This window comes from Papaver somniferum, chromosome 4, assembly GCF_003573695.1.
Source record: "Papaver somniferum cultivar HN1 chromosome 4, ASM357369v1, whole genome shotgun sequence".
Lineage (NCBI taxonomy): Eukaryota > Viridiplantae > Streptophyta > Magnoliopsida > Ranunculales > Papaveraceae > Papaver > Papaver somniferum.
In genome coordinates, this window is record NC_039361.1 from 121,977,170 (window position 1) to 122,049,258 (window position 72,089).

At 36.5% G+C, this 72,089-nt stretch overlaps 3 protein-coding genes across 4 annotated transcripts; 2 read left to right on the forward strand and 1 right to left on the reverse strand.

Moving 5' to 3' along the window:
• Positions 1-14,142: 14,142 nt before the first annotated feature.
• LOC113276488 (pectinesterase inhibitor 4-like) lies at positions 14,143-14,940 on the forward strand. The gene has a single exon (XM_026526097.1). The coding sequence runs from the start codon at positions 14,229-14,231 to the stop codon at positions 14,760-14,762; it is 534 nt and encodes a 177-aa protein (XP_026381882.1). The 5' UTR covers positions 14,143-14,228; the 3' UTR covers positions 14,763-14,940.
• A 201-nt stretch (positions 14,941-15,141) lies between these two features.
• On the reverse strand, positions 15,142-17,359 carry LOC113276487. Of its 2 annotated transcripts, XM_026526096.1 has the most exons (7): positions 17,058-17,359; positions 16,518-16,637; positions 16,331-16,420; positions 16,133-16,235; positions 15,989-16,031; positions 15,745-15,789; positions 15,142-15,517 (listed from the first exon to the last, which is right to left on the reverse strand). In XM_026526096.1, the coding sequence occupies exons 1-7, from the start codon at positions 17,149-17,151 to the stop codon at positions 15,344-15,346; spliced, it is 669 nt and encodes a 222-aa protein (XP_026381881.1). In that variant the 5' UTR covers positions 17,152-17,359; the 3' UTR covers positions 15,142-15,343. The 2 variants fall into 2 exon arrangements, with proteins under 2 accessions (XP_026381881.1, XP_026381880.1); XM_026526095.1 differs by having other exon boundaries at positions 15,989-16,209; positions 17,058-17,348.
• A 9,693-nt stretch (positions 17,360-27,052) lies between these two features.
• On the forward strand, positions 27,053-28,787 carry LOC113276490. Its single transcript, XM_026526098.1, has 6 exons — positions 27,053-27,214; positions 27,324-27,520; positions 27,605-27,691; positions 28,020-28,169; positions 28,262-28,459; positions 28,560-28,787. Exons 1-6 carry the CDS (start codon positions 27,169-27,171, stop codon positions 28,656-28,658), a joined length of 777 nt encoding a protein of 258 aa, XP_026381883.1. The 5' UTR covers positions 27,053-27,168; the 3' UTR covers positions 28,659-28,787.
• The last annotated feature ends 43,302 nt before the right edge of the window (positions 28,788-72,089 follow it).

The window sequence follows — 72,089 nt, forward strand, 5'->3', positions numbered from 1 at the left end:
TACATGCTTGTTGCTCAAAAGTTGATTAAAAAGAAGAGAAGGTATAAAACAACGTGTTTGTAACGGATATAATCGTTACGAACCACTGTTACAGAATACCCTAACACAGAACTGTTGCGAACCCTGAATAGTTGTTACAGAAATTGTTACAAAGTGACTGAATTTTTGAAAGAAAAAGCTACGGATTCTGCGACTGTCTTCGTCTGTCTAGTGTTCTTCAGCTTCGTCTTCTTCCTCCTGCTGCTGCAACTTTCTCTGCAGTGTGATTTCTTCGTACCAGAGCTTCCCCTAAACTATGTAAAGGCCCCAAACTACTCGATAGCTCCTTTTGGAACTCCAAGCAACATATATATATGCCACATCACGATCAAGTCTCCAATAAATCTCTGATTTTTTTCCTTTTCTTTTTCCAAAAGTTACGGATATAATTTTCCTATTTTCTTCACACGTCTCCCTGTTTAGTCCAAACTTTCCTTTGTTGATAGATTTGAATCCATAAGGAGATATTCACTATCCCATTCCCCACGTATTACCAAATTTAGCCGAACATAAAATCCGTGAACAACTACTCCCCTGTTTCACCTGTTTTAGGAAATCTTCCCATATCTCCCTTTATCTTCGATTTTAATCCACGTACCTTGCATGTATGATCAAACCAAGCCCAAACCAACTTGGTCTGCTGAAAATCCACGAGAATACCACGTCCAAATCCAATTGAGGGAGTTCGTTGTTGATAATAATTTTCCCGCCAAAATTCAGTGCGTTTAGACCATAAAGATGGTGTCCCCCTGACAATGGCTGGGGTGGGAATAGCTGGTTGGGTTCCCCTTAGTAATTTGGGTACCCCTTATCCATTGCTAGAGGTCCCTTTAGCGACTTTCTGGGGTATTTTTAATACTTTTCCTGGGTGCGTCTAACACTTCGTCCGGGTGCCAACAACATTTCTTCGGGGTGTATTTAGTGATTCCTCCGGAGAGTGCAAACATCACTTTTCGAGCCAATTTCGCCACAAAAGTTTATTTTTCCAAAAATACCTACAAATAAATAAAACACCATAATAAGTACAAAAATGAGCCCTAACAATATATAGAATCGAGACAAATCGGACACAAAAATGTGTCTATCACCAGTCCACAATCGCTTTCACCTTCATATGATCAGCCTTTAAACCACTATCTGAAACAATATATCCCAAAAGTTCTACTTCTTCGCGTAAAAAAGAGCACTTCTTAATATTGAGATATAATTTTTCCTTCAAAAGAACCTCCATCAACTGTTTGAGATGAACTAGGCGTTCTTCCTTGGTACGACTATATATCAGAATATCATCGAAGTATACTACTATAAATGAACCAATTAAAGGACGTAGTACCTCAGTCATCATGCGCATGAACGTACTGGGAGCATTGGAAAGGCCGAAAGTCATTACAAGCCATTCATTGAGGCCATCCGGTGTTTTAAACGTTGTTTTCCATTCATCCCCAACGCGAATACGAACTTGATGGTACCCACTTCGCAAGTCTAACTTCGAGAAAAACTTAGCACCTGCCAACATGTCCAACATATCCTCCAATTTGGGTATAAGAAACCTATACTTGATGGTGATCTTTTTGATTGCTCGATTGTCGACGCACATTCACCAAGAACCATCTTTCTTGGGAGTCAATAAGGCTGGTACAGCACACGGGCTCTTTATTTTAGTGATCAAACCCTTCTATAGCAGCTCTTCGACTTGTCTTCGCATCTCCAACCGGTGTGTAGGAGGCATCCTATATGCTGCCAAGTTAGGTAGTGCAGAACCAGGCACCAAATCAATGGTGTGATGTATGTCCCTCATAGGTGGCAACACATTAGGTAGCTCTGTAGGTGCAAGATCTTTGAAAAGTTCCAACAATTCAGCAACTTCGGAAGGGTATTCTTTGTTGTCCAAGACATTATTGGATATGGGCTTACACACCAAGGCATAAATCTCACTAGATGACTTACATTCACGTTGGAACTGTTTACAAGTTAACAAACTTGTGGACTGTCCCTTTTCTTCTTTTCCTCCTTGCACGTTTTCTTCCTTCATAGGATGCAACGTCATCTTCTTTTTGTTACACACAAAGATGTAAGTATTAGCTTCAGTCAAGTGCGTCCTCTTCTTGTCAAACAACCAAGGTCTGCCCAATAATATGTGACAAGCATCCATAGGTGCAACATCACACCACACTTCATCTTCAAAAGTGCCGATAGAAAACTTTACTAAGCACCTTTTGGTAATTGGTACCGTGTTTCCTTTCTTAAACCAAGCAATCTTATATGGGTGAGGGTGTTTCTTGGTTAATAAACTTAACTTATCTATAGCTTCTTGAGATACTATATTCTCACAACTACCACCATCTAAAATCAGTTTGCAAACCTTACCTCCACAAAAAACTTGAGTGCGGAATATACTCTTCCGACGCCAATCATCCTCCTCGTCATCAACCCTAGGACATGTAAGAATTCTGCAGATAACCAGATTCTCCCCTCTCACGGGCAGCAAGTCTTCCTCTTCACCCTTTGATTCATCATATTTCGGTTCCCCAAACTTTTCTTCATCACTACCATCTTCAATGAGGTTAACTCGCTTCTGTGGACAAGTGTATGTCAGGTGATCATTTCCTCCACATGTAAAACACTTGGTCGCCAAACGAGTACTGACCTTGTGTTCTCCGCTTGCAATTGGAGCTGTTGCTGAAGTGCTTGCCCCTTCTTTGCTCTTGTTACTCCAAATTGATGCCTTTGGTGCAGTTCTACCCCAGTTGGATGTAGCTTTCATTCGGATTGCAGAGTTCCGGTTCTTCGAACGGTGATTCACCCTCTCCTCCGCCTTCAAAGCACATTGATAAGCATCTTCCAGGTTGGTTACCCTTAGGAGACCAAACTCTTCTCGGATGCCTATGTTTAAACCCATAATATATCTTGCTGCGGGTTGTTCGAATGTTTCATTCAAGCCAACTCTTAAAGAAAGATTATAGAACTATGATGTATACTTCTCAACACTAATATCACGTTGACGAAAGTTATAAAATTTTTCATATAACGTCACCAAATTGTCAGGTGTAAGAAACTGCTTCCGCAACTTCTGTTTCATGCGATCCCATGTTCCGATCTTCTCCTTTCCTTGCCTTGTACGATGTTCTTCTAACTTTTTCCACAATTGCAAATCCATTCCCTTCAATTTCAATTTCACAAAAAATACCTTGCGAGCTTCAGCCATAGGCTTCCATTCGAAATAGTTCTCTATGCTAGTCTCTCAATCTAGGAAATCGTCAGCATGCATCCTTCCATACATATCACTCACTTCAACCTTCACGCCACCAGAATTCAAATCCAGGGCCTTAATCAACCTGTCTTCCAATCTGTCATGTTGTGGACCATGAACAACACGATCATGAAAAGGATTTTCATCTTCGTGAAGTTCATCATCTTCAGATTCTCCTTCCGGTGAATCCAAAGGGTTGCGTCTGCCCTCTGGTCTCTCCATATGGGCTTGTCGCTCTAGGTTTTGCAACCGCAGCGACATGCCTTCAATCAAGGTTCGTAACTCAGTATAATCATTGTTTCCACCTATACCTCTACCTCTGCCTGCCATTACAGTTAGATAGGGTTTGGGTTTGTTTTGTTCTAGCACCAATCAATGCAAAACTAGAGATCAGAACAATAAACTAAGGTAATTGAACAACGATAAACGATCAGAACCTTAGGTTGAATCAATAAGAACGCAGAAAAATTGAGTTCAGGGATAAAACCTCATTCTATGATATAATCAATAGATTATAAAACGTAGTTAAAGTATATAAAAGTCTACCCTCTTTGGACGACCTAACAGCCTACTTATACTAAAAAGAAAATACTAGAAAGAAACCTAAATAAGGAAAACCAAATATTAAGACAGAAAGCCCTTTCTTAAGAGACAAACCAGTAAACGTATCCTAAAATAAATAAACTCTACAGAGACATATTATGCCCCTGCATCACTTAAGCAAATGTCGAGTATTGAATTTTTTTTTACGGTATTCAAAACATCGGTTTCAATAATATCAAGATGTTGTTTGTAGAAACCCGAAGGGAATCCATCTGGACCAGTGGCAGTCCAAGAAGTCATTTGCTTAATGGTATCTCTCACTTCTTGCAAAGTCACATGACTCAATAGTTTGTCATTGTCCTCATTTGTTACACAAGAATCTATGCAATTAAGAATAGAGCTATCCTGAAAAGGATTAGTAGTAGTGCATACATATTTGAAATGGGATGTTAACAGATCTTCAAGAGCATTTCTATCCTCGGTTCTATACCGGCGGTATCATTCTTGAACCCTGTTATGTTTGAATTTTGTGGATGATACAAACGATGGCCACGTTTTCTTGAATTTTGTGCATGTTTCTGAGATACTTAAGTGACATATTTGCACGTTGAATCTATTGGTTCTCTTAGCATTTTTCGGGCCCTGTCGATCACTATATTTGTGTGCACGTATTCATGAATCTGTTACCACTTCCATGAGCATTACTTCCCTGAATCGTGCATTTGACGTTTATCTGGGTACTGTAATGTGTTGATTAACGTGTCTACTAGACTATGATTGTTGCTTTATATGACAAAAATGATTGTCTAGAAAGTCCTCATTAACACTGCCAATCTGAAATCCCATTTCTTGTTATTGACTCAGCATCCCAGGCTGAGACAATGGGTGAAGCTATGAATCTTCCCCGTTCCCTCAAAGATCACATGTATTCTGCGAGATTAAATTTGTCCTCATGCATTGTTTTACCTCAAACTGATAGCCCATTTGAATTGAATGCAAACATGTTATAATTGCTTCCGAAATTCCGAGGAGTTAATTCTGAAAACCCCTATCATCATGTAAGAGAGTTTGAGCAAATTTGTCGGACTATGCAGCCTGACCATATGTCCGAAGACTCTTTAAAATTGCGTTTGTTTACATTTTCTCTAAAGGAAAGGGCCAAAACATGGTTTTACGGTTTGAGACCACAGTTAATCACCACCCGGGACCAACTTACAAATCAGTTTTTCAGAAACTTTTTTCCACATCATAGGACAATTGATATTCGTCAAAATATTAATTGTTTTGTCCAGTTAGATGGGGAGACTCTTTTTCATTATTTTGAACGATTTAATGATTTGTTGATTGAGTGTCCGCACCATGGATTCGAGAAGTGGAGACTGGTCATTATCCTCTATGAGGGACTAGACTTTAATTCTTGGTCCATGATTGAATCTTTGTGTACTGGTGAATTTATTGATAAAACTGTGTTGATTGTGCTACAACTCATGTTTAACTGATTATTATTCGATCCTTTGACTAGTTGCGATTAGAATATCCATATCAGGATTGTTTAATCATCTAAGTGATTGATCTGAGGTTAGTTGTTTTGTGAGAGGACAACTGATACTAGGATTAGGTAATTATCTTAGTGACACTAAACCATTCTCCTGAAATTACCATTTGATGTGCAGTAGACTAGAATCTTCACTGCTATCTGGATAGTCGGCAGAGCCTAGAAGTTCACGGTGTTTATATAAGGGACAAGAATAGTATTGAGACTGAATTGGCTTAGTATGGGTTAAGCGGTGGATTCGACCAACCTAGTTATCTACTTGTTTAGAACACTCTTTGTTTTCGCATTTGTTTATTGTTTTAATCTCATTCAAACATCTTATAGTATCGACACCCCCCCTTTTTTGGTTGCTCCTTGTTAGAAATCAGTAGTAGTAAGACCATAGCTTCAACCCTACACCCACCTTGTCCATGAGGATCGACCCGTGCTTGCCTTGTGTTGCATATTGACATTGTGCATTTGCAGTTAGATATAGTCGTAGGCTACTTTCCAGACCTACCAGACTTCATTGGGATTCTGAAGCCAGGCCCGACTATTTTCTCTGTAGTTGCGTGTTTTGATATTACTTTGTTCTATCGTATTAGTACTATCTTCTCTAAGATTTTCTCGAGATCCAATCTCCGATAGGTAAGATAAAAAGTAATCACAAACATCTTCGTCTCATCGTTTGTGATTCCCCAATATCTTGTTCCGCTTCCATATGGTTAAGATTATTGTGAGGTGATTGATATTACTAGGTTGTTCTTCGAGAATATAAGTCTGATGTATCAATTGGTTCATTTTCACCTTGATTTATCAAAAAAAGGAACAAAAAATCGTAGGTATTTCTGTGAGAGACAGATTTATCTATTCAATAGACTTTTATGTGTGAGACATATTTGTTTATCAAGTCTTCGACTTTGGGTCGTAGCAACTCTTAGTTGTGGGTGAGATCAGCGAAGGTAATCAAGTGCGTAGAGTCCTGCTGGGATTCAGAGGCGTAAGGAACGCGAGTGTACCATAATCAGTGTGAGATTGGTTAATGCTCAACTACATTTCAGTCCGAAGTTAACTTGTAGTGGGCTAGAGTCTGTAGCATCTTAATACCGTGTGGTGTTCAAATCTGGACTAGGTCCCGGGGTTTTCTGCATTTGCGTTTTCCTTGTTAACAAAATTTCTAGTGTCTGTGTTATTTCTTTTCCGCATTATATTTTCTATATAAATGAAATATCACAGGTTTTGCGTAGTTCAATCAATTAGATAATCCAACCTTTGGTTGTTGATATAAATTGATTGGCACTCGAAAATTGGTATTTGGTGCCGTTCAAGTTGTTTCTCATAATAATCAGGCTCGCGGATTTCTATCTGTTTGCTGACTACATTCAGAAACAAAGATATAACTCTTGGATGTATTTTCGTTGATTGAGTATGATTGTCTAGTTGATTCTCTTGGGAGTATATTGGAGTTAGTCCATACATATTTCCTAAACGAAATATTAGGTGTGGTTGTTAAACCCCCGCCTTTTCAATTGGTATCAGAGCAGGAAAACACGTTTAAGACCTCATAAGTCTGTGTTTGTAGCAATCTGACTGTATGGACAGTAGTGCTATCTATGAAAAACGCATCACCAGAGACAAATGTTTTGTTTATATGAAATCTATTAAAGAGAAAGACTCGTCGATCTCACATATAGATGAACATTTTGTTCCTACGAAACAGACAAGTAGTGACATGTGTTACTCTGATTATCTTACTGACGAATCTGATTCTGAAGTAGAAAGGGAAGCAGCCCGAGAAAGTGCAGCGATTCTAAAACTTGTTAGAATCCAGGCAGTTGAAATCAATAGGCTGAAACACAAGGTCAATACAATGGTTGGTATGATAAAAGATCGTGATTCCCTACATAGGGTTCTTCGTGAGGAAAATGTTGTAGTTTGTTTATCCCGAACCTTGCTCGATGCTAAATTCAAGGAAGATGCCCGTGAAATTGAACGACTATTGAGTAATCTCTCTATTCAAGATAAATGACGTTCTTGGGAATCTATCATACCAACTACTTCTGACTCTGCTGTGATATTAGAAAACGTGACTAATTCTAATCATGTTTCTCTAATGGAAACAGCTTCAGAAGCTAAAATAAAAACCCTTCCTATTGCTAAAGAAGTGCTTGGTTCTTCCACTGATCATGGATTTACCACGTCTCATGGAAGGAAGAAATCTTCTAACGATGTTTCTAATGCTACACACTCTAATCACTCCGGTGATCAGAAAGTATGTCTTTTTTGTGATTCAAAAGGACATGTTCAAAGGAAGAGCAAACTGAAGATGAATGACAATTTACTTTGGTCGACTTTAGCACACCTTATATTTAATACTCAAAGGTATAACTGAAATTCGGATGTCTAAACTTATTGGTTTTAGTACCCACCATGTGAATTCTTCCAGGAAAGTCAGTTCAATTTGCTCATCAAATGTTCGGACAAATTGTAGCATTAATACAATTCGGTCAAGGAGATTTCAGAAAGGTCCTTCTCAACCTAAAGTGAAGATGATGTTCAAGATGTGACAAAGGTACCAGTAGGTAGAAACAACAGTGGGGATATGAAGAACAACCTTAATCTGAAAATTGAAGGATATAAGGATCTTATCAACAGGCTGTCAAAATCCTCCATACAAACTTCTTCTGGTAAGGAATCAAACTTAGTCTCATACTTTTATGATAGTAAGTTTTATGACACTTTTTCACATCACAAAGGGTTTCCTCCAAAAATTAGAAGGAAAAAGAGGATTAACCATGAACAATATTCATTTGATGAGTGTAAAGCTCATACTTGTGTTAATTAATCACAAGGGTTGAATTCTTACTCATGAAAAATCTTGTTGAGTAAGATTTGCTAAAAATAAGGTATACTTATTAGTAAAATGTCGTCTGCTTAGTTGAGCTATTTTCTTATCGTCTATAGCTAAACTATTGTCTACAGATAAAGCTTTACCTAAGTATTGTTCGTGTCTTGAGAACCTCTTCGATTTTGTTGAAAAAGTTTTTTTTTTCAACTAAGTTGCCTGCTACTCTTGTGCTCTAAGTTTTTCTCTCTATTGAAATATAAAATTTATTGAGCCTAAAATTTGTGAAAGAAAATCTTCACGTAGCAAAATCTTGTTGTCTTCGTTTACCTTGTAAAAGGTTACATTACGGTTTTAGTTTTGTTTTCTTTTGGGTTCGGGTTGTGTTCATATGGGTACCCATTTGCTTGTCACGAACTATCTTTAGAAACCCTAAAATTTACCGTCCCTAAAAAACCATTTAAATACCAAACCTATTGAGTCACGTACGTGTACTCTAGGTTATTTTCTTTTTGTCAAGAATGTCTTCACCTTCTCGCACTAGTGATTTTGCTAGAGGTTTTCTTGATAAAGGTATTGGTTTCGAGTCCAAAAGGAGGAAGAAAAGAACCTTGGTAGAAGTTGATGGTCAAAATTCTGATGCCTCATGCTACTATGCCTATACTCATCAAGATGTTGAGATATGAGATGGTTTCGGCCGAAGTGGTTCACATTTTTCTTAAATACTTTGAGGAAGCAAAACTGCAGCTCGTTGATACTATGAAGGGTCTCGATGTGATAAGAAATGAGTTGAAAAAGGCTAATTCTGACCTTGTTCTCATGAAAACACGTGTTAAAGATCTTCTCAATGAGGATATCTTCTCTGAAGAAGCAGTGGATGTTTTCAATCACAAGCTCAAAGGTCTCAAGACTCGTGAGCGTTCCAGAAAAGTTCTTTGATTTCAGTTCATGATCAGTTTTGATGGCTTAGGAGTCTTTTTTGTTTTTAGCTTGTTGATTTTTATTTAGTCTAGGAAACTTCTTATGATAATTTATTCTTGTGTTTTAAGAAGGATAACTAGGGTTTGGAATAACCTATATTGTGATTACACATTGCTATTGCCAATGATTTTCATATTGCAATGTTTTTAGATTTATTTATTTAAATTTTAAAGTTTATTTGGAAGATGATTTTGCAGTATTAATCTTTGTTAGTTTTATATATTGCAAAAATTGTTATGGGATATGTGTGTTTGCATCCGTGAACTATGATTATCCAATATATGTCAAAAGTTAAGTCTATTATGTCATTATGAAAATAGTGATGGAAGATAGAATGAACTTTTGATGTCAAAGATTAAGTCTGTGGTATCATTATGCAAATATTGATGAAAAATATAATGAATCTTTGTATATTCCGCAGTATTGATCTTTCCCTGATCCACTTCTATGTGAAAGTATTGTACGGATCTGTAGGTTCTCTTATGTTGAGAATTTCCGTTTAAATTAATCATGGGTTCTCACAGTGATTTCAAATAATTTTTAACCCTTAATCATTATATTATTAAGTGCGTATAATATTGTTTTTCTTTAATATATCAGAACAATAACTACCCACAGGTAATTTGATTTCACATGTTTAAGAAAAATATTGAAAGATATGATCTTTATTTGATTATACATTATGGACCTGAATCACTTTATGTTTTTAATGAGTGTCTAATGTCATTTCTCTTCATTTTCCAACTTGCGTGCTAGTTTTGACTGTATTTAGACATAAAAATAAAGATCATGATTAAGTAAATGCTACACAAATTTTCAATATTTCGTATAAAATGTATAAAAGAAAATTTACTTAAATTAAATCATTATCGAGTCGTGTAGCCCAGTAAGGATTTTTCAGATTTTCGAGTCGAGAAGCCCATTAAGGATTTTTAAGATTTTTCATCAAAATTGTTATTATATTGTTTATATCCACAATTTATTGCATCCTCTGAAGAAATTGAGGTTTTGGTTTTGGATATTCTCAAATATTTGTAAAATGATATTCAGTGCCTATTCTAAACAGCCTTCATTTTTATCCATATTACACCCTTTGTTTAAACAATCTTTAAGCTAGTGTCAAATTTAAATTAGCGATGCATCAAAGAATTTTATTCAACGAAATTTCATTCTTGAGTTATACTTATAGACTTTCTTAATACTCGATTCTGGTTTAAGAAATGTTTCATCACGTCTCGATATTTTTCAATCAAGGGGTGCTGATATTTTCACAATTTATGTATGACATGTTTTTGAGTATATGTTTATGATTGATGTTTTAGGGTTACTCATAATTGTTCATAATCGAACAAATTTATGATCAGATCAAGTATGTCCATATCATTGAGTGTGACCATGCAATATCACAAGAAAAGTTAGTGTGATATTTGTATTTGTACATGTTAATTGCTAGAGTTTTTAGTTATCACCACAGTGATACTAAACTCTTATCTTTTAAGTTTTGTATATTTTAAGTCCTCTTAGTTTGTTTAACGATTAGAAAAACTATGCTCACAAGTAGTTTTGATTCACATACACACTTTGGACTAGAAAGGCTAGAAACCTAGTTTAAATCACCTTTAAGTTATGGTTGTTCAGTTGGAGGTGAGGGCTTACATTCCCAAGAAAGAAAATTGGATTTGAAAAACTATTACTTGTTCATTGTTTTCCTAAATAATCCAAATGGTATTCATTAATATTCTAACAATAGTATGAGATTTATTGAAACCGAAAATATAAATTCATTAGTGATGGCTTAATTAGTGGGACTACGTGGATATATTTGTTCAAGAAGTCATGATAATGATCCATTTATTTAAGATTTCTACAGATATTGTGAATCTTCTCATTGTCGGAATGATTGATAATGAAAGACCACAAATTACTGGTCCAATACTCCATGATAAAACTACTTCCAACAAAGAATTTTTTTGATAACAACATGAACCAACATTAAGAAGGTCTCACAAGAGATGGAAAGAAAGTTATTCATGTTGTTTCACTAATTTGCTTACGAGAATTTATTTCATTTTGACATGGAATAACAGACTCAGTTTCTGGTTCACAAATATTATGTGTAATAATTTTGATTAATGGATTGATGCTATGTGAACGAAAATCAATGGTTGAAAGTCAAGTCTAGGAAATTGTTTAATTGCTCGAAGGACACAAATCAGTTGTATGAAAGTGGGTCTTTCTGACCTAACACGACTGTAATGGCAAAGTTAAATGGTAAAAAGCAAGACTTGTAGCCAAAGATTTTACTCTGAAATGATGCATGATTATAAATAAGTTTTTCTCTCGTGTCAAAGAAAGACTTATTCAGAATTATTATAACATTATTAGTAGCTCATAATGACCTAAGAGCTGCATTAACTAAATGTGAAAAATAGCCTTTATTAATGAAAAATTATAAATAAAATTACACGTGTTAATATGAAGGCCTTGCCTTATAGAAACAGGGACGCGTAGTACGAAACTTAAGAAATATAAGTATGAAATTAAGCAAGTTTCCCGAATATTGCATATCTAAAATTCAACAAGACCATTAATGTTATTAGGTTTTGGATGAAATTACTATAAATCGATGTATATACATCAAGATCAGTGGGAGAAATTCATACTCTTGGTCTTGTATGTTAAGACATACTACTTACGAGTAATGATCTTGAATTTACATATATCTCTATATTTTTCGAAATAAAGGATATCAATGAAGCTTATCATGTGATAGTCACATATCATGTGGATTATGAAAGCTCTCATATAAAATGTATATCGAATATTCGAAGAATTTTTGAGATAATAACATACATAGAAAATTTTGTTTCATATCAGAATGAAGATATAAATTTAATCTTCAATACATCTCTGAAATGGAACATATAACGAGTTGTTGATATGTTAGCATATACCTATGGAATCGAAGAACAAATTATGCGAAAGCTATCAATAATTTTGAGATACTTATCTCGATTTATGTCTTACAATTAGTTACTCAACCCAATTAGAGTTGACTGGGTTTTCAGACTTCAATTTTGTTGGATATGCGGATTCTATAAAGAAAGAATCCCTTAACATTAGTTCCACAATGAGTTTGAATATGTATGACTGCGAGTTCTAGATATTTAAGTTTGTCTCTATACTGCTGAAATTCATCGTCTTAACTTCGCAGCATTAAAGCACAATATGAATACAAAAGGAACAAAACACATGAACCTTGAGTATCCATACGTGAATTATGAAATTCAGAAACAATAATTGTTCGTTTATCGCTTAAGAAAAATTATGTCCGTAGTTGCACTTAATGAACAATTACCTTTTAAGATCTATTAAGAAAAGATTGAAATCTTAGGTTTGTGGGAGTAATTGATTATTGAATTCAACTAATTTATGTGCTTATTTTTGAACATTGATTAAGCTCTTAATAATGTACTTTTGAATTTATTTCTGCATCCATATTTGGTATACACTTATGTGAATGGATGAAGGTTAACAGAAATTATCTTTCTAAAAGACATCACTGGACCATTATGATATCCCTATTTAAGGTCTGATTAAGTAAGTTGTTTGTGTTGTGGTACATGGAAGGGAACATGTTGATAACATGACAATGTGCCACCGCCATGACCCGCATAAGTGATTTGCTTGGTTAAGGTATTATGTTTAAACCATTAAATTTTATTTAGCAATTATGCGCGCTTATGTTTTTTCTACGATTGACCCTCAAATAGATTATCACATGACCAGTATGAGAATGTAAGAATATTTATATACATAGAAATATTCCATTGGGCCATGTAATAACTTTGGTTAATTATAGGATATTGCAACGATCCTATGATTAATGATCCATAAAATTGAATCTTATAGCTTCATCTATTTCAGCTTCAGAAATGAGACTTCCTCTCAGGGAATTAGGATTTACACCTGGGGAGGTAAGTTTACCGCGTCTATCTAACGTGCTTCTGCTAGTTTGGATAGAGGGAATGAAATCATTTTTTGAGGAATATAATTTCATTCTCATATTTGACAAATAAAAATTTGAAAAGGGTTTGATAGACTAGCTTTATAGCCCGCAGTTATACGCTTTACAAGTCTTCTTGCTGTAACTAACTTTGGCTTCGTTATGGTAATTATTATATCAAGAGAACATGTGAAAGCGCATAACTATTTGCTACAAGATCAAGAGACAGATTTTTATTCTGTCACTGTGGGGATTCGAACATCCGAACCTCTTTAGTCGTATATCAGTCTCCTAACCAACTAAGCAGTTGTTAATTGCTGTTATTTCTTGGAGGACCTCGCATTTCATGTTGTTTTCCTCCGGATTCCCAACTTAAATCCCACTCATTAATATCACATCCACCAATTGTTGCTAATGTCAAATTTCATTTACACATTTCCTCAAAAATAGTACTCCCTCAATTCTTTTTTAACAGTCTGGTTTTGTTTTTATCGAAATTTAAGGAAATTAAGAGAACTAATCATTGAAAGTGGTCCTCATGACACTTGTCAATAAAAGAAGTGAAGTGAAATGGTCCCCGTTCCCCGTGACACTTGTTAGCAAAAGAAGTAAAGTGAAGTGGTCCACATGACACTTGTCATCAAAAGAAGTTAAGGAAAAAATGATCCCAAAAAATTAAAGTAACATTTGACTTTCCTAATTAGAAAACTGATCTATTTTTCTGAAACTTTCATTTATAGAAACTGACCTATTAAAAGAGAACGGAAGGAGTATAAAACTTTGGCTGGAAGTTAAAGTACCATAAAATTAAGTTAAACCATCCAAAGAAAGCCATAATAATCTCTTCATATTATCCAAACGATTCACTTCCATAACTGCGCAAACCGTTCACACGATAATTTCCAAACAGTCTATTAAAATGGTGTCTTCTTTGATCTAAAAAGTTAGAACAAAAAGAAGAGAGAAACGAAAACAGAAACTCTGAACATCAAATACTCTCTCTTCTCACCAGAAAACACAAACAAAAAATATGGCTTCTCAAAATCATCTTCTTTTGGGTTTTCTGGTGATAGCCACCACCGTGTTAGTACTCGCAACAACTAGTGCTAATGCAACCGCAGATCTTAACGAATTGTGTAATGACTCTACATATCCAACACTCTGCAAATCAATTCTGAAGGTTGGAAAGGGTGTTACAGGACAATCAGATTTACAAGCAGTTCGCTCAGCAATTCAAGCAACATGGGTTCAAGCAAAACACGCAATGGTAACCCTTAACAAGACGATTGCTACAACTACAGATCCTGCTAAAAAAGCTAACTTGGAAACTTGCAGCGAACTATATGATACAGCCATTGACGATCTAGCAACTTCATTGTCAAACCTAAAGGACAAAGTAAAGAGTGACCTGATGATAAATCTGTCAGCAGTGATGACCGATTTCGATACTTGTACAGATACCTTCCGTGAGTTCAATATGGAATCTCCAGTTGGTAATATCAATCAACTTTTGTACCAGCTTTCCACTGATAGCTTGGATTTGGCACATGGTCTGAATTTTTAAAGGTTAGTTTAAGTTTCAGATGTTGGCAACTAGAAGGAATTAGAGGGTGTTCTCTTTGCCCAAAGAAAATACCGCGTTTAAGAATATTGGTGTTACATGTATTTGATAAAATCGAGAATTTTTTGAATCTTGTATTTGAATCTTTTTAGAAACCCATTTATTTCATATATCTTCAACAGACAAATGCACGTTGTTGAATGGGCATATATCCCTGGTCACAACTGAACAGTGTCATTAAGCGGATTAAAAAGATATGATGGAGGTTTTCTCCAAAACTCAATGGCTGTCTCTACTTAGATTTTGAGGTTAATGCATCACCACGTTGGCCTCCCTAAAGGCCTAATCACAAAGGAGAAGTCATACACAAGACAATGGATTGTTCCGAACTAGGCAACAAAAAGTACTATATCTATATTGAACTGTTTTCCATTAATAGTTCTGAATAAGGGAGCATAATTGAACTATTTTCGATTAATTGATGATATCTATATTGAAAATAGTATCCAGATAAAAATTACAAGTTACCTGTTTGGTAGCTTTGGAGTTCTCAAACAAAAAGAAAGTGGCTTTTCACTTCTCATCTATTCTTCTGAGATTGAATGGCGGGATGAAATTTCTAATTCTAAAGGTGTGGAGCTCAAAACCCACCAACTACCCATTATTCCAATCAAATTGATTTTGCGATCTCCGAACTCAACATTTGCCAAGCAAAGAAGCAAATAATCTTCCACGTCAACTTTCTTTGCATAGAATGACTGCAAATGACATAATATCTTGAGATTTACATAATGGAATAGCCAAATGATATAATAATTTCATTTTCAGCAATGAAAACACCCAAAACAGATTGATATCGAATACGAATGTTATTTCTCTTCTGTCCAAGTGCAGTAAGCACTAAAACAGTGACTATTTCGAGAGTGAGGGTTACTTCCTTTACTTTCTAAGAAATAAAGACGAAAATTGCAATAAATATCCTCACCTTAAATATGTACATTGGGTCTTCACGCATAGATTGGTGACGTAACTGCAATATTTTAAGAAAAACTGAAGTTATGAGCTTGGTAGAATTATTTTATTATGATCTTATTTTCGCTATACACAGTCAACAGAACTACTATGTAAAAGGGTGAAATGTTATGCTCAGAAAATATACTTATGTTCTATCAAAAGGGATCAGGATTGAACTCCTACTGAGCACATAAAAGTTTGTTTTACCAGCTTACCTTTTCAACAAAAAGATAGATTGAGAGAGCACTAGGCTTTGTGCTGAAGAGAGAAAGCACAATTTTAAGAACAAGAGTAAAAGGATGATCCCAACTCATCACAACATTCATAACCAGCAATGCAGGCAGCCAAAGTTTCCTCACCAATGCCAAGAATGTGTATGGGTCATCCTCCTCAAAGAATTCGGGCGCACCCCACAGGTTTTTTTCCTGATGTTCGTCTGCCAAAATATCATTTCACAAATCACTGAAAATCAAAAGAAACTATAAACACTCAACACCAAAAATCGATAGTAACTTTGATAAAAGGATGTAACCCAAACTCCAAAGGGTTGTTCTAACCATCCATAGCGTATGAGACCTGCGGCCGAAGGCTCAGATAACCGGTTACAATTGAAACACCAAAAATACTTCTCAAGCTCAATTTCCCTCCTGCAACATATAAACACAACAACAGAAGTACAGTAAAACAAAACAATTCCGTAAATCTGTAAGAACTTTTAAAACCTAAAATCAGTAATCATCTTACCTGAAAAACTGAAATTCTGTACACATTTTCTCTTAATACTGATATTATACTGAAATCTTGAAGCGTTTCCAGGTTCAAGTCCCTTAACCAATCTCCTCAACTGCTCGTAATTCCCATTAACTAGTAAAAAAAAATTCATTAAAACTTAGGTAAGTCTTCCGATTCAACAACCCCCACCCATTCCACAAGAACACACATTACACAAATTACCAACAGAATCAACTCGTCTAATGAAGAAACTAATCAAACTCCCAACATTTTACAAAAAAATCAAAAGCTTAATGAGCTTAACTATCATTAAGTTCAACCCACCAACAGACTTTGTGGGGGGGAGTTTTCTTTCCATCCAAATTAGAAACAGCCAAAAACACGAACCTAGGGTACTAATCCATTGTGTATTTCAATTACAACAGATACAGATAATTTTTGTTAGAGATACAAAAAAAACAAAAAAAAAAAAAAAAAATTGTTCAAATTCTAAACTGTTCAAGTCAAACAATAATGAGATTGAACTAAGAGCCGAAGAAAATCGGAACTTACAGAGTTTTCTTGTGGATAAAATAGATGAACGTGGGGCAGAGAGAACAGAAAGTGATGCCCTAATTGGTTGCAAAAATCTTACTGCAAACGCCATTGTTTTATAGTACCACCATTATCATAGAGTAAGAGAGAGGTTCAAAAGAAAAAAAAAGCGTTAGGGAGATATTTGATAATGCTTCCATGTTTGATAGCATAGTCCAGTTATGTGAATTCTTCTCTATTGACTTTGTGACGGCCAGAGGCATGGGAATTTGGAAGTGGGCAGGGCTTAGGGCAGCCACAACAAGTCCGAAAACTCTCTTCTTCTTTTTAACACTCGTTCCATAGCGCTTGCCTCTTCTTTCTAAACTCAATTATTATTGCATTTTAAGTATGAGTGTAGGACATTATCTAAAATACTCGGGGGACATGATCCCACCAAGTTTGAGACCTAATATTTAATCCTAGCTTTTGTGGTAAGCTTATCAGCCGGTTGGTTATAAGATCTTATTTGAAAAATAATTTTACAATTAGGCAAATTCTTAACTAACTCTTGATATTCAATAAACATATTTTGATCCTCCCACTGTAACTTTGAGACATCACCATCAACACAAGATATCACTGCTTGATTATCTTCTTCAATGATTATCTGAGAAAACTTTAACTACTTCACCCATTTCAGAACCTTAAGCATCACCACAGATTTTGCTTGATTAACATTCATTATTGTTCTTGCTGAGTATGCTATCACCCCCAAGAAGACTCTTGTATGATAATGCATCACTAAACAAAAACCAGCAAGATTGTTATTAGCTTTTCGAGAAGCATCAATATTAATTATTTCCCAATTGTCTATTCCAGTTAGGGTTTTTAAGATTCAAGTTATTGGTCTCAAGATTGTTAGATCTGATATCATACTCCGCACAGAAAGCACTAATCTTTGAGATTGTGAATCTAGGATGATGAATTTTATTCTCAAAAACTCTATCATATCTAGATTTTCGCATATGCCAAAGACTAACAACAACAAGGTTTATAAGATAAGGGTTTTCAGCTTCAATTGATGGAGAATCAAACCAGCTCTTGATATAAATTTGTATATCATCATGTCTTGGGGCAGAAACTTGCAGATCAGATGAAATTCCGAACCAAATAACTTCTACATTGAAATAACGAAGGTACCAAGTACACCACAATCTTTTGATATCAACCTATATAAGACATATCTTGCATCATATAATATGGGCTGAGACTGTCAATAAGATAACAACCACAAGATGTCCACTTAGTATATAGTATACGTTCAGATCGAACCAACTATGGGATCAAACCAAGTGTTTGATTAACGTACACTTACTTTATTATTAGTAAAACAATAATTATAACGCGAAAAGTAAAGTAAAAGCACACAACAAGATTCTATTAACGAGGAAATCGTTAATGCAGAAAAACTCCGTGACCTAGTCCAGTTTTGAATACTCTCAGAATTAAGTCGTTGTACAAAGACTAGTACCAATTACGTATAGTTGAGACCAAGTAAACAAACTCAAAGTTACCTAGTTCCTTCAGTATCCTTGCGCCTACTACTAATCTAGTCAAGCACGTGAATCCTAAAATACAATCCACTATCTTAAGTTGCTTCAGCTGATGTGAAGACTTCTACCACTCAACTTCTTTGGATCGTATTCCAAAATACTAAAGGACTAAAATGTATTCGGTAACTGCTCTAATATCAAGAACTAAATCAGAGATATTGTTGAGTTATACAAAGGCTTTTCCGTTTAAAAGCTTAAACTCTTTTTTATCGGTTTAGATCAACCAAGATCTAGATTATCGAGATAATCAAATATTAGTTCACAACCTATCAGATTCATATCCTGAAGAGAACCACCAAATGATAGATCTACGACAAGCAATAAGATGTCTATCAAGATAAACAAGTTTCGTCGAATCCCAGTCAATCAAGTGTCCACGAAGTATATCATAAAGATCGGAAACAATTTAGAAATCTACTTGTTTTCAAATCTTCGATCTTTATTGTACGTGCAAAAATAACTTGATTCCATTATGATCAATCACGCATGAAAGGAGTCTGTTAACAATGGATGATCACACACCTATCTTCAGATGTAAACACATAAATAAACTATGTTGATCCTTGATTTAGTTCGAGTGATCTTATATCAGAAGAAAAGGATCACGAATAAACAAACTAGGTGAATATCAAGGATCAACTACCGTTACTGAATCAAATCAATAGTCGAAAACTAAAATAACTAACGATTTTAGTTTCCCACCAACAGTACTTTTAGATCCTTCATAAGTCTTTAAATGAAGTAGACATAAGAGATTTCACCTAATTAGGTTAGTCTCCTCCACGGGTGAGTATTACGAATAATATTACTAGTCGGCTTCTCAGACAGACTACAAAATTAAGTGCGTGTATTTTGGTATAAGTTTGTAAGAAGAAAAAACTTCACTACTTATAGACTAAGGTTGATTGGACACCAAGGAATTTACATAACCGAAAATATCAATAAATATGCATTAAATACCAAGTTTCGATTTTGTCTAATTTCAACTAATATCTAACTAATATACCGAAATCTTTCATGGATGGCAACTCAATATTAGCTAGCATACAAATATACTTTGAAAAAGCGGGGGTCTAACAACCACACCCAATATTTCGCTTAGAAATATGTATGGAAAAACTCCAATATAATTCCAAGATAATCAACTAGACAGTCAGACTCAATCAATGGAAATATATCCAAGAGTTTGTATCTCGATTTCTCAATTCAATCCGCAATCAAACAAATAGGAATTTGCGATCCCGATTGAATATAAGAAATAACTTGGACGGTATCAAAAACCAATATCTAAGTATCAATCAATTTAATCAACAACCAAAGGTTGGATTCACAATTGATTGAACTTACGCACAACCTGTGATATTTCAATTATATAAACAAATATAATGCGGAAAAGAAATAACACAGACACCGGAAATTTGTTAACGAGAAAACTGCAAATGCAGAAAAACCCCGGGACCTAGTCCAGATTTGAATACCAAACTATATTAAGACGCTACAGACACTAGTCTACTCCAAGTTACCTTCGGACTGGGATGTAGTTGAGCCCTAATCAATCTCACACTGATCAAGGTACAGTTGCGCTCTTTATGTCTCTGAATCCCAGCAGGACTCTACGCACTTGATTCCCTTAGCTGATCTCACCCACAACTAAGAGTTTCTACGACCCAAAGTCGAAGACTTGATAAAAAATTTGTCCCACACAGAAAAGTCTATTGTATAGATAAATTTTTCGCCCACAAATAAACCTATGAGTTTTGTTCCGTCTTTTGATAAATCAAGGTGAACATGAACCAATTGATATACCGGACTTATATTCCTGAAGAACAGCCTAGAAATATCAATCACCTCACAATAATCTTAATCGTATGGTAGCGAAACAAGATATTGTGGAATCACAAACGATGAGACGAAGATGTTTGTGACTACTTTTTATCTTGCCTATCGGAGAATCAATCTCGAGAAAATCTTGGAGAAGATAGAGATCAATATGATAGAACATGGTAAGATCAGAACATGCAACTACAGAGAAAATAGTTTGGTCTGGCTTCACAATCCTAATGAAGTCTTTAAGTCGTTAACCTATAGGGTTTCATGAAAAACCTAAGGTTAAAGGAGAATCGACTCTAGTCGCAACTTGTATCACACATGAGGTGTAGGGATTAGGTTTCCCAGTTGCTAGAGTTCTCCTTCGTATAGTCTTCAAATCAGGGTTTGATAGCTTTGGAACAAAGCAATCAGTATTCACTGTTAGATGAATATTCACCGTTAGATGGAAACCTGATTAGACTCAAGCAAATATCTTTCAACCGTCAGATCGAAATTAGCTTGTTACACACAAATGAAAAGTGACTTCATTTAGATATGAGTAACCGTACCTAAACTTGTGCACCTTGTTGGCTCAATAATAGTTAAATGAAGTTAGCCATATGAACATTTTCATATCAACCTTATTCATCTTAACCATTACTAGTTCAAATGACTCAAATGAAACTAGTTCTAGAGTTGTTCAATTGTTTCTATTCTCATAGAAGTATACAAGACACAATTGAAGAAAAATCGATTTTGATTCACTCGAATCAAGTCATGAACATTATAGCCACAGTTTGCAAAAGATTGCATTCCTTAATATATAAATGTATTAGTTCATGAACAAACCAATTTTAGAACATTATCCACTTAGGTATGTATACGGGTACACGTACCTAGATGGTCAGACTAAGTTTGGGTTTTGTCAGTACGCGATCTGGTACGCATACCTTCCAAACTCAGCAGAAATTCCCGCATATCAGGTTCCCGGAATTCACAAAACCAACAAGTACGCATACGGGTATGCATACCATGGTTCCCGGACATGGATTACATATATGCAAGTACGCATACTATGCTTAAATCCAATTGTTCTAAACTCTCATTTCAACCATTGAAACATTCTTGGAAGACGGGAATAGCTGTCTCACGCAAACTATTAGCTTCAAAGCAATTTTCAAGTGATCGAATGATCAATACGAAACATTCTGAGTCGACATCAAATGACTGTCTCACACAAATCATGTAAGATGTTACCAGGCGATTTTCACATGCTCATCTTTTGACTTTCTTCAAGAATATAAGATGAACTTGGTTAAAGCGAAAGCTTACCAACACACATTTCGAGAAATATGTAAACGAGTTAAATCTCAGCTCGAAATATCAAATGTGTATAATCGAAGTCTATATAGATATACGACTTTTGTCTCAAATAGGAGATAGAGTAGATAGACTTTTGAGTGATAGATGAGTTCAAGTCTCCATATACAGTTCAAGAAGCTCCCCTTAGTAGTTCTGCGTCTTCAATCGATGAAGCCCGTGAAGTCTAATGCTCAACTACACTTTTTATCCTAACCCGAGACTTAACTATAAGTAGACTAAAAATTAAGACTTATAGTTTTGGCAACTAAACTTGACAAACAAGCTTGAGATAGCAACGCTTGCGAGTTCGACCGAGCAGTGCTCTAACATAATTTACTAATATATCCTCAAAATATATGTTTTACTAATTTGAGAATATTTTATTAGGTTTTCGAATTTATATGTCTTTACTTTCCTAATAATATATGTCTTTTATTGAAATTGAAAACCCTTATCTTATAAACCTTGTTGTTGTTAGTCTTTGGCTTATGCGGAAATCTAGATGTGATAGAGTTTTTGAGAATAAAATAAATCATCCTAGATTGATAGTCTCAAAGATTAGGGCTTCCTGTGTAGAGTATGATATCAGGTCTAACAATCTTGAGACCAGTTACTTGAATCTTAAAAATCCTAGCTAGAATAGACCCCCTGTAATTGGAAAATAATTATTATTGGTGCTTCTCTACAAACTAATAACAATCTTGTTGGTTTTTATTTGGTGATGCATGATCATACAAAAGAGTCTTCTTGGGAATGACAACATACCCAGCAAGAGCAATAATGAATGTTAATCAAGCAGAAGTTGTGGTGATACTTAAGGCTCTTAAATTGGGTAAAATAGTTAAAGTTTTATCCGATAATCATTGAAGAAGATAATCAAGAAGTGATATCTTGTGTTGATGGTAATGTCTCAAAGTTAGAGTGGGAGGATTAAAATTTGTTTATGGAATGTCAAGAGTTAGTTAAGAGTTTGTCTAATTGTAAAATTATTTTCAAATAAGATCTTGTAACCATGCGGCTGAAAGCTTACTAAAAAAACTAGGGTTAATATTAGGTCTCAAACTTGGTGGGATGTTCCCCGAGTATTTTAGATAATGTCCTTACTACCAAATTGAATGATAGAATGGGTGAAGGAGTGGGTTTTCTACCGTGGAAAAGACTTTTTTACACACTAGGCTGATGTTCAGCCGCTTTTTTTTTATTATTAAAAGAATCCCCAGTGGTTAATGGTTAGCCGCTTCCCCCTTTTTACCTTGATAGTTATAATAACAAAATTTGTAAAGAGCCACTTCAAAGAGTTATAATTGTGATAAAGTTCATAAGGTTATTTTCAATATGGCAGGTTGTAATATTGAAGATAAATCTAACAAGATTATCTTTCGTGGACGGCGTAGTATGAATAACTATTATCTTACTGATATTCGGTCAAATTTATATTATAACCTGACCCAAGTAGAATCAACTCATTTATGGCATGAACGGTTTGGTCATATCAACTATAGAATGTTTGGTAAGCTTATTAATCGTGAACTTGTCCAAGGCGTTCCAAAAATTAACGCTAAGGTAGAAGGTGTCTGTGGTGCCTGTCTAAAGGGTAAACAAGCAAAAGTTCCACATAAACTTTCACGAGACATAGATATTAAAGCTCCTCTTGATCTTATACACGTGGATCTTTTTATTCTTAACCAACAGGCTACAGTTGGAGAAAAAAAGGTATGCCTTAATAATGGTTGATGACTATACTTGTTTCACTTGGGTTGCTTTTCTAGAACACAAAAATGTCACTCTTGAGGAGTTTAGGATTATTGTGTATAGAATCCAAAATGAACAAGGCCGCAAACTTAAGAAAGTAAGAAGTAATCATGGTGCATAATTCAAAGATACAAAAGTCTACTGTAATAAACTGGGAATAACTCATCAATTTTCTACACCTATTTCTCCTCAGGCTGATGGGGTTGCTGAAAGAAAGAACAAAAATATCCAGAAGATGGCTAGAATAGTGCTTCACAACAAAAAACTACCACTCACCTTCTGGGGAGAAGCTGTTTCATAGCCTTTTATCTCATAAACTAGGTATATTTGAGACCGAAAATACTCCTATGAATTATGGTGAAGAAATCCTAATCTAGGTTATCTAAGAGTTTTTGGAAGGAAATGCTACATTCTTAAAGACATATAACACAAAGGAAGATTTGATTCTAAAAGCAATGAAGGTATCTTTCTTGGATATGCTTGTGACAATCGTTCTTTCAGGGTATAAAATCTTCGAACTAAAGTCATGATAGAATCTATCAATGTGGTTATTGATGATATCAGTGAATTTGGACAAACAAGTTACAACAGAGCCACCTCCTTCAGAAACAGTTACTAAATCTAAGGATACATCCAATGAAGAAGAAATTGATGTTGTTCACACAACAAGTGATCCTGACAAAGACAATACTGACAGTGTTGCTGAAATTCCTAACAATATCGAAAGTGAAACTCAAAAACCTCCCAAGTGGGTGCATCTTAAGCATTATGAGGATCACATTATTGGTGATGCAAGTGTTATGGTAATGACTCGTGGGAAACTACAAAATTTTTGCCATTATACTTGTTTTCTATCGTCAATTGGACCAAAAAACGTTAACGAAGCTCTTGAAGAACCTTCCTGGTAAATTAAATTCATGAGGAACTTAATCAATGTGAATGACAAGGTGTATAGACACGAGTTTCGAAACCAGAAGGAGTTAATATTGTTGGTACGAAGTGGATTTTCAAAAACAACTTCGATAAATATGGAACATTTGTTCGTAACAAGGACAGACTTGTAACTCAAGGATATTCACATATAAAAGGTATTGATTTTGGCGAAATTTTTGCTCCTGTAGCTCATTTAAAATCTATTAGACTTTTACTTGCTTATGCGTGCAGTCTTAAAATAAAACTCTTTCAAATGGATATCAAGTCTACTTTTCTCAATGGGGGTTTAAAAGAAGAAGTTTATGTCGCTCAACCTAAGGAAATTGAGGATCCCGTCTATCCGGATCATGTGCTTAAGTTAAACAAAGCACTATATGGTTTTACACAAGCTCCCAGAGCATGGTATGACAAACTAACATCCTTTTTATTGCGAAAAGGATTCTCTAGAGAAGGCACAAATGAAATTCTTTTTACTAAGTGGAGTGGTAAAAATGTTTTTGTTGAACAAATTATGTTGATGAAATCATCCACGGATCAACCTCTAAAAATATCACCGAGGAATTCTTAACTCTTATGAGTAATGTGGGAGAATCATTATACTTCTTAGGTTTACAGATTCAGCAACATAAAGACAATATCTTCATATATGCTAGAAATATTGTTAATAAGTTCGACCTTAATGATGCATCTCTTATGGCAACTCCAATACCAACCACTGGAAAGTTTCAATCTGATTCCAATAAAAGGTTTGTCAATCAGAAACTTTATCGGTCTTGTATTTCGCTGCAACTAGACCAAATATTGCTTTCAGTGTGGAATGTTGTGCAAGATTTCAAGCTAATCCAAAAGAGTCACATTTAAAAGCAATAAAAGGAATCATACGATATGTGAAATGGACTGTTGACTACGGTTTATCATATTATATGGATACCGTTGATAATCTGATTGCTTACTTAGACGTAATCAACCAAATATTTCATCCCCAGTCAACTTGTTATCTAGATATAGCTCAAGACCGACAGATTTTTTTTTGGAAGGGTATAATGAACGTAATTATATACTTAAAAGAAACCATTGAAAAAGTTTGTTTTATACCTGCAAAGACATAAAGAGGACTACTAAAGGAAGTGCAATCTAAAAGTTGTCGATTTTGAAGGTACAATTATCTTTTCTCCCAAAAAAGTAATGAGGGGGGACATGACTAACTTATTAACTAAGTAATTCCCTATTTTCACTTTCGGAAAGTACATGATTAAAGGAACTGTGTGGAAGCTCCTCTGATTGGAATCATGGGGAGATGCCGAGTGAGGATCCAAGGATATGTTGTCGACATATTTTACTTCTAAATATGAAGTTGTGCCATACTCTTTTTCCCTTCGATCGAGATTAGTTTTTCTCACCTGGTATTTGTTACTCGACAAGGTTTATAAAGAGATAACCATAACTACACCAACCACATGTCAAATGGTGAAGACATGGGTACCGCATTGGTATTGTTGAACAATATCAGAATGAAACTTGACAGTTTGTCAAGTGAAACCACTTCTAGATCAGCAAAACGAAGCAAGGATTGTATCGCCACAGTTTTCAACACAAGTCAACTGGTAGTACTGATACTACTACTGCGCATCAATACTGGGTTTTCATCAATCACATATAAAACATAGAAAGGATGCTATGTATGAGTATTAGTCAAAGGCATACTTCTGGAATTCTGGAATTATCGCGTTGTGCTCTTTTCCCTTCGTCTAGGTCTTATACCACTAAGTTTTTCCTTTGTCAAGGTTTTAACGAGGAAACATATGCGAGTCCAACACTGTTCAAAGTTTTCTTAATGTTATACTCTTTTTCTTTAGTTCAGGTTTTATCTCTCTAGATTTTCATGGGGAGGTTTTAATGAGGCAATTGACTTGGATACAGTGGTCATCGAGGAGAGAAACTAGATATGAAGAATTACATCTGAAGCGCTACATCTGAAGCACTATATGTGAAGCACTATAATATGAAGCAATACTGTTGGACTGTACAAGGGGAGTGTTCTAGGGTCTTTGGCGGCTTTGGACCATGTGTGAGGCTCATCTATATGTAACTACGATTTACACCCTAGCCTTTAAGTAGAGGGTTATTCCTCCTATGCAATACTACATTGATATCTAATGAATGAGTTCAGCTTCTTTTGCCTATCAATACCCATAATTACTAAGGGGGTGACCGGAATTAGCAGGAATACTATTTCATATGAGACAAAAAAGTTACATCCGATCCTGACCGTCGGATCACCCAAACGGTACCCTCTGCTACTAATAGACGTATCGAGGTTGATGGGTATTCCAGTAGGATGGTTCCTCGCATTGCAACCAGTCGGTGCAAGTGAAGTGTAGAAAAAGTGGGTTGTGGTGGTGGTAATAAATGAGTTAAGAGGAGGAATATTAGTCACACTGGTCCTACCAAAAGACCAATAAAAGTGATTCGTGAACCATTTTGCAACCAATCAATTAGAAAGATAGAAAATGAAATGCAACACATTCACATTTGGGGTAAAGAAGACAAACAGTTTTACTTCTCTTTACTCTTGGGGTGTTGTCAAGATAATGAAATCACTCTGCATCACTCAGACTACTTTCCCTTCTTCTCTCTTTCTCTCTCAGAAAATAGAGTAATAATGTGAAGAAGAAAAAATGGGTGAAATATTAAGAGCATCATCGGTTGGTTGTCACCCATCAGGTAATCTTTTCTCTTTCACAATTTTCAGTTTCAATCCCTTATATAATTAATCCCTCATAAGTATTGTTAATGTTGACGAATGATAAACATGGGTTTGCATCATTAACAGGTGGATATGTCAATGTTAGGAAAGAAAGAAAGGAAGTATTGCAAGTGGTGGTGGGAACTGCTAATAATTCTAAATGGCAATGCAATGCATCAACTAATTCTTCCAATTCACCGTTATCTGTCAAGAACGATACCAAGCCGCTATCCACATTTTCTTCGAAAATTGCTACTGATATGCCTCTTTATGAACCACCTGGGGTACTACTTCTTTTAATTTACTGCCAAGGATACTGGTCTTTCTCTCTTGCTTGCTTATATGATATGTATTGTTTGGACTAGTAGGTCACTTTTGATGAATACCTGAATGACCGAGCTAGAGTTTTCCAAGCAATCTTTCCGGATAAGAAAAGAAGTGAGAGATTGAATGAGGTAATGGAGTCAATTTCATTACTTGAGTTTTGTTAATTGTCATTAGTTGTAACTATACTAGTATATTACCTTAGCATATACAGTTCTACCAAAGCTGCTGTCTTACAAAACAATGTATTTTTCCAGCGGCGTGACATTACAAACATTCCCAAGCAGTTGAATTAAGCAAATTTTGTATTCAAAACATTTTTCTTTTGCTTTGAACACATTCCCAACCCTGGGGTCGGAAGTCAGTTTAGAGCAATGAGATTAAGCAAATGTATTCATAACTCTAATAGACATAATAATATCAAGAAATTGAACTAACCAAATTTGTGAGCATTTGCAGGAGGAATGGAGAATACAGATGCTGCCCATACAATTTCTCTTTTTGACTGTCTCGCCTATCGTGGACATGACAATTAGATGTAAAACTAATAGTAAAGATTACCCTGCTGGAGTTCCTAGTGGCATTACTAAAGTACTAGAGCTTGATATAGTAAGTGATATACATTCATCAGTATCAAGTTGGATTTGGTTGGGAGCTATAAACCTTCTCTAACAAACCCAAACTATGTTCTTTTGTTGTAGACTAGATGGGAACTGCAAGGTTTAGACACAGTATTCCAACCAACTGAATTCGTACTCGGTGTACGAGGGGCCTTATATCCTGTAAGAAGAGGAATTCGTAGCCGTCTTAAAGGTCAATTGGAGATGAGCATCAGTTTTGTACTCCCACCTGTGGTTTCTGTAGTGCCTCAAGATGTTCTTAGCAATGTTGCAGAATCGGTTAGACCCATTGAATAAACGCTCAATTCGTATTGATAATTATAAATTGCAGGAATACAATTGAACTGAACTTTGTTTATATATGGATATACAACAACAGGTACTGAACAGATTAGTGGAGAACATGAAGCAGAAAGTGAATGAAAGCTTGGTTGCTGATTTTAATGAATACAAAAAGGAGAAAAGATTACAAGCATAACTTGAAGCTTTGTTGTGTATTTTATTATTCAATGGGGGTGTGGTGCATTTTCTGTTTATTTCTGCAACTTGTTAACAAACAATTACTGAATGAGAAATGAAAAGTTGAAAGAATTATAATCTCTTGTTAATCACCACTGCAGTTCTGTCTTTGCAACTGATCGGAATTGCTAATTAGGGGCTTAAAATCAAGGAATAATGTTGCTAATTAGGATTTACCACAAACATTCAGAAAAATATAGAGAACAAAAGAAAAAAAAAAAAGGGAAACAAAACAGTAAATATCATTGATTTAGGTTATATGTACATCAATGAAACAAAAGGCCCTCCTCCTAATACTACTACTAAATCACCGTCTCCCTCTTCTTCCTGTTCTTCTATACTACTAGTTGATTTCTTCTACCAAGGTGATGATGCAGCTGCTGAAGAATTCTCCAAGATCTTCTTTCTTTCTTCATTATAACTCATCTCCATCAAGTCTAGGGTCTCAATCTCTTTCTTCTGAACCATTGCACAATCGTTCAACGTCTTCAACTCTCTCATCAAAGTATCAATCCTATTCAAAGTAATACAAGCTTTCACCTGTTTATCATTTCTCTCATCTCTCTTCTCCTGCATGTTCTCTCTGCTCCTCTTTTCCTCATCTGAAATCTTTCTAAGTTTATCAAACTTTTCCCGGAGTTTGACAACATTGTAACCATTCTGTTCAAAGGTTGAGAGTTGAGAAGCATACTCCTCTATACCTTTGGAGAACTCACCAGGATCAACTGGTCCTGAGAGTTTCAGAGCAAGATTGACAAAATCAATATCCAACACAAGCCTGAAACCTTTAAGAGCAGTGGGAGAGTTTTTTTCTAATGGTTGAAGATGGGGTTCTTGTGGCATGATCTTGAACAGGTGGTCTCTAGTAGTCTTGAACTCAGGAGAAGTTTCGAATGAATGATGATAAACGCCATTAGGTGATGATGATGATAAGACTCTCACTCTTGTAGGAGGTGTTCGTTGCTGATGTTCATCTGTTGATGAAAGGTTTGAAGATGATCTAGTACTACTCTTTCTTTTGGTTGTTTGGGAGTTTTGAGGATTCATTATTCTTTTTTGGTGAAGGTTTCTCTAAGGTTTGGGTTTTCCAAAGAAGATGAAAATGGTGTGTTTTCTTCTCTACAGCTGAGCTGAGGCCTGTGTTGTTGCTGTACAATGAAGGACGGATCGGATACTTTAATAGGCGCAGATTTGACCGTTTTGTTGTACTGGTTTAGTATAAGCCAATTGGTTTACTGACACGTGGACATCTATCCGGGCCTCTGTAAAACTGTATATGCAGTGCAACCACGTGAAATAGTACTCTCGGTTCTGCACACTTATGGCCTGAGATATGCGTCTTCAGTGAAAGTTTTGTGTATTGAGAAGAAAAGATCACACTAGTGTTACTCTCAAATTACCTACATTTAACATCTTGACAAGAAAAGAAAGTTTTTATATTAAAGAAAGATGAGTAGGTAATACGAGTTTGCTTGGTGTACCCGCTTTTAGTTTAAGTTTTCTCCTTTACCCTAAAGTATAAACCCTAGATCTAGGTTTTATGAGGGTGAAAATTGATAATGGGTCCTGTATGCATTTGGAAAAGAAAAAAAGAAAAGGAACAAAACTAGGGTAAGAGTGATGCTAGAAAATCTCAACAAAAATCCCAATAAGGGATTCGATGGTGGTGTATCCAATTTTTGTCTCCAAAATCTAAATCCTAGATTTAGGTATTATGAGGTGAAAATGAAACCATTTATTTATAGTGGGTCCTAAATTGGGGTAAAAGTGATTGGTGTATCCAATTTTTGTCTCCAAAGTCTAAAGTCTAGAATTAGGTATTACTGGGTGAAAATGAAACCGTTTATTTATAGTGGGTCCTAAATTGGGATAAAAGTGATACTACACTAAACGCATAAAATCTCGACAAAAATCCTGGTAATTGGATACAACAACAACACAGGCACTCAGCCAACTCATACTCTGGCATGGTTGTGATGCGTATATAGGCCATTTTGTCATTTTGTGCAATCATTGCGCTGTTTATGATCATGCCATGCTTCACGCACCCTTGGATGCTACCAACCAGCATGAATACAAGCCAAAATCCCTTCAAACAGTTAAACTAGGTTTTTCCCACAAGCCATAAGATTTACTTGCATCACTTTGCCGAGCAACTTACTATCATGACGCCTTTAGCATGCGCCATTGCTGCACTTGCGTTGGCTAAGCCTTAGGCCAATGCATAATTCATCCTATGACCTATCTTGCATCCTTTATTCATTCCTTGAGCAGGGCTAACTCTGAAGCAAATATATGCAACACTATCGCATGATGCTACACATGTCAAGTAGTCTTTACGCAAGGAACAATTTTTTCCACTAATCACAATGATCATTGTTATAGTATTTTGCCTTCATTCTTTGACTTAGTTGCACCATGCAAGCTAATATGACTTATGCAAGACTCGAAATTTTTCTTCAATCATGTTGCGTTTCCGCCAAAACATGCCATGCCTTAAGGTATGCACGCTGTGATTTCATATTATTCTTATATGCGCGACAACCTATATCCTTTGCTGCTTTCAGCAATGCAATAAAAATTATACTAGGTTTAGCCACCAAATCATATTGCAAACTTCACCTCTTAGCTTTGCATGCTTTGTATGCCAAAGAACCAGCACCTTGATGTTCTTTACTTGCATCGTCGCAACACTATGATTCAAAGTGATGACTTTGGTATTATCATTGTTTAGGATTACCCGGGACATCAGACTGTCACTTGGACAAGGTATCCTCTTCACGCGCCTTTGAAACCAACATGCCTCACTATTCTTTCAAACTGCTACACTTTAATGTGATGGAAAAACAACATGTTATTCCAAGCCATGAGACAATATTAACCCATATTACTTGACGGGATTACTTCTACATTCTTATTGCGTTACTCCATGTCTTCACTGCTAACATAATGTCGCATTTCAACATTAAACTCAACAGAAAACTCTTTTATGCCACCAACTATATTTGCTTATATCACTTTCAGCGTCTTCTATTTGCATATTTTGGCTTAATATGCTATATAGCATCTTCCCACGTGAATTATCTTTATATAATGAAAGAGACAACGGTTTTCATCTCAAATACTCCCATTCACAACTACCTTACATAGAGAAACACGATTCCAACACTAAGGTCCACACGACCCAAAACCGAAAGTATACTCAAACTTAAGCAAATATTTGTACCAGCTGATTGTAAAATCGTAAGACCCAACAAGTTTTCCAATACTGACTTCACCTTCGCAATTAAGGAAAAAGTAAAGAACAAGATAATATCTACTATCTCCCATGTTGCGATTTACTTTGCCACATGCATCCTTCTAAGTATCAACGTTCTTATGCAACTCCCATAATCAAGCATAATATAATTGACACTTAGTTGAATACTCCTTCAAACTGAGGCATTCATGTTGCTTTAGCTTCTATGAAGATTTTTTCAAGAATGACCACATGCCATCCTCATACATCACTATTACTTTGTCCTTTATTATTCATGCATCCATAGCTCTCCTTAACTTGCATTTCTAGATGCATTATGCATCTTGGCCATGCCCAAACACTATTGATGCATGCTATTGTTGCATATCTTCCATGCCAATTAAAATCCGAATTTTGACACAAACTTGTGCACCTTTGCACAACTAGATTGGACTAACTTGGCGATTTTGAGCATCATCATAGAGCTCAGTAAGTCATATTACTCAATAACTATTGTGAAAAAATTCCCTGACTTGGACAGCTGCACACAAGGCCAACAATCCTTCTAAATGAGGCACCTATTGCATATGTCCCATGAAGCAAGAATATCGCATTCCTCTTCAAACTTAGGACTCATTTTTCTGTCCATGCACAACTGTTTTTTCTTGTTTTTCCTCTACTCCAAAATCAGTTATGTAGCAATACTGATTTGCAGTCGACAAGAACGTCCACTCGTGGTTATTGAAAAGGAGAGGGTATCAAGTACACCACCAACTTTTTCGTTCGACAACTTGTATGGACAAAACCGAATACAATCTCAAGCGGACCAAATTAACGATCCTTGACAATATGTATGTAAAGTTTATATCTCAATATTTTCTCAATCAGTACTTATAGACAATGGAGTCCGTGAACCTGATTGTTAAGAAGAATGCTTGGAAGATCTCAAAAATCACTATTCAAGATCAATGTCGTATCCAAATAATCAAATCGGAATTCTTCCAATTAATAAACTTGTTATCTATCTTTCAACATACGAATCCTACGAGAAACAAGTATCGATCAAAATTATATGGACGTATCTACTAAGACTGAATATGTACTACTTGTGTAAATCATAATATAAAGATAAACAATATGATGCGAAAAGGGAAAAATACAAGACATCATAAGTTTTGTTAACGAGGAAAACTCAATAGTAGAAAAACTGGGGAACCTCGTCCAGGTTTGAACACGAAACTGTATTAAGCCGCTACAGACAATAACCTACTATCAGACTTCATACTGGAATGTAGTTGATACTGAATCCATCATCCAAGCGATTCAGTTACAGCCGTGGTCCTTACGTCTCTTGAACCTCATAAGGCTCTACGCAATTGATTCCCTTAGCTGACGTCCTTTACAGCCTGAGAGTTTCTTCAACCTAAGTAATTACTTTTTGATACCAATTTTCCTCAACACAAGAGCCTATTTGATTTCCTTTTAGATTAAAGATCAAGGCTTGAAAATATGTTTGCAATAGACAACAGTGGAAAACATCACAAATCCAGAACACTTACACTCACTTAGATGAAAAGCCTGGATTCTTTACCACCTATCAAGAACAATCTTCAACTTATCAATTATGAACAGTTTTTAGATATCTATCTTGAGAAAAGTCTGAGACGAATAAAACTTTGCGATTACTATTTATCTTGCCTGAAAGAGATTACGAGAACTTCGATAATAAAAAATAAATATCATTATAACTATCAAGGTAAAAGTTAATCGTACCTGGCTCCACGAACCCCCAAAGCGAAGTCTTTTGGTCGTAAACCTAATAACATTTCACGTAGGAAAATTAGGTCAATAGAGGAAAACTCTAGTTATAAACTAGGACAGAAAGTGTCAGGGATTAAATTTTCCAATTGAAAAAGCATCTTTATTTATAGTTTTCAAGACTGAGGGTCGCTTATAATTCAAGCTAATATAACTTGAGAATCAAGCAAACAGTTTTTCTGTTTAGATGAAACTCTAGTTAGGGTTTCAAGTAAGCATATGAGAAACTTATCTTGAAAACAAAACTCGTCTAGAGTCGCTTTATTAAATACTAGAGTCACCTTTGTTTGGGTTAAACTAGAATGTCTAGGAATATCGAGACGTACAAGTATTACTCTGAAGACCTGAAAAATGAGAAGAAGCAACGACTACAAGGAGGACATCATCCTTCCACTTAAGATTAGTAATACAGACTTGACTTGTTTCCATTCCTAACGTATCTTTCAAGTCGTATTATATTGAAAACATAACATGTGAAGATGGATATATATAATACTCTAATGATTAGACTTGGTCATATCATTATGATCAAAGAGTCAAGGAATCCATTGAATTACGAAGTATAAATGCTTATCTTTTGGAACTTCGTATATACGACATCAACATAATCTTTGTATTTTAGTTACTTAATTATGTGTAAGCTATAAGTGTTGATTTCATCCTAGGAAACAATGTTTTATGACAATTTTTTAAAGGAAGTACATATACGAACTTGTTTCGTAATCGAAAGAAAATCATGATTGGTCAGGTTCTTTATTGAATATCTTTTGAATGACCAATACAAGATGGCAAGGTAGAAACTATCTTAACTTATGTTGAAGATTTGGGTATAACCGTTCATAACCTATAGTGTGTAGCAAGTTGTAATCGGTTACAAGCTACTTTGTGGAGCAAGGTGTAACCGGTCACAAGCTACATTGGGAAATTAGTTGTAATCGGTCACAAGCTACTTTTGGAAGCAAGGTTTAACCAGTCTGTCATGTACCTGAGTGCCAATAATAGTGGGTTACCTTATTTCAAATAAGCTACCTGGTAGCCCTGAGTAGTTAGCTAGTGGTAGTTAGTATTTTCTTTTTGATCAGTAGGATCCTTACATGTGTCGAGCAGGGAATGGCTCTTATCCAGTTAGGGTTTCACCTGCTTTAAATGTGTAAGAACATTCATTGTTTTGCGGCTAAGTTGAATGAATAGAAATCTGAGTATTGTTATTCTCAAATTGACTAGTTTTCTTAACTTGAAGGCTCAGATTGTGAGGTTTGATATTTTATCATTTCATTTCATGTGTTGATTGTAGTAGAGCATAACAATTGGTATCACGAGCCGTTTCTTTTCCTGATTCAATATGGAGGAAGTGGTAATCCAACCTTAAAAAATTGCAGGATAAATACGATGCACATCAGCAACAGATTGTTTCGGTTCAATCTGATTTACGTTCAATCAAAGAAGCAATGGTAACTAAAGAGGATCTTAAAGCTCAGGTGGATTCTTTTGTAGTTTTTTTCTCACAAACCACAACATGAAGATTCAGGACGAGTAGAGTCTTCCCACACCAGATTCCACAATGAAGATGAGAGATATGGAGGTCGAGATGTGCACCCTCCACTTCGTCTGCCTAAAATCGATTTCCCACATTTTGATGGTGAAAATCCAAGAGGATGGATTCAGAAATGCAACCATTATTTTCAGCTTCATAACATCAAGGATGAGACTCAGAAAATAAAGATGGCATCCATACATCTTGAAGGTAAGGTTGAAAAGTGGCTTCACAACCTTCAATCTTTCCATACTATTTTTTCCTGGTTTGTACTTACTGAACAGGCTTGTCTTAGATATGAAAATCCTGTTAATGAGAATATTATGGTAATTTTAATAAATTGCTTCATAGAAACTTTGTTGATGAGTTTTTTGAAGAGTTCGAATCTGCAAAAGCTCTGCTACTTAGTATATATCCTGACCTTCATGGGAGTTATTTTGTCAAGAGTTTTATGGGTGCTCTTAAAGAGGATATTCAACATTTTATTCTCATGTTTCACCCAACTACACTAATGAGAGTTTTCTCTTTAGCTAAGATGCAAGAACAAACTGTTCTGTCTCAACAAAAAATTTACAAGCCCTCTCCAAAACCTTACATAAAAAATTATTCATCTTCTAGAAACTTCACTTCTACACAACCCACTCCCAAGCCCAACCCCACTCCACCTTCCCTTTTCAAACCACCTCCAACACCATCACCTAAAACCAATAATTCTTCACTCCCTCCTATCACAAGACTTACTCCTGACCAAGTCAGAAAGATAAGTGAACAGGGCCTTTGTTATAATTGTGATACAGTTTACAGGCCTGGACACATTCATGCCAAACAATAGTTATTTATGGTTGATACTGCACCTCAAGAAGAACCTGGGGATATTCTTGAAGACCATCCAACTGAGGATATTAATTCACCAGTAGAATCAGATATGGAAATATCCTTGAATGCTCTTATTGGTCATGTCAATGGTGAAAGCATAAAAATCCCTGGACTTCTAAAAAAGAATCATATTTCCATACTCATTGACATAGGTAGCAATCACAGCTTCCTAAACAGTGGTTTAGACAAACAATTGTAGTGTGCAGTAGAACCTACAACACACATGTTGGTAATTATGGCAAATGGGGAGAAAACTGTCAGTTCTAGAGTTTGTTCTAAGCTGGAATGTAGTATGCAAGGATACAATTTTAATGCTCCATTGAGACTTCTTCTACTTGGTGGTTGTGATATGGTGCTGGGAGCAGATTGGCTCAGACAACTAGGTGATGTTGTTTTCAATTTTTCCAAACTTACTATTTCTTTTAAGCACAAAGGAAAGAAAATTACCCTTACTGGCTGTCATGGGAAATCTTCCTTATCAATGATGAGTAGTAGTGGAGTAAAATCATTTTTCAACAAACATACTCATGGTATTTTTGGCCACATGTTCTCTATTACCACCACTCCTTCTCCTACCCCAATACCACCTCACATATCTTCACTTTTAGACCAATTTCAAGATGTTTTCTCAGAACCTACTCGACTTCTACCTCAAAGGAGTTTGGACCACACCATTCCACTCAAGCCAAACTATGAACCACCAAATCTCAGACCTTATAAATGTCCATATATATTCAGAAGTCTGTGGTGAAAGGTTTGATTAAAGAAACGTTAACATCTGGCATTATACAACCTAGCCACAGTCCATTTTCCGCTCCTATTCTACTAGTAAAGAAGAAGGATAACACTTGGAGATTTTGTGTAGACTATAGAAGACTCAACAATATTACAATAAAGGATAAATTTCATATTCCTGTGATTGATGAGCTTCTAGATGAATTCAAAGGTTCTGTGTGGTTTACTAAAATAGATTTAAGGTATGGGTACCATCAAATAAGAGTCTACATTGATGACATCTACAAGATAGCATTCAGAACACAGCATGACCACTATGATTTTAAGGTGATGCCTTTTGGCCTCACAAGTGCACCAACCACATTCTTGTGTTCTTTGATGATATCTTGGTATGTAGTCCCAGCTTAGAGGAACATATAAACCATTTGGATATCACCTTGAGTATTTTGAGGCAACATCAATTGTTTGCAAACTTCTCCAAATGCTGCTTTGCCCAACAAGAGATGGAATATTTGGGTCACATCGTCTCCTCCGAGGGTGTCAAAGCTGACCAACAAAAGTTTTAGCTATGACTACCGACCTACTCCTTCTACTATAAAAGAATTAAGAGGCTTTCTGGGTTTGACTGGGTATTTGATGCAGGCTTAGATATCAAAACACAAACTAAACACCAAAACTCCGTGAGTTTTAGTTTTTTCTTTTATTCATCAAAAACTGCCGACTGAACATAAGTTCATAACCTTAAATAGGACCCTAAAACTTGCAAGCAAAGAAAAATATAAGGATTAACTAAGAAAAGATAAACTTGAAAACTCTAAAGCGCGAAATAAAATCTACAAACTAACAGACTTATCCAGCTAGATAAAACCCTATTTCCGCAACTTAACCAGTGTTGGGTCTCGGGCTTCCAAATAGGCCAAGGCCAGCTCCTCCACTTCATCAGTATTACAAGAAGTTTGTCAAGAACTATGGCACTATAAGTAGGCCACTAACTGACCAACTCAAAAAGGAGTTTGGCCGAAATGAGGCTCTATTCTCGTAGATCGATGTATTCCGTCCACCTCGACGACGAGATGACTGTCTCTCAAGACTAAGACCCCGTTGATGTGCTTCCGACACGTTCCAATGGTTAAAAAGATTTAGAGTGTCTTGATAATACTGATCAAGGCCACCGATGTATCTGGTAACCATTTCTTCATAACTTTCCTTTCGAGCAGATCTGGATGCTAGCTGATAGAACTCTTTGGTGTAGTCATCAATAGGCCTCCCAGCTTGACTTAATCGTTGAGTTCATTGAGCCAACTCTCTTGTATAATTAAAAGGAAGGAAAGCATAATGCAGATGTTTCTTAAGTTTTTCCCAAGAATTAATCTTCGGTTTACCTTGTCTTTGGCGGTGAGATTTCAACTACTGCCACCACGATGGAGCCGTTCCACGGAATCTTGTTGTAACTAATGAGACCCTTCGATCATCTGGAACCCTTTTAAACTCTATAAATTCTTCTACAACACAAATCGAATCAATCAATTCATCTGGTTGTGAGCTACCATTAAAGTCAGGAATATCAACTTTCAATCCTGATTACCAATTTCTGGAACCACGGTCTTGATATGCAGCGTGTTGACTTTCCATCACGCTACCAGCAAAGACATTATACATGTATTCCTCATCATCATCCTCCTCTTCTTGGTGATTTAGATGTTGAAGGGTGCTCTTGTTGTTCCTGCATAACAACCAACTGACGGGTGAGCACTTGAACCTGTCGTTCGAGTTCCATAACCCCCTCAGACTACAGCACCTCCTCTTCATGGGGGTTATCACGAGTAGCCATTCGACATCCTCCTCCTCTTCCTTGAGCCATGGATGCGATTAGTTTCTAGCGCCAAAACTGAGGCATGCTTAGAGATCAAAACAGAAACTGAACACATAAACTCCGTGAGTTTTAATCTTTTCTTTTATTCATCAAAAACTGCCGACTAAACATAAGTTCATAACCTTAAATAGAACCCTAAAACTTGCAAGCAAATAAAAAGATAAGGATTAACTAAGAAAAGATAAACTTTAAAACTCTAAAGCGCGAAATAAAAGCTACAAACTAACAGACTTATCCAGCTGGATAAAACCCTATTTCTGCAACTTAACCAGTGTTGAGTCTCGGGCTTCCAAATAGGCCAAGGCCAGGTCCGCTACTTCATCAGTATTACAGGAAGTTTGTCAATAACTATGGCACTATAAGTAGGCCACTAACTGACCAACTCAAAAAGAATGCATTTCAGTGGACACCAGCTGCTATCACTTCATTTCAACAACTCAAAACAACCATGTCAACTACTCCAGTCTTAGCTCTACCTGATTTCTCCAAGGAATTCACTCTTAAAGCTTATGCTTGTGATAATAATATTGGTGTATTATTACAGGAAGGCAGGCCAATAACTTTCTTTAGCCAACCTCTGGGACCAAGAGCTACTGCTCTATCCACATATGAGAAGGAGATGATTGCAATTACTCAAGCAGTAACTAAATGGAGACATTACTTACAAGGCCATCACTTTATCATTTCAACAGACCATCAAAGTATTAAGTACATTCTTGAGCAGAAAATTTCTACAGTACTTCAACAAAAATGGGTGATCAAATTACTAGGCTTTGATTATGAAATCAGATATAAAAAAGGAGCTGACAACAAGGTGGCTGATGCCTTGTCTATAAGACCACATCCGCATGGTGAATGCAATCTCTTGGCTATTTCCACACATTTTGGGCCTCAGACATTATCTCCAGCTATGAATCAGACCCAAAGGTGCAACTCCTTCTTCCTCAGCTATTGATCAACAACTCTGCCATCCCCAATTTTACTTATTCTGAAGGCATCTTAAAATACAAAAATAGGTTATATGTTGGTTGTGGTGCTGATATTAGGAAAAAAATTATAACTTATGTTCATTCTTCAGCAGTTGCGGGCCATTCTGGCATATAAGGTACATATATTAGAGCCAAAACTTACTTCTTCTGGACCAACATGAAGAAAGATATTATGTTTTTTGTCTCTTCTTGTGACATCTGCCAAAGGAACAAGGGGGAACATACACATCCTGCTGGCCTACTGCAGCCTCTTCCCATCCCTGAGCAAGCTTGGCAGCACATATTCATGGACTTCATTGAGGGACTGCCTGCAAGTGACAGAAAAACAGTCATCTTGGTGGTTGTTGACAGGCTCACTAAGTATGCACACTTCATTCCTTTAGTTCATCCCTACACTTTCGTCACTGTTGCCAAGGAGTTCATCAACCAGATCTTCAAATTACATGGCCTTCCTGCTTCCATTGTTTATGATAGGGACAAAGTCTTCACCAGCTTGTTATGGCAGGACCTCTTCAAGGCTCTAAGCACCTATTTAAATCTCAGCACAGCATATCATCCTCAATCTGATGGACAAACAGAAAGAGTCAATGCCTGCTTGGAGAATTATCTTAGATGTATGACTGGCCACAAGCCTAAACATTGGTTCAAGTGGTTACCACTAGCATAATGGTGATATAACAGTAACTTTCACACAAGCCTCAAGATAAGCCCTTTCAAGGCTTTATATGGGTATGAACCACCTCATCTTGCTTTTCCCTCCACGACCATTACTTCTGTCTAAGTTGTTGAAGACCACTTACAATAAAGAGATACCACCCTGGATATTCGTAAGAAAACACTTCACAAAGCATAAGAAAGGATAGTACACTATGCTGACAAGAAGAGAATTAACAGGTCTTTTGAGGTGGTGATGCAGTATATCTCAATCTTCAACCCTACCGAAAATCTTCCATTGCTCTTAGGAGAAACTTGAAGCTCTCTTCCAAACACTATGGGCCCTTTCTAGTCATCCAGAAGATAGGTACAGTGGCTTACAAACATCAACTACCTCTCAGCTCCAGGATACATCTTGTTTTTCATGTCTCACAGTTGAAGAAGTGCATTGGAAAGTCTCATATTCCTTCTTCCTAGTTACCAGTGGTGGATGATGCTGGTCAGATTGTCATTTACCCAGCTGCTATTCTTGACACTAAAAGCATCACCAAAAGTGGCAGAACTTTGGACCAATTACTTATCCAGTGGATTAAATACACAGATGCAGATGCTACTTGGGAAGATACAACAAATGTCTCTGCTCATTTTCTAATTTCAATCCTTGAGGACAAGGATTTTGTCGAGGGGATGGTATTGTCATGTACCTGAGTGCCAGTGATAGTGGTTTCCCTTATTTTAAATAAACTACCTAGTATCCCTGAGTAGTTAGCTAATGGTAGTTACTATTTTCCTTTTGATCAGTAGGATCCTTACATGTGTCGAGCAGGGAATGGCTCTTATCCAGTTAGGGTGTCACCTGCTTTAAATGTGTAAGAACATTCATTCTTTTTTGGCTAAGTTGAATGAATAGAAATATGAATATTGTTGTTATGAAAATTGGCTAGTTTTCTTAACTAGAAGGCTCAAATCGTGAGGTTTTAGAGTTTATCACTGTAGTTAGCTAGTGGTAGTTAGTATTTTCCTTTTGATCAGTAGGATCCTTACGTGTGTCGAGCAGGGAATGGCTCTTATCTAGTTAGGGTTTCACCTGTTTTAAACGTGCAATAACGTTCATTATTTTGCAAATAAGTTGAATGAATAGAATTCTGAGTATTGTTGTTATAAAATTGGCTAGTTTTCTTAACTAGAAGGCTCATATCGTGAGGTTTGAGAGTTCATCATTTCATTTCATTTCATTTCATGTGTTGGTTGTAGTAGAACATAACACAGTCACAAGCTAACTTGTGAAGTAATATGTAACCGATTACAAGCTACCTTTGGGAAGCATAGTGTAACCGATCACAACCTAGTTTGGGAAGCATGGTATAACCGGTCACAACTTACATTGTAAGTCATGGTACAACCGATCCTAAGGAGCAAAACCGAGTTTCCAATATTCACATATCTCTTTGTGTTTTGTATAATCTTGGGATTAGGGTTTGTTGAGAGAAACTTCTAGATCTCGACATCATTTGAACATGTACATAACTCTTATCATTAATTGTTCAAAGGTATTCCTTGATGCTCAAGGATACCCCATACCGAAATATTGAAAAGCATTTAATTATGATTTTCGTAATTAATATTTTAATTACTAGAAACTAAAGCATATCCTCTGAAAAATATTATTAGTTAATGTGCTACACTAATAATAGAAGTTTTCTATGAGATATTTCGGAAATATGGTTTGGAATTTAAGTGGAAATAGGAGAACCGAATTAAGGTACTTTAATGTTGATATCTTGAGAATATTTTCGGTTTTGGAATTTCCTTGTTGTCCAAACAACCTTGGTGTATAAATACTTGAGTTTTTCTTGTAAACTATCCTAAGAGCCAAGAAAACTTCATTCTTGTTGTTTCTGGTGGAGCCGTCTATCCAGAGAGGAAAGTACCCTAATTAGGAGAAATCTCTTATGATCGCTCGTTTAAGTTCTTCCGTGGGATCAAGAATCTCTACGAGTGCCGTTGGTGGGAAATTAGATAATTTCATTGTTATATTAGTTTTCGATTATTGATTTGATTAACTAACGATTGTTGAAACTTTGATTACACCTAGTTTGTTTATTCTTGAGAACATTCTCTTCTGACATAAGGCTCACTCAAACTAGATCAAAGTATTGACGGGATCTTTAGAACCATTTCCGGATTTAAAGACATCTTGTGATAATCCATTGTTAACAGATTCCTTTATGTGTGTGATTGATCATAAGAGGATTGAAGTTGTGTTGTGCAGGTTATTGAAGGTAATAGAAGATTTGAAGACGAAGAAGAGTTTCATATTAGTTTTCATATCTTGTGGATTTAGTGCACAAACCTTGATCGTATGGGATCCAACTAGAATCGTGTTTATCTTTGATAGACTTTATTGTATAGTTGTGTAAGATCGACATCGCTTTATAGTTACTCTTTGAGTTCTATTTAATTGATTGTGAATCTAGATACTGGTTATTTCTGTAATCAAAGTTTTGATTGATCTAACCAAACAAAAGAGTTTATTAGTTTAAACAGAAGAGCCTTTGTCAACAACTCAACAATATATTTTTAGCAAAGATTGATTAGAGTGGTTACCAAACAAATTCTTCCTTTGTTATTTGGAAGACGATCCAAAGGACTTGTAATTCACGTGCGTGACTCTAGAAATCGAAAGCGCAGGTATACTGAGGAAACTAAGTAGCTAGGGGTAGTCTATTTGGTCAACTATACGAAGTTGGTTTTTGATTTTTGTATAACGGCTTAATTATGAGAGTATTCAAAACTGGACTAGGTCCCGGGTTTTTTTTTGCATTTGCGGTTTCCCCGTTAACAAAATCTTGTTGTGTCTTTAATTTACTTCAGCATTATAATTTGTTTATTATAATAAAGTAAATTACACATGTACGTTAATCCGAATTACTTGCCGTTGATCCTAATAGTCAACCGGTTTTATTACCGTAACTAGTGTCAAGTAAATATCTTGCGTCGTATTGTCTCGATCTCGTCCGTAGACAATCATACGAGGTATAAGACTTAAGTTGTATTTTTATTTTGACTCTGTCTATAGACGATCACTTAAGTTATCAGACTTATAGGTTGATATTTAAAAGATTGTGGTGTATTTGGGTACCCTCGTCTTTTCAACGTTCATAAATGGTTAGCCGAAACTAGCTGATTGAACGATAAGCTTAATCATTTTCATAAACACTTATAACTTTAAGTTTATCACAATCATAAATTATAATGTGATTAATCATGTCTATATAGTGTTCTTAGAGATTTATTCAAATGTTAATTATCTCACAGAAATAATTTTCCGTGCATTTGAAAATATTCAAAAGGGCAAGTACGTGTACCAGGTATGTCTACTTCAGCCTTGTTCATGACTATATTTTTCATGGTACATGTACTGGGTATGTGTAACTTTAAGACAAATATAAGTTCCTAAACATGCAGAACTTTTTCGGTTTGCATACCGGGTATGGATACCACACCGGTTACAGAACCGACAGTTCTTTTTCGGTATGCATACTAGGTATGCGTACCATTCCAGGTTCACGAGTTCACAGACATTTTGTGGTATGGATACCGTGTATGCGTACCACTAAGTCACTGCCGAACTACAGATACGCCATTACGTGTACTGGGTACATGTACTATGGATCCAGACCTATAACAGTTTTCCAAGTTTGTGAAACTGGTATGCGTACTGTCTAGTATCCAGATTTACAGTAGTTCTAAATTTCTCTCTAGATCAATTCAAAACATTCCCAAATAATATCACTGACACATATCAGTGTTCCATGCTATTTTCAAATGATTCTTGAATCATAATTTAGATTATGAACAACAAATTTTTCTTAACCGAAATTCATCAAGTATGAACAAATGTTCATTAAGCTTCGTCATATATATTTCGAGGACTAATTACAAGATAAACTTGACTCGAAATTCTTGATATGCTTACGATCGTATAATTAGTTACGCGACAACGTTTGATAGGTAAACGATAGATATAACTTGAGAAATATGTGGTTCAGTCTTCACTTACCTTTTATTGAACAAATTCTCCAAAAGCTTTGGTTGATCTTCGCCTTCAAACGGTAGAACGCAATGATGACTGCCTTGATGTCCATTTCTCAACTACACCGAGACTTAACTTATTGTAGACTAAAAATCAAGATACAGTTTTGATGACTAAATTTGACAACAAGCTTGAGATAGCAACACTTGTGAGTTCGACCGAGCAGTGCTCTAACAACTATATATGATTACATTGGTTTAAGTAGATGTATGAACTTTTTTCATAATCGAAAGGGAAATCATGAGTAAGGCTGCACAAGAACCGGTCAGTATTCCCTGGACCGGACTGGAACCGAAAGAACCGGACCGGTACCGAACCAGAACCGGAGTAAACGGGACAGGGACTGAAATTCAAGAACCGAAGTATACCGGTACAGACAATAGTTCTGGGGTTAGTACCGGCAGGAACCAGACCAAAAGAATCGGTTAATATGAGCCCTTGATCTTGTGATTAGAAATTAATTCTAGCCATTGATCTTAAGTATAGAAGCCATCTTATCTATTGAGTTTATATATCACTCGTCATTCTTTTTCTTATTTTTTTCACTGAAGAGTCTTTGTTTTCTTCCCCATCTCTGATCACTGATCCCCACCACCACCACCACCACCACCACCTTAGTAACTAATTGCATGTTTGAATCTTTGTTAAATTGATTTAGGGTTGTATTTGGATTGATTTACGAATTTATCTGAGATTGATTTGGAACGATTAGGGTTTCAGATGTAGATGGAAAAGGAATTTGGAGGTTTTGTATACAACTCAATATTGGATCGAATTGAAGTTTTTGGTACTTGATTGAGAGGGAACTGGTGGTGGTCGATGGTCGATATGGTATTGATTTTCTTCAATTATTGGATGAATGTTTGTTGCTTCAAATGATTATGGAAGATGGTAGAAAACAATCCAAGGAATGGGTACGTGGAGATTAATAGTTGCTGGTACTGATTGTTAATTTGTTTCAGTACTTGCATGTTTGAATCAAGGAAGAAGATTAATTTGTTTATGCATACAAGCTCTGCTGGAACTGATCAAGTCAGCCTTGAAGAAATTAGATCTGCTACTGTTTTTGGTTATCCCCATGAATTCATGCATCAATTCATTACAAGCTCTAGACTGATGGAATTTGAAGCACACGAATGATGGAAACTCAATAGGGGAAAATTCTGTTTGTTTCTGCTGATTTTGGAAGTTGATTTTGGTGTTGTAATCGTTGATTTTGGAAATTATTTTTGTTAAGTGTGTTGTTTGTTTCTGCTGATTTTGGAAGTTGATTTTGGTGTTGTAATCGTTGATTTTGGAAATTATTTTTGTTAACTGTGTTACTGTTGTAATAGGTAAAAACCCGGTAGCGGAGGTACAGGTACCGGTCAACACCAAGTACAGGGACCGGTTCCATAAGAGAACCGGGCCGTACCGGACCATGTGCATCCCTAATCATGAGTGTGTTGGTCCGGTTCTTTATTGAATATCATTTGGATGACCAATACAAGATGACAAGGTAGAATCGTTCTTGACTTATGTTGAGAATCAAGGTATAGCCGGTCATAGCCTATATTGTGTGACAAGGTGTAACCGATCCTAACTAGTTTTGGGAAGCAAGGTGTAACCGGTCAAAAGCCACATTGGGAAGCTACTTATAAACGGTCACAAGCTACATAATGAAGCAAGGTGTAATCGGTCACAAGCTATATTGGGAAGAAATGTGTAATTGGTCACAAGCTAATTGGAGGCATGGTCTAATCGGCCACAACCTATCTTGGGAAGCATGGTATAACCGGTCACAAATTATATTGTGAGTCATGGTATAACTGGTTACGACTTATATTGTAAGTCATGGTATAACCGGTTCCAAGAGCAAAACCGAGTTTCCAAAGTTCACACATTTCTTCATGGTTGTGTGTGAATTAGGAATTAGGGTTTGCAAAAATGAGAAGCTTCTAGATGTCGACATTATTTGAACATGTACATAACTCTTATCATTAAGTATTCAAAGATATTCCTTGATGCTCAAGGTGATCCCAAACCGAAATATTGGAAAGCATTTAATTATGATTTTCAAATACATATGTTTTAATTACCAGAAATTAAAGCATATCCTCAGGAAAATGTTTATTAGTTAATGTGTTAAACTAATAATAGAAGTTTTCTAAGAGAGATTTCAGAAATATTGTTTGGCATTTAATTGGAAATAGGAAAACCGAAATTAGGTACTTTAATGAATATCTTGAGAATATTTTCTGTTTTGGAATTTTCTTGTTGTCCAAACAACCTTGGTCTACAAATACTTGAGTTTTCATTTCTTACAAACTATCCTAAGAGCCAGGAAAACTTCATTTGTGTTGCTTCTGGTAGATCCGTCTATCCGGAAAGGAAAGTACCCTAATTAGGAGAAATCTCTTACGATTGCTCGTTTAAAAATTTATGTGAGATCAAGAAGCTCTACGAGTACCGTTGGTGGGAAACTAGATAATAGCATTGTTATTTTAATTTTCGATTATTGATTTCATTGACTAACGGTTGTTGAAACTTTAATTGCACCTAGTTTGATTATTCTTGAGAACCTTCTCTTCTGACATAAGGGTCACTCAAACTAGATCAGAGTATCGACGGGATCTTTAGAACCATTTGTGTATCTAAAGATATCTTGTGATAATACATTGTTAACAGACTCCGTTCTGTGTGTGATTCATCACGAGAGGATTCAAGTTTGTGTTGTGCGGGTTATTGAGAAAGAAATTGAAGATTCGAAAATGAAGAAGATTTTCTTATTAGTTTCCGTATCTTATGAATTCATGTACACATCTTGATCGGCTGGGATCCAACTAGATCTTGATTGTCTTTGATAGACTTGTGATTATCTAGTTGATAAGATCGGCATCACTTTATAGTTACTCTTTGAGTTTTATATTGATTGATTGTGAATCCGGAAATTGGTTATTTCTGTAATCAAGTTTTGGATTGATCTAACCAGAAAAATGAGTTTATTAGTTTAAATGGAAGATCCTTTGTTTACAACTCAAGACATCTTTCACCAAAGATTGAATAGAGTGGTTACCAAACAGTTTTACTCATTTACTGTTTGGAATACGATATAAGGGAGTAGATATTCACGTGCGTGACTCTAGAAGTCGAAGACGCAAAGATACTGAGGAAACTAAGAAGCTAGGGGTAGTCTACTTGGTCTCAACTATACGAAGTTGGCATTAGATTTTGTATAGCGGCTTAGTTCTCAGAGTATTCCAAACTGGACTAGGTCCCGGGGCTTTTCTGCAATTGCGGTTTCCTTAAAAAGATCTTGTTGTGTCATTTACTTTTCTTCCGCATTATAATTGTATTATTATAATAAAGTAAATTACAATTGTACGTTAATCTGAATTACTTGACATTGATCATAATAGTCAATCGGTTTTATTACTGTAACTATTATCAAGTAAATATCTTGTTGTCGTATTGTCTTGACATCGTCCATAGACAATCACACAAGGTATATGACTTATAAGTTGATATTTAAAACATCCTGGTGTATTTGGTACCCTCATCTTTTCAAGTTCTTTATGATTTTCCTCTTTCTCTGTCTGGGAGTTTTCTTCAACTGTTGTATAAATAATGACATAGGTCAATTAAGGATATTCTCATCTTTTTCATCAATTTTTTCAGGACTTAGAGATTTATCATTAGCATTTTTTCCCATATTCGAAATGTAACGACTATCTCTTTTACTGAGTTCTAGATCAAAGATCTTTAACTTTTCAACTAAGGTATTTCTGGAAAGTGTTGAAAGGTTATTTCCTTCCATGATGGCATGTTTCTTAGACCCGTATCTTGATGGTAAAGATTGGAGAATTTTCATCACAATTTTCTTTCGGGGAATAGTCTTCCCTAACACATAAGATGTTGTAGATGAGGCAAAACGAGTTGCTGGTTTTTACGGAATTGAGGAGACGAACGTGCGGAGGAAACTCCTAGAACCGAGCGAACTGTCAAAGCTCACACAGATGCACTGCAAAAAAGGGAGTGCTTTGAATTCGAGAAATCAATCTGTAGGACTCTGGCCTAAACCAAGATAATGGTCATTCCAGAGTCAATTCTGTCACAAGAGAGGATGGGTAGATCTGTAGGAGGGAAGATGAGAAATGTGTGAGATGAATGGTGATCGAAGATTGTAGGTGTCTTGTATATTCTGTGTAAAGAAATAAAATAAGCTCTGATTGATTGAATTTTCTCTGTTGAGAGTAAATAATCAGACGTTGAGTTGTTAATCTCGTGTTGTCTGTTTGACGAAACATTGTCCTGTCTTCAATCATGATTCAAAGACTTATTTATATTGCTAGAATTGTAAACACCTTGATCCCATGAAGTATGACAGTTGCTGGAGTCAAAGAGTAGGGAAGTGGAAATCGTGTTAAAACCAGTTGCTCATCGTGCGGAGACTTAGTTGATTTTCTACCCACTACTTTGCTAACTCCTTCAACTGGTTGCACGACTTGTTCACATTCTCATCGTGTGTATGAACACATGTGCCGTAGACCGCCAGACCAAAACCCTAGTTAATATCCCCCCATGTAACACGATAGATGTCTCGTGATTGTGGAGTCTGCAAGGCAGACGTGTATTCAGTTAGTCAGTTGATGACTTCATGGGACGATGAGTCCTTGTACTGCTGAGTCGAACGTGATTTGAAAATGTTCTGAGACTCACGAATTGAACGTGTTTATTGAGACAGAGGTATGATTCTCAAGTAAATGTTGATAGTTAAGGTGAGCAAATATTGATCATTCGATGAATTGTTGAATATTTATAGTTGAACCAATATTCCTTAGTCTGAGCAAATATTGCTCATTTGAACGAATGTTGCTCGTTTGATAAATTATTGGTAACAGGACCAAATAAAATATTAGTTTAAATACTGGAACCGAATATTAGAATGTTGATCACGGGATCAACGTAAAATTATTACTGTTTGAATCTGATCAGAATTATGTTTCGCAGAGCTTTGGATTCGAAACCCTAATTTTGATCAATTGATGATTTATTGAAAATAAACCACGGAGTGAAGGAGGGACCGTCTACATGGGATGATGGATCGACCATGTAGTGCCCAGATACTCGAGTGAACAAAATACCAAAGTCTCTTGAAGACCAGTTGGTGAAAAGATGATTAAATGCTGGTTTAATCCTTTATTCAAACAATGTTCGTCTGAACCTTAGGTGATAAAACCTAATAAATTATGAAGAGATGAAGAACCGACCAAGGGGTCAGGAAACCGGCCATGTTTGGTCACATGATCGACTGACGATCGTTTTATGAAATTCCAAAATTGTTTGGAAGAGTTTGAACCTAATGCGAACAAATCAGGTCAAATGATGAAAAAGTATGGGACCGGACGATTGCAAGCCGAAGATCCAAACTTGGTCGGTCAAGGTAACATGCTCACGTCGCCAAAGTGTCCATGTCTCAGTCTTGAGAATTTTGATATTTTCTGATGTGCGTTTGAGCAACATTTTGAGAAAATATGAAGAAATCAGGGATTTTGCTGAAACTGAGAAAACTTCATAAGATGAAGGAAATAATAATAATAAAATGAGGGAATCATGAATTGTGGGACCAGATATAGCCAAGGCATGGCCGGCAGGCCAATGAGCCCGGTCACATGGCACTTTTCCCAATTTTATATTATTTTCATGATTTTAGGGAAATATCATGAAATCAAGGAGTTTGTTGAAATCAAGGAGTTTCCTTGAAATGAAAGAGTTTCCATGAGATGAGGGAAACAAATAATACTAATAATAATAAAATAAGGACGTGTGGGACCGGCTTGGGCATGGTCGGCCGGCTAGGGCCCGGTCCCGTGAGTCTCCCCTAATTTTATATTATTTTCATGATTTGAAGGAAATATCATGAAATCAAGGGATTTCCATGATATGATGGAAATAATTAATAAAATAAAAAAATTACAAGGTGTGGAACCGGTCATGGCTAGGGCATGTCCGGCCGTCTAGTGACCACGGTCCTATGACACCTTTCCTAATTTTATGTAATTTTTGTATAATTTCTTTAATGTGAAGGAAATACCATGAAACGAAGGAGTTTCATAGGATTAAGGAATTTCCATGAGATGATGGAAATAATTAATAAAATAAGGAATTACAAGGTGTGGGACAGGTCATGGCTAGGGCATGACCGGCCGTCTAATGACCACGGTCCCGTGACACCTTTCCTAATTTTATGTAATTTTTGTACAATTTCCTTAATGTGAAGGAGATACCATGAAACGAAGGAGTTTCATAGGATTAAAGAATTCCCATGAGATGATGAAAATAATTAATAAAATAAGGAATTTAAGGTGTGGGACCGGTTACGACTAGGGCATGGCCAGCCGGTTAGCGACCATGATCCCGTGACACCTTTCCTAATTTTATGTAATTTTTGTACAATTTCCTTAATGTTAAGGAAATACCATGAAACGAAGGAGTTTCATAGGATTAAATAATTTCCATGAGATGATGGAAATAATTAATAAAATAAGAAATTATAAGGTGTGGGACCGGTCACGTCTAGGGCATGGCCGGCCGGCTAGTGATCACGGTCCCGTGACACCTTTCCTAATTTTATGTGATTTCCTTGATGTGAAGGAAATATCATGAAACCAAGGAGTTTCATAAAATTAAGGAATTTTCTCAAATGAGAGGATTTTCATGGGATCAAGGGAAAATAATAAAATACGATAAAATAATGGGATAAGCATGGGATAGACCACGTCGGCATGATCGGCTGGCCGGTGGGCTTGGTCCCACTAGACGTCTCTTTAAATATTTTATTATTATTATTTTCTCCATGGTTTGATCGTTCCTTCATGTTATCAACAAATGTTCGTTCGTGCATTCAGATGCTCGTCAGTGCATTTATTGCTGAATACACTTGCACCATTTTCTTGGGGCTTACTCGATGGTGGCTCAGATGCCCGCATGTTGAATATTTATCACTAACCCATGGAATTCTGCTGGGAAGAACCACGAATTGAAGTAATGAAATATTATGAAGAATGTAGAGTATTTCTGAATATTCAGCTAATGAATTTAAGGATTAGAGATAATTATTTGATGGCTCTATACTAGCAGGCATGCTGTCTAGGAGCATTAATTATTCAAAAATTGAGCTATATGAGCTTGTTGAAGCGTCATATTTATTATGTATAGTATAGTCAGGGAAAAAATGTTGTTGCATCCTGAAGACGTTATTGCTCTATACTAGCAGGCAAGTTGTCTATGAGCCGTCCAATCATAATGATTATATACACATGTCTTTTATATAGTCAGGGAAAACATTGTTACATCCTGAAGACGTTATCGCTCTATACTAGCAGGCAAGCTGTCTATGAGCCGTCCAATCGTTCGATTCTATATAAAAGTGATTACTGAAATTGCTCAGTATTCATGAGATATTCCGTTGTCTCAGTTGAGAGACATTATTCTCAGTCAGAGGTTCTTGTGGCATGAACTTTAATGCTTCAATGGGTGACATGAGCCTCAATACTCATCTGATTGCCGGATCAGGAGTATGTACAATTATGGTTTTAAGATTTTAGCCTTTGTCGAAAATCCACCATCTACATTAAGTCCCCTGCTTAGTGAGGGACAGTCATGTTCCTCAGTCAGCACTGGATGGTGATTTTCTAGTCATAAACGAAATAAGTAATTGAACTTAGTCGTAAGATAATATGTTACTGGATTTACGATTATACGAGCGAACCATGGATTGAACGAAGATCCCAGTGGCATGATAGAGCATTTTCTAACAAGCGTAAAGTGGTGTAGCACCGCTGATTTGGTGATGGAACCTTGATCGATTTAGGATTCACGGATCCGGGCCCAAGAAAGGAATCCGTTTTAGCTCAGACGTTCATTTGTTCGTTCGTTCGTTAGTTTAAGAAACAAAAAAAATAGACCCGAGTCTAATGACAAAAATTTTGTCTATGAGCTTTCACGAAATTTTTTTTTTATTTTTTAAATACGTGAGATTTTACAAAGTGGAATAAACTCTCGTTTCAAAGGTGGATGCTCGTACGAGAGAAATTTTTTTTTGAACAGACGTGCGTCTGTTAGTAATAAAAATTTGTTTATGAGCTTTCATGAAATTTTTTATCTTCGAGCTTTCAGAAATCTTTGAAAATATACTCTCGCTTCGCGCGAGGGAGCATATATATATATATATATATATGTTACTTTTCAAACTTACATGAGTTTCACGTTAAATATATATATTTTTTTTAAAACCAATGTTTTGATTTTGAACAACTGTTGAAAGTAGACAATTATACATGGTGAAATAATGTCTGTATGTAAGTTTTCACAATTGTAGAATGGACGTCTTTCCAATTTTTGAAAAACCAGTGGATGTTAAAATTCACGTTAGTTGTTCACGGTTTTATGAAAATCAAGTCATGATTTTGAATAACGAACTTTGCTCGTCTTTGCAGTTTGAAGGAACGAGCAAGTTTTCGAAATTCTGACATTATAATCACTACAATTAGTGAAATTGTAATTAGGTAAGAGTTGGATTGTTACCATTTTTGTTATGCATTTGTTATTGGTATATCCATGACTCCACGTCTTTCGCATCAGATAGTGGTGACTTCTGGTTACATCCACTCTTCTGGCTCTTCCGAGGAACGCTCCAGAAATACCAAGTCAAAGATCAGATGTTCATGCCGAGGTGAATCAACCTTTCAGAGACGCTGGAAAGATGATACATTGTATGTCTCTCGATCATCTGGAAGTCGTCTGTGCTAAGATATATGCTTTCTTGGGATTAACGGATGCAAAGAGAAAGCACAGACGTAATGAAATGTCACAGAAGAAAAGAGATGGGGATGAAAAGCTCATATCTCATCAGCAGAAACACCGTCAACTTCAGCAAGTGAGACTATCAACTGAAGATGAAGTGCGGCCTTGCGTTGACGGTGTAGCTCCTGACGTGGATCAATGATGAACTTCGTCATAATTCGTCATCAGAAAATTCATAAGTTAGGTCTTCATTGAAAATGCTGTAGAATCTTCGTCCGATGTCGGATTTTCGTGATCTACCCATGTTTCTTCATGCCCAGGAAATTTCCAAGCTTTTCTGAAGGAGATCTTTGAGTTTTGAGCATGTTTAGGGGCCCAAATAGGCGAAACAGTAAACTTCCAGGAGACTTCCAGAAAATTTTCAGCTGGTATGTAGTCCAATAATTTGGCCATATCTTTTTGCTCGTTTCTCCAATTGCTATGAATTTTGGATATGTTGTAGAGGACATCCATACAAAGAGAATGGTATATGACTCATCCCTAGATTCTTCACAAATGTCTCCCAGCTAGCTGCTTTGTGCGTAACAGTGTAAAATCATCTCAGGCGAGCTTGTTGTAAAACACTCATGTTGTGTCTTTAGACCATTCGCTTGTGTCTGGAACGGTTGGTGAAGGATTTTAATGTCATTGATTCATTTAAGATCAGGAACCCTTAATTGATACATGAGCATGGTGCTTGTAGTGCCATCTTGTTTCTGTCAGTCGTAGAAACATCACTTCTGAAACCCTGGTCGCGGGACCATAACTGAGGTTGTTCTCAAGAAGGGGTGATGTAATGACCATGGTTGCATATCCTGGTGGTATCATTCCTTTTATGATGAATAATTAGCACGGATATTGGACTCTGAAACTGATCATCATGATCAGTGGACTGTCAGTCCCCAGTATTTTGTTAAAATCTCTCCTTTTCGTTTTCTCTTCTTCTTGCAAGACTTGGATAGAGGACCCAGGTAGAAAAATTGATGTAAAGACCTAGGTGGTCGAAGTTGAAGGTACCTTGATGAAGGACTTAGTGGAAAGACCTGGTGGACATCGATCGAATGTGGAAGTTATGAATCTCGTCTAAGAATTGCTGCTTGCATATTGTATGCTCTGAAAGCTGCAGGAGCCTCATATGATGTCGGAATTTAATGCTTGACCCCAATTTTTGAAGATAAAAGACTGAGTTATCTCATGAGACAAGAATCACTCAATTTGGAGTTGTAGAGGTCAGCCAACGAAGCGTGCACATTTGTAATTTGTAATCCCGTATAAATTTTTCAGATTTCGTAGACCTGACGGTAAAGGCCATGTCTTTCAGCTCGTATATCCGATTGATACGCCCTTTTGGTATGTTGTAGAAGATACATAGACAAAGATCTTTCGTTAATGAAGAATTGTCCCATTCCTTACACATTGGTACGTTTTTCTAAACCCATGTCCTGAAGTGTGTTGTATCTCATTTGTAGAGGTGATGAGAACATCTTGTAGAAGACTTGGGATTGTGCCCGCCCATCGTGCAAGCTTCGGAAAGACTTTCATGTGAAAATATTTCATGTTTACACACCTTGATATGAATCATTAGTGATTGGAGAAGTCCACTTCGTCGAGCAATACTTCAGAGAATGGTTAATTGATGAAGCCTTGTCATGAGGATGTTGCTCTTGAGACCGTTGTTGATGCTAGATCACGATTGAAATTTCTCCAGAAATTGTTGTTGATGCTGAAACCATGAACGGAGTTCCTCCACATATCCTTGTTGATGCTGATAGTATGTTTGGAGTTTCTCCAGAGACCGAAAAACGCTAGAACCATGATTATCGATATAGCCTTTGCTCCTTCATCCAGTGAGCCTTTTACATTCACGAACTAGTTGGTGAGTTGAGCATTCCTAAGATGAAGATGTTCTAGGACTTCAACCCAAATTCTCCTGAATATGATTTTACTATCAAGTGGCTTCGTCAGGGAATCGATGTTGTTGTGGCAGATAACAGTGGCAGTCTCCATTCTGGATGTGAGGAGAAAAAGTTCCTTGATCGTGCAAGGCTTGTGATATAGAGAGGTTCCATTGATGAAGTTTCATGGAATCATATTAGATTGCAACTTCCAATAAGATCAAGTCCCCAGTGTATGTTGAAGGAGTTTGTGTTATCCATGGATGAATGATGTTGCATCTGCTTCAGAAGTCTTATCATGGGCTAATGAAGAATTAGCGATTGTAATTTAGTTACACTTTGATTGCGCTGGTGTTGAATCAGTGTGTCATCGTCGAGATATTTGTGTTGAAGCTAGATGCACCGTTATAGGAGGTGTACTTTTTGATTGGGAGTACAATTTGAAGGCTTCTTAGATGCTTGAGCATTGAAGCGTCATATCCCTTGAGCATGTCTTAGGTTTGATTGTTTGGGTCCCAATTATCTTCTGTTGATTCAGCATTTCTTTAGCCGCAGTAGTGGGATTCAACACTTGTGTAGACATTAGAGATTTCTGGTTTTGTGGCACACATGAACACTCTTGCAAAGCTATGGAGAAATGCCCAAATTGTTCTTTTCCGTGCTTGAACATCATCTCAGTAATGATTGTCTCACTGAGATGCTCGATTCAGAGAAATGTCAGATTCAACCACTTGGTAAAATATTGCTGAAGTGAGATTACCCACTTATAGCGTCTTGCAATAGCAGATATGCTAGCAGAATTGAGTCCCCATGCTAGAATAACATGTGAGGAAATAAATGACATAGACATGGGAGGAATGAGACTTTCCTGAGTGCAGGACCTTTTGATGAATGTCTATGCATCTTTTGCAGGTTCTTGTTTCAACCTCGTCAAAGTTCGAAATTCCTCCAAGTGCTCTGATGATGGAACGTCCGCCAAATCTTCTGGATCAGAACTTTCTTCGTTGGAGAGATGTGTAACCAAAGGCGCTCTGTAAGTACACATCTTTTCAGCGTGGATCCACGCTCGTCTGAAGGACATGTCATATCCTGGATCTTCCTGATTATGTGAAACTTGGTTTCGTTCAGCTTGAACTTATGTTCACATTGAGAATGATGTAACCATAAGTATTTGTGAGTGTTCCTTCAAGGTCTCTGAGTGAGAGGGGAGCATGAGTAGATTATTGTCGAGTGATGCCTGTAGATTTGATGGTTTTCAGTGGAATGTTGTTGATGGTGGTGCGAGCATTGATCAACGTTCTTCCAAATTCCTTTCATCTGAGATTGACTGTGGTAAGAGACCCCAGTCGTACATCTCTTGGTATGTGGCTGGAGGCTCAAGAAGTATTTCTGGAATGGACTTCTTGACACGATGTGGTTTAGTGCTGTGAACATGTCTTTCCTTTGTGCCTTCGACAGATAGAGCAATTCACGTTCGACCAAGGATTGAACTGCCTCTTTGATAGGTTGTTCAGAGAGTGTAAAGGTTATGATTGGGAGAGGATTCTTGTGTAATCCTTCAGTCCCTAGTTGAAGCTATTGTGGATCAACCTTATCTTTAGTGACATGCTTCAAAATATTGTAGTTAGTTGTCGGATGATTGATAAATTTATGAAGGTGACAGTACCTGGGATTCTTCATTTTTTCTTCAGTTGGCTCTCTATGATGAGCAACAATTTGATTGCACAATCTTGAACCCATACTTCCAGTAACTCGATCACTCCTTCATGAAAAGAGAGAAGTTTGAGTCTGTCCGATCATTTCCCCGTTTGTTGATGCCGGGTCAAGGTTTGTGCATTTTAAGATTGGTTATCTTTCTTTGGTGCTTTCAGAGGAGCTGGAGAAGCGTACTTGCGTTGTGACTCAGCTTTCTATTTGCTCCCTTCTTCAACAACATTTGTGGAAGGTTGGAGGTTGTACTGTTTGTTGATCAAACGTCTGTTACCTCGAGTTTCTCGTGGTTCCTCAGTTTTTGTAGCTTGATCTTTTCAGTAAAGCAGGTGCGGTAGTTGCTGATAACTTAGCTGAAAAAGTGGGGGTACAACAACCACACCCAATATTTTCGATTAGAAATCTGTATGGACAAACTCCAATATACTTTCTAGAGAATCAACTAGACAGTCAGACTCAATCTAGATAAAAAAAGTATATCAAAGAGTTTATATCTCAATCTCTCGATTTGATATATACTCAAGCAAATAGAAATCTGCGAGTCTTTATCAAATACTAGAGAGATAACTTGTATGCTACCAAAGACCAATATCCAAGTGTCAATCAATTTAAATCAACAACCAAAAGGTCAGATATTCTAATTGATTGAACAACGCACAACCTGTGATATTTCAATTATATAACAAAATATAATGCGGAAAAGAAATAACACAGACACCATAATTTTGTTAACGAGGAAACCTTAAATGCAGAAAAACCCCGGGACCTAGTACATATTGAAAACACACTGTATTAAGCCGCTACAGACACTAGCCTACTCCAAACTAACTTCGGTCTGGACTGTAGTTGAACCCCAATCAATCTCACACTGATCCAAGGCACAGTTATGCTCCTACGTCTCTGATCCCAGCAGGATGCTAGGTAATTGATTCCCTTAGATGATCTCACCCACAACTAAGAGTTGCTACGACCCAAAGTCGAAGAGTTTAATAAACAAATCTGTATTACACAGAAAAAGTTTACGGTAATAGATAAATCCGTCTCCCAAGAATATACCTACGAGTTTTGTTATGTCTTTTGATAAATCAAGGTGAACAGGAACCAATTGATAAACCATACTTATATTCACGAAGAACAGCCTAGTATTATCAATCACCTCACAATAATCCTAATCGACGCAGCGAAAAAAGATATCGTGAAATCACAAACGATGAGACGAATTGTTTGTGATTACTTTTCTATCTTGCCTATCCGAGATATAAATCTCGAGCCAATTATTACAATTGTACTCGTAACAATAGAAGATGCAAGATCATATCATACAACTACAAGAAAAGTAGTATCGGCCTGGCTTCACAATCCCAATGAAGTCTTTAAGTCGTTAACCTGGTTTTAGAAGAAGAAACCAAAGGTTAAAGGAGAATCGACTCTAGCTATGCAACTAGTGTCACACTTAAGGTATGGGGATTAGGTTTCCCAGTTGCTAGAGTACTCCTTTATATAGTTTTTCAAATCAGGGTTTGCAATCAATGTTAGCTTGGTAACAAAGCATTCAATATTCACCGTTAGATGAAAACCTGATTAGATTCAAGATAATATTTCTCAACTGTTGGATCGAAAACTTAGCTTGTTACACACAATTGAAATGTTCAATTTTGGGATATGTAACCGTTCCCAAACATTAACATTTGTTGGTTTAACAGTAGTTAACCAAATGGTTAGCCATATGATCACTTTCATATCCACCATATTCTTCTTCACCATAACTAGTTCAAATGACTCAAATGAACTAGTTAGAGAGTTGTTCAATTGCTTAGATCTTATGTAACTACACAAGACACAATCGAAGCAAAAACGGTTTGATTCACTCGAATCGGTTCATGAACTTTATAGCCACGGTTTGCAAAATCATTCCTTAGTTTATATAAACATGATTTTAAGAACAACCGGTTTTAGATATAACCTGCTCAAGTTCGCGGACTGGGTTCGCGGACTTAATCTCACGGAAGGAATTCACAAACTCCAGCAGAAATTCTCGGGTTGAGAACTTCCGCCAGTTCGTGGACTGAGTTCGCGGACTTGGATCACGCCACATTCCGTTTCTCTTGATCAACAAAGTTCACAAACTTTGGTTCAAGGAATAAGGACTTATACATATATGTGTTTCCACAACAATGCTTATATCCTACCAATGGTTATGTAATCTAAACTCTCATTTCAATCATTGAAACATTCTCAGAGGACGTTATATAGCCGTTATTCACATACCATTTTTCGTCAGAGCAATTTTCAAAGTGATTGAAACACAACATGACATTTGTCACTAGGTAAATATGAATTTGGCTAAAGCGAAATCTTACTAACACATATTTCGAGAAATAGATAGGCGAGTTACACTCGGCTCGAAATAGAAAATGTGTATAATGAAAGTCTGTATATCAAAACGACTTTTGTCTCAAGAATAGGAGATAAGGTAGATAGACTTTTGAGTGACAGATAAGTTCAAGTCTCCACATATCTTTTAGTCGATGAAGATCCACTAGTTCCTTGATTAGTCCTTCGTCTTGTATGATGATTTCCATGGAGTCTTGAGCTCAACTACACTTTATATCCTAGTCTGAGACCTTTATCTATATAGGCTAGAAATCAAGACTTATAATTTTGATCACGAACATTGACAAACATGCTTGAGATAGCAACGCATGCGAGTTCGACCGAGCAATGCTCTAACAATCTCTCCCTTTGTCAGTTTTAGTGACAAAACTACTAATACATATGGAATACAAAAAATAAATAAATAAACTTTTGTAGCTCTTATTCCACATGCCTAATCTTCAACATTACTCGAAATCTTCGTCACCTACAAGTACTCCAATGATCCCAAAGGTTGTAAGCTTAGTATCATCGTTGTTGAAAATCCGTAGCTATAACAACAAGAAAACAATAGTCCTCAATCATTGTTATACAGTGTCATAATATCATTACACAACGTCAAAGTCTAATTGTATCACAACTTCAACACCAATACTATGGTCATATGTATCACTCCCCCTTAGTCAATACTCCATCTAACATGGAACCACTCCCCCTTACATAATGATCCGAAAATCATACGTATTTGTAGTGTAATACATGTTAATTCTCCCCCTTTTTGTCAATAAAATTTGCAAAGGTACAAGAACGGGATCCTAATGAAATTTCCGAAAGAGACATTTCTTGACCAAAAGAAAGCAAAAGTACATCATCTTATTTAGATGCAATCATAAAGCTGAAGCTAAATGCATTCTTCAAGGAGTTTGTAAAGATACAAGATAACCCCTAAAATATTCCACAACCGCACTCCCCACAAAGATTTAGCAATTAAGCATAAGTTCAAAAGAACTCTCCCCCATAAAATGTCGTTCCCGAGAGAACAACAAGAGCGACCTTAATTTCGAAGGAAAAGAAGGATTTCTTTGGACAAAACAAATCACATACAAGTATGAATTCGAATCCAAAAATATTCAATTAAACTAACCACAAGAGAACCCATGATTAATTTAATCGACAAATACTCAACATAAGTGAACTTATGGAGACTCAAAATATACAATTAGATTAATCACAAGAGAACCCATAATTAATCTAATTGAAATACACAATCAAACTAATCACAAAAGTGATCAATTTAATTGGTCATGCTCGACATAAGAAAACTTAAGGAGCAACAACTAAATAACCAAACAAGATGATTAATTTAGTTGAATATGCTCGACATAAAGTACCTAACGGAACACCAACATAGCTAATCATGAAAATAATCAATTTGGTCGTTCCATGCTCAACATAAGACGCTTTACGGAGCCTCACAGTAATACATAAAATATGGATCAGTGAAGATCAATTACTGCGGAATACACAAGGATTCATTCTATTTTCCATCACTTATTCGCATAACGACATTGAATAGACATAATCCTTGAAAACAAAAGATTTTAACCTATCTTCCATCAATAATTGACATAATAGGCTTAACTTTTGTATTTGTCAAAAGTCTATTCATTATTTTATCAATACATGCATATCGACATACGAAAGACTTTACTTTTGACAAGGTATGGGATAGTCATAGTTCACGGACGCAAACACACATATCCCATAACAATATTGCAATATATAAAACCATAAAGATTAATACTGCAAAAATCATCTTCCAAACAAATTTATAATTTAAACCAATAAACCTAAAAACATGAAGGTGGAAACGTTGGACATAACTATGTGTAATCACAATAATGGCTATTCCAACCTCTAGTTATTCTTCTAATAAAAACAAGAAAATAGAAGATTTACTAGGAAAATAAAACAAAATCAAAGTTCCTTAAGAACCTCATATCTTTCAATGAATCCATTAAAGAAGGTATCACTGATTTCCTTTATTCTCTTGATTGTAGACACACCATGTTCAGTTAGAACACTAACTTTGCGATCAACAACCCGAGCAAGTTGTCTAGCCTTGGTGCAGTCCATGATGAGCTTATTTTGATTCCGTATCAAAATATTCTGATTAGCAAGGATTCTAGCCTGACCATCCAAGAGTTGGTTTATTTGCAGTTGAAGATTTGCAAACTCGACCTTTGAATCGTTTTGAACACGAATCAAATCCTTGACAGAATCATCAATCCAGGAGTTGTGATCCTTTCTTTCAAGCATCTTCTTTAGAACCAGCCCTTGAACTGACTCACGTCCTTGAGCGTCTTCCTCCATTTCAAGATGCACTATCTCTTGAGATTTTGCAGAGTTCTCCATATAATTTTTGTTAGGGATGGAGACACACAATATAGAGAAATATATATGTGTATGAAAACAGGAGAAGGAAACTCTTGTTTTTGGAAACCCTAAGAACTCTCAAGAGGAGGACGCGGACGTTTGTGGACCGTTAGCACACACAAAAAAAAAAAAAAAAAAAAAAAAAACTCAAACTGAAATAATATACAACATACTTGAGTGTTTCTCAATAAATTTCCTTACACCTCTCAAGTTAGAAACAAGGAAAATAATACCTGGAGTCAGGTGGTAGAGTGGAAATTAATCCCACTGTGATCATCGAGAAAGGACTTGTATATATCATCTGACAGTTTGAACTTCGTGTTCTTCTCCTTTCTTCGATTGTCTTTCATCCCAGAAGAGTAAGACACGTTGTGTTTATCATATCCGTCAGAAGGCTTTCTCTGAGGACTAAATCTAGGACCTCTTGCAACTGGTTCAAGAGGATCAAAATAGATAGGGATCCATTTTCTAGACTTAGATTTACCAGAAACAGTCTTATAAACACATGGAATGCTTTTGTCGGCAACACAAGAATTTATACCATTAGAATGCATTTGAACCCTGTGATGATTTCTAGGAAAGAGATCATATTTATAAGGTTTCTGGTTTTCTGTGGATATGAGATTCACTGAAGTAGTCGACGGACTATTTATTCCATTGACATTGGAAAGAAGCAAATTATGAAGTTTAGAAATTTGTTTCCTCCTGGCAAAACAATGGATAATATAGTGATTCTTTTTCCCACAGAAAGTGCAGGTTCGTGGAGGAGAAGCAGTAAACGGCACTTGTTTCAACTTTATAGCCATATGAGAAGATTGCAAGTTATGTAAACATTTCTTGACACAACCTTCTTCTGGAAGATCCTTCATGTACTGCAATCCAGAAGAGTTTGCCTTTAAGACACAGTTTTTCTTTTCCAAGGATCTGCATTGTTCATCGGCTAGAGTAAGGGATGCTTATAGTTTCTCTTTTTCTACATGAAGCATGTTAAGCTCTGATGAATGCGTCTTGATCAAACGTTTCTCTCTAACTGAGTCTTCCTTAACAATATCCTCAAGAACACTAATCTTTTCACATTGTTGAGTAGTTTTGGGAGAAGTTTTTCAATATTCTTAGAGAAGGACTCAATGATGTTGTAGAGTTCATGTTCTCGATCAAGAGACTTTTCAAATTCATCAATAAGCTGATCATGATCCTGAAAATCAATGATCTCAGTAGAATTTTTTGAGATTCTGGTGAGCTTCATTTCAGCTTTTGTCATAGTGCCCAATGTCTCATCAGAGAGAGATATGTCATCACAAGATGGGACAATCTTCTTACCTCGTGATTCGGAAGAATCATCTAAGGAGTAATCCTTTGAGGTATTCCCAAGATATTTGGCATAGTTAAAATCTTTAGAAGACATCTTGGTATGTATAAGCGTCAGAGATTCTGTCCTCAGACTCAGATTGCCACAAACACAGACTTGTAAGGTCTTTTAAGCGTATTTGCCTGCTCTGATACCAATTGAAAAAGTGGGGGTACAACAACCACACCCAATATTTCGCTTAGCAATCTGTATGGAAAAACTCCAATACTTTCTAGAGAATCAACTAGACAGTCAGACTCAATCTAGATAAAAAGTATACCAAAGAGTTTATATCTCGATCTCTCGATTTGATATATACTCAAGCAAATAGAAATCTGCGAGTCTTTATCAAATACTAGAGAGATAACTTGGATGGTACCGAAGACCAATATCCAAGTGTCAATCAATTTAAATCAACAACTAAAAGGTCGGATATTCTAATTGATTGAACAACGCATAGCCTGTGATATTTCAATTATATAACAAAATATAATGCGGAAAAGAAATAACACAGACACAAGAATTTTGTTAACTAGGAAACCGCAAACGCATAAAAACCCCGGGACCTAGTCCTGATTGAACACACGCTGTATTAAGCCGCTACAGACACTAGCCTACTCCAAACTAACATCGGTATGGACTGTAGTTGAACCCCAATCAATCTCAGACTGATCCAGGGTACAGTTGTGCTCCTACGTCTCTGGTCCCAGCAGGATGCTACGTACTTGATTCCCTTAGATGATCTCACCCACAACTAAGAGTTGCTACGACCCAAAGTCGAAGACTTTGATAAACAAATCTGTATCACACAGAAAATTCTACGGTAATAGATAAATCCGTCTCCCACGAATATACCTACGAGTTTTGTTCTATCTTTTGATAAATCAAGATGAACATGAACCAATTGATAGACCGGACTTATATTCCCGAAGAACAGACTAATATTATCAATCACCTCAGAGTAATCCTAATCGACGCAGCGAAAAAAGATATTGTGGAATCACAAACGATCAGACGAAGTGTTTTTGATTACTTTTCTATCTTGCCTATCGGAGATATAAATCCTGAGCCAATTATTACAATTGTACTCGTAATGATAGAAGACGCAAGATCAGATCAGACAACTATAAGAAAAGTAGTATCGGCCTAGCTTCACAATCCCAATGAAGTCTTGAAGTCGTTAACCTGGTTTTAGAAGAAGAAACCAAAGGTTAAAGGAGAATTGACTCTAGCTATGAAACTAGTATCACACATAAGGTGTGGGGATTAGGTTTCCCAGTTGCTAGAGTTCTCCTTTATATAGTCTTTCAAATCAGGGTTTGCAATCAATGTTAGCTTGGTAACAAAGCATTCAATATTCACCTTAGATGAAAACCTGATTAGATTCAAGCTAATATTTCTCAACCATTGGATCGAAAACTTAGCTTGCTACACACAAATGAAATGTCCAATTTTTGGTTTATGTAACCGTTCCCAAACATTAACATTTGTTGGGTTTAACAGTAGTTAACCAAATGGTTAGACATATGATCACTTTCATATCCACCATATTCTTCTTCACCGTAACTAGTTCAAATGACTCAAATGAACTAGTTAGAGAGTTGTTCAATTGCTTAGATCTTATGTAACTACACAAGACATAATCGAAGAAAAAACGGTTTGATACACTCGAATTGGTTCATGAACTTAATAGACACGGTTTGCAAAAGCATTCCTTAGTTTATATAAACACGAGTTCAAGAACAACCGATTTTAGATATAACCTGCTCAAGTTCGCAGACTAGATTCGCGGACTTAAGCTCACAGAAGGAGTTCACAAACTTTAGCAGAAATTCTCGGGTCGAGAACTTTCGCCAGTTGGCAGACTGAGTTCGCGGACTTGGCTCACGTCACATTCCGGTTCTCTTGATCTGAAAAAGTGGGGGTACAACAACCACACCCAATATTTCGCTTAGCAATCTGTATGGACAAACTCCAATATACTTTCTAGAGAATCAACTAGACAGTCAGACTCAATCTAGATAAAATGCATATCAAAGAGTTTATATCTCAATCTCTCGATTTGATATATACTCAAGCAAATATAAATCTGCGAGTCTTTATCAAATACTAGAGAGATAACTTGGATGGTACCAAAGACCAATATCTAGTGTCAATCAATTTAAATCAACAACCAAAAGGTCGGATATTCTAATTGATTGAACAGCGTACAACCTGTGATATTTCAATTACATAACAAAATATAAGGCGGAAAAGAAATAACACAGACACCAGAATTTTGTTAATGAGGAAATCTCAAATGCAGAAAAACCCCGGGACCTAGTCCAGATTGAATATACGCTGTATTAAGCCGCTACAGACACTAGCCTACTCCAAACTAACTTCGATCTGGACTGTATTTGAACCCAATCAATCTCACACTGATCCAAGGTACAATTATGCTCCTACGCCTCTGATCCCAACATGATGCTACGTACTTGATTCCCTTAGATGATCTCACCCACAACTAAGAATTGCTACGACTCAAAGTCGAAGACTTTAATAAACAAATCTGTATCACACAGAAAATTCTACGGTGATAGATAAATCCGTCTCCCACGAATATACCTATGATTTTTATTTCGACTTTTGATAAATCAAGGTGAACAGGAACCAATTGATAAACCAGACTTATATTCCCGAAGAACAACCTAGTATTATCAATCACCTCACAATAATCCTAATCGACGCAGCGAAAAAAGATATTGTGGAATCACAAACGATGAGACGAAGTTTTTGTGATTACTTTTCTATCTTGCCTATCGGAGATATAAATCTCGAGCCAATTATTACAATCGTACTTGTAACGATAGAATATGCAAGATCAGATCACACAACTACAAAAAAAGTAGTATCGGTCTGGATTCACAATCCCAATGAAGTCTTTAAGTCGTTAACCTGGTTTTAGAAGAAGAAACCAAAGGTTAAAGGAGAATCGACTCTAGCTATGCAACTAGTATCACACGTAAGGTGTGGGGATTAGGTTTCCCAGTTGTTAGAATTCTCCTTTATATAGTCTTTCAAATCAAGGTTTGCAATCAATGTTAGCTTGGTAACAAAGCATTCAATATTCACCGTTAGATGATAACCTGATTATATTCAAGATAATATTTCTCAACCGTTGGATCGAAAACTCAGCTTGTTACACACAAATGAAATGTCCAATTTTGGGTTTACGAACCGTTCCCAAACATTAACATTTTTTGGTTCAACAATAATTAACCAAATGGTTAGCCATATGATCACTTTCATATCAACCATATTCTTCTTCACCCTAACTAGTTCAAATGAACTAGTTAGAGAGTTGTTCAATTGCTTAGATCTTATTTAACTACACAAGATACAATCGAAGCAAAAACGGTTTGATTATATCGAATCGGTTCATGAACTTTATAGCCACGGTTTGCAAAAGCATTCCTTAGTTCATATAAACATGAGTTTAAGAACAACTGGTTTTAGATATAACCTGCTCAAGTTCGCGGACTTAAGCTCACGGAAGGAGTTCACAAACTCCAGCAGAAATTCTCGGGTCGAGAAGTTCCGCCAGTTCGCGGACTTGGCTCACGCCACATTCCATTTCTCTTGATCAACAAAGTTCACAAACTTTGGTTCAATGAATAAGGACTTATACATATATGTGTTTCCAAAATAATGCTTATATCCTACTAATGATTATGTAATCTAAACTCTCATTTCAATCATTGAAACATTCTCATAGGACGTTATATAGCCGTTATTCACAGACCATTTTTCGTCAGAGCAATTTTCAAAGTGATTGAAACACAACATGACATTTGTCACTAGGTAAAGATGAATTTGGCTAAAGCGAAAGCTTACCAACACATATTTCGAGAAATAGGTTGGCGAGTTACACTCGGCTCGAAATAGCAAATGTGTATAATGAAAGTCTATATATCAAAATGACTTTTGTCTCAAGAATAGGAGATAGAGTAGATAGACTTTTGAGTGACAGATAAGTTCAAGTCTCCACATACCTTTTAGTCGATGAAGATCCACCAGTTCCTTGAGTAGTCCTTCGTCTTGTATGATGATTGCCATGGAGTCTTGATCTCAACTACACTTTCTATCCTAGTTCGAGACTTTTAGCTATATAGGTTAGAAATCAAGACTTATAGTTTTGATCACTAACATTGACAAACATGCTTAAGATAGCAACGCATGCGAGTTCGACCGAGCAATTCTCTAATATTAGTTGCATCATGAAGTTCTGAAAAAATCTGGAATCGGAGATTTTCCAATAAAGCTCTGTAAACCTGGATCATTCTGTTTATGCAAAAGTTTACGAGTTGCTGCTCTTTTGAGTCGTGACAGTCCAAGGCTTGAACTCTGAACCTTTTCACAATTGGGATGTTCATCGCTCTTTTGAAACATCCTTCCTAGATACTTCCTGAAGAAGTATTTTCTATAGAAAGCATTAATCATCTCTCCTCAACTGGTGATACTTCTTGGTGTGATGTTTTTGTACCAGGTGTATGCTCTGCCTGTCAGAGACTTTGAAAATTCCTTCAGACGGACGACATGGTTGTGCTCGTGTTCGCCCAATGATTCCAGCAACCGAGGAACATGTTCTCGATCATTGCATGTTCCATCATAAAGAGTGAACGTTGGAATGGTATAACCTTTTGTAAGTGGAATCCTCTGTGTGGCAGCAGGATATGAAGGTTGGTGACGGTGAACAGATGATGTCTTGTCTTTTCCTCGATCCTCAAAAAAACGCTCCATCTATTCACGAGTGATGAAACTTGCAGGTTCCATTGACGGTTATTCATCTGCATCTTTGTGGACTTCTTCATCATGTACAACATGGATTGGAGATATTTCAGGATCAGCAGTTGGAGATGTTTCTTTAGCTTTTCCTTTCTCGCGTTGAGGCTGAGTTCGTTTAGACGCAAGCTTGTCTGTGAAAGTTTTGAGATAAGCAAACAACTCTTTCTGTGTTGCAACCATGTCAGTCTGAACCTTCATGAGATCAAATATGGTAGGATGATTTCCTCTGGTTTCTTCAGGAGATCCGCTAGGAGGTGGATTGTTGATAGTTCCAATAGCATTGCTTGCAGGATTGACAGGAGTGCTCACTGGAGCACCAGCACTCGGAGGAGTAGTAGTAAATGTGGCGTGACATTTCTGACCGGAAAAGTGGTGTTAGCGGTACCACTAGATCCTGCAACGTTAAGAGGAGTAGTACCTGCAATGGGAGTACCACTAGAACTTGCAATGTTAGAGTTGGGTGCTGAACCCGGATTGGTAACTGAACCTGACCTTGGACCGACCATCTTTGTGAGAGTTGAGATTGCAACCGAGAGAATGATCTCCCACTCTGGTCGCCAATCTGTAGATGGGGAAAAACGAGTTGTTGGTTTTTACGAAATTGAGGAGACGACCGTGCGGAGGAAACTCCTCGAACCGAGCGAACTGTCAAACCTCACACAGATGCACTTCAAGAAGGGAGTGCTTTGAATTCGAGAGATCAATCTGTAGGACTCCGGCCTAAACCAAGACAATGGCCGTTCCAGAGTCAATTCGGTCACAAGAGAGGATGGGTCGATTTGTAGGAGGGAAGCTGAGAAATGTATGAGATCGATGGTGATCTAAGATTGTTGGTGTGTTGTGTATTCTGTGTAAAAAAATAAAATAATCTCTGATTGATTGAATTTTCTCTGTTGAGAGTAAGTACTCAGATGTTGAGTTGTTAATCTCGTGTTGTCTGTTTGACGAAAGATTTTCCTGTCTTCAATCATGATTCAGAGACTTATTTATATTGCTAGAATTGTAAACACCTTGATCCCATGAAGTATGACAGTTGCTGGAGTCAAAGAGTGGGGAAGTGGAAATCGTGTTAAAATCAGTTTTTCATCGTGCAGAGACTTGGTTGATTTTCTACCCACTACTTTTGCTAACTCCTTCAATTGATTGCACGACTTGCTCGCATTCTCATCGTGTGTATGAACACATGTGTCGTAGACAGCCAGACCAAAACCCTAGTTAATATCCCCCTATATAACACGATTGATGTCTCGTGATTGTGGAGTCTACAAGACATACGTGTATTCAGTTAGTTAGTTGCTGACTTCATGGGACGATGAGTCCTTGTATTGCTGAGTCAAACGTGATTTGCAAATGTTCTGAGACTCACGAATTGAACGTGTTTGTTGAGACAGAGGTATGATTCTCAAGTAAATGTTGATAGTTAAGGTGAGCATATATTGCTCATTCGATGAATTTTTGAATACTGATAGTTGAACCAATATTCCTTAGTCTGAGCAAATATTGCTCATTTGAATGAATGTTGCTCGTTTGATGAATTATTGGTAACAGGACCAAATAAAATATTAATTTAAAATACTGGAACCGAGTATTAGAATGTTGATCATGGGATCAACGTAAATTATTAGTGTTTGAATCTGCTCGGAATTATGTTTTGCAGAGCTTTGGATTCAAAACCCAAATTTTGATCAATTGATGATTTATTGAAAATCAACCACGGAGTGAGGTACCGGCTACATGGGATGATGGATCGACCATGTAATTCCTAGATGATCGAGTGAACAAAATAACAAAGTCTCTTGAAGACTAGTTGGTGAAAAGATGATTAAATGCTGGTTTAATCATTTATTTCAAACAATGTTCGTCTGAACCTTAGGTGATAAAACCTAATAAATTATGAAGAGATGAAGGACCGACCAAGGGATCATAAAACCGGCCCTGATTGGTCATGGGATCGATTGACGATCGTTTTATGAAATTCCAAAATTGTTTGGAAGAGTTTGAACCTAATGCGAACAAATTAGGTCAAATGATGAAAAAGTATGGGACCGGCCAATTGCAAGCCGAAGAGCCAACCTTGGTCGGTCAAGGTAACATGATCACGTCGCCAAAGTGTCCATGTCTCAGTCCTGAGAATTTTGATATTTTCTGATGTGCGTTTGAGCAACATTTTTAGAAAATATGAAGAAATCAGGGATTTTTCTGAAACTGAGGAAACTTCATAAGATGGAGGAAATAATAATAATAAAATGAAGGAATCATGAAGCGTAGGATCGGCTATGGCCAAGGCATGGCCGTCCAGCCAATGAGCTCGGTCCCATGCCACTTTTCCCAATTTTATATTATTCTCATGATTTTAGGGAAATATCATGAAATCAAGGAGTTTGTAGAAATCAAGGAGTTTCCTTGAAATGAAGGAGTTTCCATGAGATGAGGGAAACAAATAATATTAATAATAATAAAATAAGGGCGTGTGGGGCCGGCTTGGGCATGGTCGGCCGGCTAGGGCCCGGTCCCGTGAGTCTCCCCTAATTTTATATTATTTTCATGATTTGAAGGAAATGTCATGAAATTAAGGGATTTCCATGAGATGATGGAAATAATTAATAAAATAAGGAATTACAAGGTGTGGGACCGGTCACGGCTACGTCATGGCCGGCCGGCTAGTGACCATGGTCCGATGACACCTTTCCTAATTTTATGCAATTTTTGTATAATTTCTTTAATGTGAAGGAAATTCCATGAAACGAAGGAGTTTCATAGGATTAAGGAATTTCCATGAGATTATGGAAATAATTAATAAAATAAGGAATTACAAGGTGTGGGACCGGTCACGGCTAGGGCATGGCCGGCCGTCTAGTGACCATGGTCCCGTGACACCTTTCCTAATTTTATGTAGTTTTTGTATAATTTCCTTAATGTGAAGGAAATACCATGAAACGAAGGAGTTTCATAGGATTAAAGAAGTTCCATGAGATGATGGAAATAATTAATAAAATAAGGAATTACAAGGTGTGGGACCGGTCACGGCTAGGGCATGGCCGGCCGGCTAGTGATCACGATCCCGTGACACCGTTCCTAATTTTATATGATTTCCTTGATGTGAAGGAAATATCATGAAACCAAGGAGTTTCATAAAATTAAGGAATTTGCTCAAATGAGAGGATTTTCATGGGATCAAGGGAAAATAATAAAATACAATAAAATAAAGGGAGAAGCGTGGGACCGACCACCGCGGCATGACCGGCTGGCCGGTGGGCTTGGTCCCCCTAGATGCCTCTTTAAATATTTTATTATTATTGTTTTCTCCATGGTTTGATCGTTCCTTCATGTGATCAACAAATGTTCGTTCGTGCATTCAGGTGCTCGTCAGTGCATTTATTGCTGAATACACTTGCACCATTTTCTTGGGGCTTACTCGATGGTGGCTCAGATGCCCGCACATTGGATATTTATCACTAACCCATGGAATTCTGCTGGGAAGAACCACGAATTGAAGTAATGAAATATTATGAAGAATGTAGAGTATTTCTGAATATTCAGTTAATGAATTTAAGGATTAGAGATAATTATTTGATGGCTCTATACTAGCAGGCATGCTATTTAGGAGCATTAATTATTCAAAAATTGAGCGATATGAGCTTGTTGAAGCGTCATATTTATTATGTATAGTATAGTCAGGGAAAACACGTTGTTGCATCCTGAAAACGTTGTCGCTCTATATTAGCAGGCAAGCTGTCTAGGAGCCGTCCAATCATAATGATTCTATACACATGTCTTTTATATAGTCAGGGAAAACATTATTACATCCTGAATACGTTATCGCTCTATACTAGCATGAAAGTTGTCTAGGAGCCGTCCAATCGTTCTATTCTATATAAAAGTGATTACTGAAATTTCTAAGTATTCATGAGATATGTCGTTGTCTCAGTTGAGAGACTGCACATCTGCATATGCTCTGAGAGACAGTATTCTCAGTCAGAGGTTCTTGCGACATGAACTTTCATGCTTCAATGGGAGACATGAGCCTCAATACTCATCTGATTGCTGGACCAGGAGTATGTATAATTATGGTTTTACGATTTTAGCCTTTGTCGAAAATCCACCATCTACATATGCATTAACAATTCCAGATAATTTTTGATTAAACTCATCAAACGAATCTTCA

What these genes read in the sequence shown, in the direction of transcription:
- LOC113276488 (XM_026526097.1), top strand. Translation starts at nt 14,229, where the DNA reads ATGGCTTCTCAAAATCATCTTCTTTTGGGTTTTCTGGTGATAGCCACC.
- LOC113276487 (XM_026526095.1), bottom strand. Translation starts at nt 17,151, where the DNA reads ATGGCGTTTGCAGTAAGATTTTTGCAACCAATTAGGGCATCACTTTCT. An exon ending in TTTATCCACAAGAAAACTCT is followed by an intron (nt 16,638 to 17,057) that starts GTAAGTTCCGAT and finishes TTTTTTTACTAG; the next exon opens with TTAATGGGAATTACGAGCAG. An exon ending in GGTCTCATACGCTATGGATG is followed by an intron (nt 16,210 to 16,330) that starts GTTAGAACAACC and finishes ATATTTTGGCAG; the next exon opens with ACGAACATCAGGAAAAAAAC.
- LOC113276490 (XM_026526098.1), top strand. Translation starts at nt 27,169, where the DNA reads ATGGGTGAAATATTAAGAGCATCATCGGTTGGTTGTCACCCATCAG. An exon ending in CTCTTTATGAACCACCTGGG is followed by an intron (nt 27,521 to 27,604) that starts GTACTACTTCTT and finishes TTGGACTAGTAG; the next exon opens with GTCACTTTTGATGAATACCT. An exon ending in GAAGTGAGAGATTGAATGAG is followed by an intron (nt 27,692 to 28,019) that starts GTAATGGAGTCA and finishes GAGCATTTGCAG; the next exon opens with GAGGAATGGAGAATACAGAT.